At 41.0% G+C, this 72089-nt stretch overlaps 1 protein-coding gene across 4 annotated transcripts; it reads right to left on the minus strand.

Annotated features, from left to right (window-relative positions):
- Positions 1–6073: 6073 nt before the first annotated feature.
- LOC124120737 (integumentary mucin C.1-like) lies at positions 6074–42311 on the minus strand. Of its 4 annotated transcripts, none has more exons than XM_048386578.1 (10): positions 42096–42311; positions 15463–15598; positions 14762–14895; positions 13090–13198; positions 12144–12277; positions 11437–11472; positions 11143–11154; positions 8832–9335; positions 6815–6958; positions 6074–6230 (listed from the first exon to the last, which is right to left on the minus strand). In XM_048386578.1, the coding sequence occupies exons 3-10, from the start codon at positions 14877–14879 to the stop codon at positions 6160–6162; spliced, it is 1128 nt and encodes a 375-aa protein (XP_048242535.1). In that variant the 5' UTR covers positions 14880–14895; positions 15463–15598; positions 42096–42311; the 3' UTR covers positions 6074–6159. The 4 variants fall into 4 exon arrangements, with proteins under 4 accessions (XP_048242535.1, XP_048242533.1, XP_048242534.1 ...); XM_048386576.1 differs by lacking the exon at positions 42096–42311 and adding an exon at positions 40256–40894; XM_048386577.1 differs by lacking the exons at positions 11143–11154; positions 42096–42311 and adding an exon at positions 40256–40894.
- Between the last annotated feature and the right edge of the window lie 29778 nt (positions 42312–72089).

Raw genomic sequence — 72089 nt, forward strand, 5'->3', positions numbered from 1 at the left:
TACAGACTGTCCGATTGTGTTTTCCTAATGTATTCTCAATTCGGGTTGAAATCAGCGAATGGGTACGGAATTTTGTCCTCATTGCTTAGCGTAAGGGAATACAAAACATTTACCGGTCCGGTTTCCAACTCGATAAGTAAATATATTGTTGTACAATTAAAACTATAAGTAGTCGTATTTGAAGACAAGTGTAAGTCAACAATGCACTTTGATGAAGCATATGAAATGCGATGCAGATTTGGAATGGGGAATCTATTAGGAAAACACTTTAGGACAGCCAGTTGATCTGCGTAGCGCGACAAATCAAAATCAAAATCGTTTATAGGGAGCGGAGATACGGTTACTGCAGCTACAATATTATCCTATGGATGTGGTTGAAGGACATATTCATTAACAAAGTCAATAAAGATCATTGGGCTTAACAATGACGCTTGTTGTGTTCCGCAAGTTGTGGGACACACCTTTTGATGCAGGAAGACAATTTTTCATACTTTTGGAAATTATATATATAATCGTAAGAGGCGACTAACAGGATGGGGTGGTCAGGCTCGCTGACTAGGTTGATGCATGTCATCGTATCCCAGTTGCGTGGACCGATGCTCATGATATCAATCACTGGATTGTCTGGTCCAGACTCGATTATTAACAGACCGCCGTCATGTAGCTGGAATATTGCTGAGTGCAGCGTCAAACAAACAAACAAAAAACAAATCACATATCTACCATAAAACTTATGGAAGGCTGTAATAAGGCCTTGAGTGTTGTGTCCCTGATCAAAGAACTATTGAGCGAGAGACTCTTTTGTATATTATTTCGAAGACGATCATGCTCGATTGTACCTCAAAAGTAATGAAATGTAGACACCAAAGGTTGGAGATGATGGAGTATTGCTGGATATAGAGGGAAAGTTGTACTATTGGAACGTCGAAGATATCGCTCTTGCCAAAAAGTCTTGTGGAGATTGTTTTGTCTCTGAAATGTTTTGCCTTTCTGGAATATTTTTAAACCAATGCCAGTAGAATAATTATGTTATCGATTGTGGAATAATCTTGCGAAGAACAAGCTTTCGCATCACGTATAGTACCATGTAGATTTCCCCATGTTGGTCATCTCAACTCCATCTAATCCAATTGCGTGGATCGATGCTCATGATGTCAATCACTGGATTGTCTGGTCCAGACTGGATTATTTACAGACCGCCGTCATACAGCTGGAATATTGCTGAGTGCGGCGTCAAACAACAAACAAACAAAATTTCTATCAAAATATATATTTTCGGAGACAAAGCGTTAGACTGTCGGCAATGTTTCGTGTGGTTTTAACTAAATTATCGTACAGTTGGAATCGAGGCATGTGACATATGTAGACTTTCAGACTTTAATATAAAGGGAGATTAGGGGTTTAAACATTCACGGGCATCCCTTAATGCCAACACTGACAGAACGTGTGTTGGTCGAATCAAAGTCAGCATCGGATGATTTCGTACATACTCGTATGTATTAGAAACTAGTGGATGGTCAGATAGTATAAAGAATACATACCTACTACATATATTTTACTACTGGCGTAACTGTTATCGTGTCTCATGATTCCAGCCCGCACCTGTGGTCTAGTGGATAGAGTGTCTGCCCGGAGAGCAGAAGGTTGGTGGTTCGATTCCACGTCAGACCAAAAGACGTTAAAAGATGGTACTTGTTGCTTCCCTGCCTGGCGCTCGGCATTAAGGGGATAAAACATGAACTCGGCTGTGGCATGTGGGCTAGAACTATAAATCCGGCATAGGTCTGGACTTGTGCTAGCAGACAGACAGACAGACACACACACACACACACGCAACAGAGACAGACACACACGCACACACACGCAACAGAGAGACAGACACCCACACAGACACACAGTCACACACGCACAGACAGACAGACAGACAAACACGCACACACACGCAACAGACACCCACACAGTCAGACACACACACACACACACACGCAACAGACACCCACACAGACAGACACAGTCACACACGAATAGACAGACAGACATACAGACACACAGAGAGACAGACACACATACAGACACACAAACAGACACACATACAGACAGACAGACACAGACACACACAGAAAGACACACAGACACACACATACAGACAGACACATGAACACAGGCACACACACAGACACATACAGACGCCCAAACAGACACACACATACATACAGACAGACACACATACAGACACAGACACACACATACACACATAGAGTCGTATCGTAGGTAAAGATCAGAAAATATCACCTTTAGAATCTCTATACAAAACAAATTAATAAATTAAAATATATTTAAATATGAAGCGAAAGATAACAAATATACACAAACACGCATATGCTGATGACGTGTAATTTATTTTTAAAATAGCACATGACTCCACCACCCCAAAATATAAAACAGTAATAATTTCTGATTATGTACATTGGTGAATTGTATAAACACGTATGTATAAAATGTACACAGTTAAGTAGCGGTGCAGGCATTTTGCTAAGGATGAAGATGCACATCAATACTTGTGGACATTGCCAATACTACACACAATACGGACGCCCTTCAACCAAAGATACACACAACCATTTTATACAGAGGGATTTTGGTAATCCGGGCTTCGAGGCGTATAATGTAGAAATGATCATGTGAGTACGGTTTTAGTTCGCTTATAGTTCGCTTTGAGTTCGCTTTGAGTTCGCGTTTAGCAATATTCCAGCCGTTTCACACAGGAGGACGCAAGAAATGGGCTTCACACATTGTACCCGTGTGGGAAACGAACCCGGGTCTTTGGCGTGACGAACTGCGCTTTAACGATTGGGCTACCTCATAGCTCCAAGACAACATTCATGCTCCACTGGATCTGAAGGGAAATAGAGGTTATGGTCCGAGTGTGTTTCCGTATCGTAATAAATGATATTTACGATACGAAAGTTTTTCATAAAACGCGTATGAAAACAATATATATGTGAACATCATATAGTGCCAAATGCTTTACAGGCATGTTTGTCTTCATAAACACATGGGGCCACCCCTATCTAAACGTTTTGGAAACATCACACACTTATTTATTGATCCCGCATTTCGACGAAGTATGGAGTCTTAAAGTTCTTCCTGTTAGGTAACCATATTTGCATATTTATCGAATCGTGATAACCACTTTTATCGGATTGGTTTATTGTATTGATAACACGGTCCATTACATGACAAAGCAGTTTTATCAAAGGTTTGAAAAGGTTTTTTTAAAGCAACTTTTTGCAAGAGAAAAGGTTGATTCATAATATCCATTATATATAGTCTTATACGGATATTACGAACTTTTGGGGACTCATGAAATCAGTTCGTTATATCCGAACTTCACTATTCACATGAACGGGAAGCTAATAACCTTTCCCCAGAAGGAGAGGGTTTCGCTGTGGTCGACTATATTCGACTTCGTGTTAACTGTAGGATTAGCTGTGGTCGACTATATTCGACTTCGTGTAAGTTGGTTGTTTATATTGCGGTATTGAACGGGTTTCAATTTTGGTTGATGCTAGACATTGAGTAAGCGGCTTATTCCATATATTTTTCAGTCTCTAACCGGTAGCTTGCTTATCATGGAAGCTTTTTATTTTAAGCGATAGCCGGATAGCGCCATATTAAGATATATTTAGTGCTGTATTCTGGTATGTCATCGGCCAGCGGACAGAAAACTCGAGTACAGTAGAACTTGTCATTGCCCTGTCCACTTTTCGAGACAAATGCTGAACAATGAAATTACAACCTACTCCGGATATTACGAACTCTTGCCAGAGGATCAGTTCGTGACATGCCGTATTCGATATTCATCCTTGACCTTAAAGACCACCTCTGAATTTGGTTCGTTATAACTGATTGTACTTTATATCCGGAGTCGGGTGAAGCTACCGTTCAACAGTGTGAGAACGCGAGAACTAGAAGCTGTCGGTGGGGCTTGCTGGTCGAGGGAATGTTGTTTAACGCCGCTTTTAGCACTGTTCTAGCAATAATAAGGTATTTATCGCCAGGAAAAAAATGGGCTTCATACATTGTACTCGTGTGGGGAATCGTCCACGTACTTCGGTGAGAAGAGCGAATGCTTTAACCTCTTGCCCTTCTACCGTTATGCCATCTCACCCACCGACCCGTGAAGATTCCGGGGTAGAATAGGTCTTCAGCAACCCATACTTGCCGTAAAAGGCGACTATGCCTGTCGTAAAAGGCGACTAACGGGATCGGGTGATCAGGCTCGCTAACTTGGTTGATACATGTCATCGATCCCAATTGCGTGGATCGATGCTCATGATGTCAATCACTGGATTGTCTGGTCCAGACTCGATTATTTTACAGACCGCCGTCATATAGCTGGAATATTGCTGAGTGCGGCGCTACACAACAAACAAACAAAACAAACAACATCTCACCCACCACTAAATGCTGACCAGCGCTGTTAGCTCTATACCACATGGTACATGTATGCATTCACCTGCTTAATATTCAGGTTGCGCTGGGAGGGGGAGTAGCCTAGTTGTTAAAGCGTGCGCTAGTCGCGCCGAAACCGAGTTTGATTCCCACATGGGTATAATGTGCGACGCCCTTTCTGATGTCCCCCACCGTGGTATTGCTGGAATATTGCTAAAAGCGGCGTAAAACCATACTCACTCACTCAGGTTGCGCTTGTTTGTTTTGATCAAATCCCAAATATGATATACACAAAGTATAATATACAATCAAGATGTCCTCATATGTCTGGTTCAAATATTGGAAAATATTTAGACATGACTACAGAATTGTCTATGTCATTTCTATACATGTATTCAAATATCAAAATATATGTACTATATCGATATAAAATATTTTTTTTCCGAGGATGTATTACTACAACAATAAATGTTAACATAATTGGTTAATTGGTAGAACGTCAATTCTTCGTTTTACAAATAATTGGTTAACCACAATAGGCACAAATTAATTGGGTTCAACATGTCTGCAGTTACTGTAATGATAGGTAACTTGGGGGTGTATTCCGCTACCAGTTGATGAACGGCGAGTCATGAAGTCAGAAAACAGAAAACTATCAGTATTCAAACGAAGATTTGATAATATTCAACATATCCCACTTTCTTGATAAAGAACTGTAACACGAATAGGACATTTCATCTTCCAGAGGCAGGGGAATTAACTGACTATAAAAGTCCAGTTTCCACTCTTGCCGAACAAGGCTGGTATTATGGAGTTACATTTTGTCTGGACTAACAAGTCTATGCAAAGTCCACTCAAAATCGCGTAACGAAATCGACATCCGGTTCGTAAACAACAGGGATTCAACATGTCGATTTCGGTCGATTGCAAGATTTGCAAAGGATTTGTACCGTCAGCTGGGCGTCGGCAGATATTTTCTTAATCTTTTCAGGTTTTTAATAAAGGTGCTCAAGAGATTTGATGCACTTCGCGAGGTCACACCCGTTCTATTACAATATAGATCTTGATCATCGATCATAATGTCGTGCCTGGGTGCCGCCATTTTGTTTGAAGCAAATGCAAGTTATATGATAGGTGGAATCTGATTGGCCAATAGGGTACACATAGAAGGGACATAACTCGTAATAGCCACTGGTGGCGCTATAATCGAGCCTGGAAATTCCAGCCTTGTTCGGCAAGGATGGAAACTCGACTTTTATAGTCAGTTAACTCCCTTGCCTCGGGAAGATGAGAACATTTCTACTGGCAGATCATAAAGACTTCGAGATATGCAATGTTCTTGATAAACGAAGATATATTAACATTCAATATATCCCACTTTCTTGATAAAAATCATTGTAACACGAATAGAGATATTTTACTGTCAGATCATAAAGACTTCGAGAAATGCACTTTTCGTGATAACAGTATATCGGTATAACAGTGTTCGAGAGACGGTCATAGTCTAACCTTGAACATGATGAACTATTGTGTCAGTCGACAATATATGACAAATATCACAGTTATACAATAAACATGTTAAAGATTTAAATCATAAAAATTTTTTTTTCCATAACAAAGAACATGACGTCAAACATCCATCGGAGCATACAATGTTATGACGTCAATACCAAGCCAGTGACGTCTGATTCTCTTTACATCGGCTTATGACATCATTGCAAGGACCAGGGACGCCAGGACGGTGATAGCTGACACTTGTTTAACCACTGCTGCATCTAGTAACACAAATAATAATAATAATAATAATAATAATAATAAAAAAAATAATAAAAATAAATAAAATAAACATAAAAATAATAAAAATAATAATTACAACAACAACAATAATAACAATAACAACAACAACAATAATAATAACTTAATAGTAATGCCTGATGCCACTAATGTGCTTTTGTTTTTTTGGTGTTCTGTACATACGCTATGGTGAATAAATAAAACGAAATCAGCAGCAGATTCGCTATTTAATACCTGTATATTAAACGACCACAATAAGTAAAAGTAATATCTCATTTAACTGTCTCCAAGTATATGAGAGCAGGGTATCTGACATACAGTAAGCTATTAAGTAGTTTTGAAGACGTAGACCCAACCAGAAACATGTTCTTTATTCAGTAGTGTAGAACAAATTTAAGATGAGTGTGTCAACTCAGGTCAACCTAAGGATGACTAGGGTTATACCTTGGTCAACATGTTTACCCGGATAATCATGGGTTTTGAAATCGAACGAAGCACATGTACAGGTGTGTGTTAAGTTTGTTTATCAGTAGAAGATTTGCTGACGTAAAGTGGAGTCTCTTACTGTCGTAGTTTGGCGTGGGGAAATCGGTTGTGGTTGTAGTTGTGGCTGTGGTTGTGGTGTCAACTGTAGACGTGGGCTGTTGTTTCACCGTTGCCTTCGTTGTTGTTGGTCTTACAGTCGTCGTGGTTGATGTTGTGGTCGTTGCTACAAGATGTGTTATCAGAGGGCATGTAATATACATATATAAAAAAAACGGTGCATCCTCGCGTATCCAGGGTATTATATCGCAATCTATCATAAGAACCCTGGATCTATTCGCAGACATGTCTTCGTTTGAAACGTAATATCACCATCTCCAGCTCTTTTATAAGTAATTTCACACTGAAAGTCTCTCGCACATTAGTGCAATTTGATTGGACATCTATTTAAGCGAATGTCATTCGAATCAGCCTCAGAACCGAACGTGTTTAGCGACTGTGTCCAAAGTTAAGATATAGTTTTGAGATATAATAGACAGGGTAGACGAGGATGAGGCCAAAGTCAAAAAGTGATGAATTGGTAGGAAAATAATTTGATGCTAAATAAATATGATTTATAGATTTTTTTCAATTTGAAAACTGTTTCCTTATTTAAACAACCATCAGATTAACATAAAATTACAGCAAATCATAATGCATTTTACATATTATAACTGAACATATTTTTTTAACATAATACAAACTAATAACAATACTAAGTAGCGGTATATACACTGCTGGACAAAAGAAAGTACAGCTTGAAAACTGGATTTACCCAAAAAACAACAACTGTTATAAAAACGTTACTGGGTAGACAATTGCCGAAATACTGCAAATTAAGGTAAAAAACACAACTATAATTCCCGTATCAAATACATAACCATGGAATAACCAGTTCTTGTTTGTCACCATCAAGGGTGTATACTTTCTTTTGCCCGACAGTTTAAACGTATCCTTATCATGATCATAATTTGTTTCTAACATATTGTCAAATCACCAGTCAAGCACAGAACCTGGGCCATATAAGGTAATACAGAATCATGCCAACGATATAGAAATATCTACTTCATGCATATAAATATTTGTATTGATCAGTATTCATGCAATGCGTATGTCCCTTGCACCATGTATGTGTGTTGTGTTAAGATAGTTGTTTATACCAGTCAAGTTGACGTATGGATATGATACACTGATAATGACGTTGTTTGGGACAGTGGTTAGTTTTAACTCAGTACATCACAAACAAACGACACAACGCCGAACGGTATTTCAGTTACAGTAAACTATGTTTATAACGAACACGGTTATTACGAACTGACGGATATAACGAACCTGCTGTCCCGACTATTTGCTGTAGTTATGCTGTATATATGCATATAGCGAACTACGGCTACACCGAGCTAAAATTAGTGGTCCCTTTGAGTTCGTTATAACCGTAGTTTACTGTATATCAGAGCGTGGGCGAATTTGGGATTCGAACCCACGAGCACTGAATCCTGACACAGCTGATGCAACTTGCAGCATCTCGCAGCGCCTTTGATCATTGGGCCACAACACACAATTACAAGAGTGAGTGAGTGAGTTGGGTTTAACGCCGCTTTTAACAGTATTACAGTTATACAGCGGCGTGTCAGCTTAATGTGGGAGGAAAGCCCGAAGTGATGCAGGTCTCAGACGTTTACCACTTCGGTGAAACCCACGAGAACGGGTATGGTGCTGACAAACCAAGAAACATAATCGGGGCGAACCGGGATTCGAACCCACAATCATTGGTTTTTGGCGTGCCCAAGGGACGCAACTCTGCACAGCGAATCGCGGCGCCTTAGACGACTCGCCCCCAATTACAAGACGGTTATATACCATACATGTTATTTCTAGAACACCAGGCACTGAGTCTGACATTCTGAATACATTAACACGGGTTTTAGCCTCACCCAACCATATTCCACCATATTGGTAACCAGACCTTGTATGAGATGAACGTGACCCATTCCTTTTAGCATGATCTCAACAACAACCTCACATCCAGCACTGCAGGCACATTGGATCTCGTCATTTACCTGAAGACGTTGATGTTTTGTCCGACCTCTTTGTCTCATGGGATGTTGGCTTAGCCGTGTCTTGCCCTGTCGTAGAAGACGTTGTTGGTGGCGATGTAGTCGTCGTACCGTCGGGACTGTTTGAAGTCGACGGTGGAGTCGTACGGGAGGTTAACGTTGTTTGAGACACGGTTGAAGATGTTGATGACGTGCGTGTTGATATTTGCGATGTTGTCATTGACGTTTGTGTTTCTGTAGCAGCCACTGCCACATCGGACGCCCCCGCATAATCGGACTCGGATGGAAACTCAGATTCCAAGATGGCGTTCGGAAACGTTGTACCGGAAGTTGCGTCAGAGTTGTAGAACTCCGACAAATCGGCCGTGTACATAGAGAGGACATCGGATGGATTGTAGAACACTTCAGATGGCGTGATGGGGTATTCGGAATACTCGGACATATCGAGGTCCGAAATAGCCATACTGGACATGACTGGAGTTGCTAAGACGCTTACGGTGAAAAGAGCTGAAAAGTGAGTGAGTGAGTGAATATGATTTTACGCCGCTTTTAACAATATACCAACCATGTCATTGTTAGGTGACACCAGGAATGGGTTTCACACATTGTGCTTTATTGGGAATTAAACCCGGATTTTCAGTGTGTCCAGCAAGTGCCTGACCCATCAGGCTACCCCCAAGGACCCAGATGTTGATAAAGGGTATGCAGCTTGACCACGTCGGTGTTATCTCTGTGTTAACACCGAGCGGCGTTACTAAATTGTATTATCCTACAATTTGTTTAATTCAAGATATTAGTATTGTAGAACATGCTATACTGTGATATGCAATGCTGATGTTAGTTTTCATCACAGATGAGTATGTTGTGTGTTAGTATATGTCGTCGACCTTGAATACAGAAGTGGATCATCCACTGCTTTTGATGCTAACAGGATGAAGCATATATTCAATCATGATATAAATGTTTTTTTCAGTTGTATAACAATCCTATATTGGTACTAAACTGTTATATAAATATACTTGGGGATATCACGCAGCTCTAATACAAACTGGTTTAATATACAAGGTTTGAGTCAGATCTTGATTAGATATTACATTCAAATGATTACTGATTCATATATACCGTCTTCCCGAGTCAAGGGAATTAACTGGCTAATCCAGTTTCCACCCTTGCCGAACTGGACTGGAATTTCTGAATTGTGTTTTGGCTGGACTGATGAGTCTATGCATAGTCCAATCAAAATCGTGCAACGAAATCGACATCCGGTTCGTAAACAACATGGCGACTACCGTACAGATTTCGGTCGATTGCAGGATTTACAAAACATGTGTACCGTCAACTGGGCGTAAACGGATATTTTTCAAAACTTTTCATGTTTTTTTTATCAAGGTGCTCACGTGTTTTGGTGCACTTCGTGAAGTAAGACCCGTTTTATTACAATATAGATCTTGATTATAGATCTCATCGTCTTCACTGGGCGCCGCCATGTTGTTTGAAGCAAATACACGTGGAATGAGAGGCGGAATCTGATTGGTCAATAGGAGGGACATAGAAGGTGCATAACTCGTAATAGCCACTGGTGGCGCTACGATCGAGCCCGAAATTTCAGCCTAGTTCGCAAGGGTGGAAACTACATTTCTAGAATCAGTTAACCGGCTTTGCCTCGGGAAGATGCATATATGCCTGCAAGGCAGTGATGTAGAATTCGGCACAGAGTTTTCAACTTAAATGATACTAATTCAACACTTGTTCCTGGACACAAGCAATCTTTGCTGTGTTGTCATAGTTACGAGGGAGTGAGCGAATATTGTTTTTACGTCTCGGTCAGCACTATTCCAGCTATATCACGACAGTCCGAAAACAATCGAGTCTGGGCCAAGCAAACGAATGGTTGATATTATGAGCAACGGACCACGACGTCCGGGCACGAAAGCACGTCACTGAGCCTCGCTACCGTACAGGCACGATGACACACAATCGGTCAGGGCACACATTTTAACCACCCAATCCTCGTCAGTCGGCTCTTTCGCTATACACTTCCTTGAACTAGGGCATCAGGTTTTAAGAGTGCCAAATATATTTTCAGTGAAAGTTGGTGTTTTTGGTGACACGTGTTGGCATGTATGTAAATAGAAGATGGACTAGCCGACAGAAGTACGACAATCATGCATAAAAGAGTCTTCTCAAGCGAGCATAGATGCTATGCTAATTGAACATCATCACTAACAGAGTGCTATGCTCTAGACGCTACAGTAGATATCTACAACGTTAAGAGGGCATGCCACTAAGCTAGTGTATAGAAGGAGGGCAATACCTGGTGCTGGCGCTGTAATAGAAAACAGGTATTTGATATTTGATAATAACGTACATAATTATATGGGTCGTAGCTAATACTCAAATTCGAATTTAATTTTAAAAGCTGACATGCATGAAGGAGTACACTTAAAGTAAACATTGTGTTAATTGTGATACACGAAGATCCAGATAAACAAACGATTACATTAATATTTTGTTTAAATTATTCAAATTGAGTGAAATAATATTTTTACAAAATATTGATTTGAATTTATTATATTTTGAGATAAGATCCCCCAAAAGCTGAACTTACTTGTGGTCGCTGTGACTGTGGTACAAACAAGATCAGCTGAAATAGACAGAGAGACAGTGTAACAGAGGTGTGGCTTACCCTGTATATCTTGTTGGTTGGGATAATGTATGCACTCGCTTCAAAGTACGTACTATATCCGTATGTGCTTATGTTACATGCATTACTCGCATTTGTTACATACATGACTAAACATTTGTTACATACACTACTAACATATGTTACATTATTCGCATCTGTTCCAGACATTACTCGCATCTGTTACAGTATTACTCGCATCTGTTACATGCATTATTCGCATCTGTTACAGCATTACTCGCATCTGTTACATACATTACTCGCATCTGTTACATACATTACTCGCATCAGTTACAGTATTACTCGCATCTGTTACAAACATTACTCGCACCTGTTACAGGCATTACTCGCATCTGTTACAGGCATTACTCGCGTCTGTTACATGCATTACTCGCATCTGTTACAGGCATTACTCGCATCTGTTACATGCATTACTCGCATCTGTTACAGCATTACTCGCATCTGTTACAGCATTACTCGCATCTGTTACAGCATCACTCGCATCTGTTACAGGCATTACTCGCATCTGTTACAGGCATTACTCGCATCTGTTACAGGCATTACTCGCATCTGTTACAGGCATTACTCGCATCTGTTACAGCATTACTCGCATATGTTACAGCATTACTCACGTCTGTTACAGGCATACGGACACTGGTTGAAGGTGTTGGTGGTGTTCTGGATGGACTGGACAATCTCCGTCTGTTCTGCGCCCACACAGGTCGTAGTGTTCAGCTCCATGCACTCCACGAAGCCGTCAAACTCTCTAGAAGCAGCAGTAAAATCACTCACATCAACTCACGCTAACAAGCATGTCTTTGCCGCTGTTTGCATCTAAAGCTTTTCCATTGCTTTTATGATTTATATGATTTAAGATTAATTCAGAACGACAACACTTGAAATAAAATATGTACAATCGAAATGATAACGAGAATACACATAGTGTTAGTCAAACAGTGTTTTCTGTAAAGTTTGTGAACTTCAGGGCAGGATTGTACGAAAACAAATCAAACTAAATTATTTTCAAAACATAAAATTTATTCGACTCAGCAATAAATTAACTAAATTAAATTAAGTTTTTGTATAGCACATTTTTTAATACAGACTGAACAAATGGGCCTAGATCATGATTGATCTAGTCAAAGGCTGTCTGGAAGAGACAGGTTTTGAGTGTCTTTTCAAAGTTTGTCAGATTTTCTGTTTCTCGGATTTCTTGTGGCAGGCTGTTCCATAACAATGGGCCAGCATGATGAAATGACCTATCGTCACATGTTTTGGTACGTGACTTTGGCACCACTGACAGATGTTGATCTTTTGATCGAAGAGAACGTGCATACTGGTATGGTACTATCAGTTCCTTAAGTATGCAGGAGTCAAACACCATGGTAACCAGATAAGAAAATTGGAAGGAGCTCAAAAGTTTTATTTTATTCCACATTTGTGAAAGTTGGATTCTGGGATCCGTTAACCAAACTGTGAATAAAACCTGTCAAACAAGGAGCACATATAGTGATGACAGCTCATGTTTACAATCGAGGGCAAAATCAGCAATAACTGGAAGCGTCCGTAAAATCTCACTTGCACGCCTCTGTCGCATTGTCCTTTAGTTCCTCTGCGGCATATTTGAAAAAGGCACATTGCGTCACCTGCTGGCTGCAGTTGCCGTACTCGAACGTTTCCGCGAAATCTAGGAACAAAATAATTCAAAACGTTACGTATCCCTTGATCAATACAACATATAAAATAAAAAAAATCTAATGTGAACTGAGAAACCAACGAAAATATCATTGAAATCAGATAAGCTGTTTGTTTGTTTGTTTGTTGTTTAACGCCGCACTCAGCAATAGTCCAGCTATATGACGGCAGTCTGTAAATAATCGAGTCTGGACCAGACAATCCAGTAGTTGATATCATGAGCATTGATCAACGCAATTTGGATCGATGACATGCATCAACCAAGTCAGCGAGCCTGACCACCCGATCCCGTTAGTCGCCTCTTACGATAAGCATAGTCGCCTTTGAAGGCAAGCATGGGTTGCTGAAGACCTATTCTACCCCGGTATTCACGGGTCTTTACGCATTAACTATTCATTTAACAACTAAACTGGCGATATTCGAGGGTAGATTGATAAGTTCTGGGCCTTACATTGAAGGAATTGTTGTTTATTAAAATCTTTTGACGTGGGCATTACATAATGTATATCCACACAAACTTTAGTCAGAAGAGCAAATTGTCCGCTGTGACGTAATGCTTTCTTTGGGAGGCTCGGAAGTTATCAACCCTCGTATATCGTGATAGTTATATTCCTATATGTCTATATGGTTTATATGACTTCTCATGACTCATAAATGTATATCGGTTTGATATGGGAAACTAGTGAGTGAGTCGGGTTTTTCGCCCCTGGTAACAGTATTCCAGTTATATCACGTGTTAGCTTAATGTGGGAGGAAAGTGATGCAGGTCTCAGACGTTTACCACTCTGGTGAAACCCACGAGCACGGGTATGGTGCTGACAAACCTAGAAACAAAATCGGGGCGAACCGGAATTCGAACCCACAATCATAGGCTTCTGGCGTGCCCAATGAGCTTAACTCTTCACAGCGAACCGCGGCGCCTTAGACGACTTGGCCACACGTGCCCCCGTATTGGGAAACTATTGATGCCAGAAAACCAAAGTGGAATACAAAATTAAATCATCTTCAACTTGTAGGAATGCGGTATCATAGGAACGCAAAATAAATGCTGAGATTGCATAGGCCAGAGGAGACATCGAAATAGGAATAGCTCCATACAACAGATAATTGTGCAAATTACACTATCACTGCCATTGTCGTTAAACTGTTGCTTGACTTGTGGAATGCGAAAATAGCACCACTGGAAGCGCTCATAAAATCACCAAGATCACCTAACCACAGAATCTAAAAAATGGGTGATTATTGAAACTACAAACCGGATTTTTCGAAGCGAGATTAAGCTGAGTATATTCCATAATTAACAGTTATAATTATCTGGTACTATAACATATATTAATTATGTAATTACAGTACTGTTGATTTAAAAGTATCTTGACAATGATTCATTAACGCATGCTCGCGATGTAGTCGGAATCGTACAATCGACTGTTTTTGGCAGAGATTTCTCATGGGCATGGAAAAGGGTTTTGTCGCTTGTATTTATTATTGATAGCTGTGATCTCCGAACTTGACTACCATGGTTGACAGCCGTGGCAATAGTAAGCCTAGAACCTACTTAGTGTGCAGCCATAGGGAGGATTGGTGTAGATTCCTATCAACTGGTCAATGGCGCTTCTCAGCGTGTTCTTCGTAATGACGTCACAAGGAGCTAGAACTGTGTTGACGCACGTCATGAATTCATCCACAATGCTGTTGAACAAAGGAGAATCACAGATACATATATGAAGATAAAAGCATGAGACAAGATTTGTTTGTTTGTTTGTTTTTACGCCACAATCAGCAATATTCCATCTATATGACGGCGGTCTGTAATAATCAGACGAACCCGTGATTGGCATCACGAGCATCAACTCGGACACGATGACATGAATTAACCAAGTCGGCGAGCCTCACCACCTGATCCCGTTAGTCGCCTCTTACCACAAGCATGGGTTGCTGAAGACCAGTTCTAATTAATCCGGATCTTCACTGGGGTAACTCCTCTTTGAATCGAATTGACGTTATATCATGGCGTGACAGGTTAATATGGGAGTACGGTTTGACGTGATGCAGATCTTAGATGTTTATAGTTGGTGGAAAGGCCACATTTGGTTGACTCGGTTCGAATCTCCGAAACTTTCTCCGAGAAAGCTGGCATATTATTAAAAGCGACGTAACAATTATACTATCTCAAACAATTCCTACTAATCCTACCTGAGCAGACGCATTTTTACACTGTCACACAGACATTACTACACATGTATAAAACTATTATACCTGCATATAGCGGAGAGGTTGAAGCCGGATTGAGACTGTACTTGCTGCGCTAATGAAAACTCCGCCGTGCAGCCGTTCACATCTTGTTCACATCTTTGCGCCGTCTGTTGGCCGGTTATGATAAGGGGGAATAATCCTGCAAAGGACAAAGGTTATTAGAATTGTCTCCCTTCCATCTCATTCGTGACCAACTCGTGTTATTCCGGGACAAGCCGAATAGCGACTCGTGCCCCTCTCATGGCCATTTTTGCGACCGGGTTCAGTCTTAGCGCAAACGGGCATACCTAAAACAATTGTCAACTGGTTGACATGTATTTCCCCATATATTATATATATTTCAGGTGCAATTTAAAGCACATCGGGACATGCGGAATTATACAGTATGATTGAACACATGTAACTGTGTCGTGGGTATATTTATAGATGCAAGACATAAGTAAAATCAAAAATTCTTTGACGAAGAACTTGAAATCATGCGCGCATTCTGATTGGTTTGTCGTATTTTCGCACATAACATTCATCGATAGGGGGACGAGTCTTCTTGCAGGTTACGGAAAGGGGCGAGTGGTGACGAATGCCTTCCATCTATATATTTTGGAAGTGCCGATCGGGCATTGGTAGAAAGTCATCCACCCCTCCTTCCATCCATCCATCCATCCATCCACCCATCCATCCATCCATCATTCATCCATCCATCCATCCATCCATCATTCAAATGGATTCCTGTTAAAAGTTGCATCACTCAAACTGGCCCCCAAAAAGTTGGAATAAAATAAAACGGATTCAGCTTTCTATTGGCGAAAGCAAAGGTCATCAGTGTTATCGGCTTTCATTGCAAATGAAGTTACTGCTTATCCTGTCAATTACGTACACATAGTATGGCATTAATGAGAGTTTGGGATTATCTGTCACTGTACTGTAGACAGCATAAAAGTGATATGAAAATAATAATTGTTTCATTCTGGTTCGACAACTCAAATAAACACGATTTATACTTTAGTAGCTTTAACATGTTGAACAAAACAAGTTAAATATGTTATTCAACTTGTTTAAAAATAAAATAAAATCGTAATTATGCCAATGGGTTTGTATCATATACATGCTAGTATTTAACCTGTAATCTTTCCAAGAAACTTTATCCTTTTCTTTACAAAATTAGTTTTGGCGGAGCGTAAGTTGTATTTTCTCAGTGTGGCGTGAAACGTTACCCTTGCCCTCAAGGTCGTCTTAAACATTTAATAAAAAAATGTAATTTTATTGAATTTGAAAGTATTAGAACGTACACTGCTAGATTCTGTAAGAAACGGAGAATACATTTCCCATGCATAGTCAGTGAATTGCCAATGTTCCTTTTGACATAATCAAAATTATTGGAAACCAAAAAGGAAGTAAGACGTTTTACCAATCCCTACTAAATAATGTTTTTCTTATGGCCAAGAAGTGTGGGAAAAAATAATGGGTAAGAAATATGAAGAAACTGATTGGATTACTGTAAATCTTATGGCATATAGATGCACCACAAGTGTAAACATGAGATGGTTAAGTGCAAAATGATACAACGTATCATGACAACAAATATGTTCTTATACAAGATAAAATATATCGACTCTCCATCCTGCACCTTTTGCGAGAGTTCAGATAAAACAAGTATGCATTTATTATGTGAATGCAAATATGTTGGAGACATGTCAGTATGGCTTATCATTAGCGAAGGAAAAATAAGGTTTACTCAGGAAAATATAATATTTGGCTTTAAAGGTAAAAATAATAATCCTTTGAATACTATAGTTTTGTAGCAAAACAATTTACATACAAAATGAGTAGACAAAAAGAAAAGACCACTCATTAGACAAATTCAAAGAGAAATTTTAGAATTCTATCGAATACTCTGCAATGTATATGACACTTATGGCTGTATATATACATGTATATGGGAAATTAAAAAAATTCAAATTGATATGAAATAATAACTGTTTCATTCTGGTTAAAAAACTCACGATTTATAATTTAGTAGCTTTAAAATTAAAAATGTTGAACAAAACAAGTTGAATATGTTAATCAAATCGTAAATATGCCAATGGGTTTATATCACATACATATTTAACCTGAAATGCTTCCAAGAAAATTTTATCCTTTTCTTTACAAATTGGTTTTGGCGGAGCGTAAGTTGTATTTTCTCAGTGTCATGTCAGACGTTACCCTTGCCCTCAAGGTCGCCTTAAAGATTTAATATAAAATGTAATTTTATTGAATTTAAAAGTATTAGAACATCCACTGCTAGATACTGTAAGAAACGAAGAATACCTTCCCATGCATAGTCAGTGAATACCCCAATCTTCCTTTTGACATAATTAACATTATTGGAAACCAAAAAGAAAGAAAGATGTTTTACCATGCCTACTAAATAATGTTTTTGTTCAAAGTCATGGCCAAGAAGTGTGGGTAAACAATGGGTAAGAAATATGAAAAAACTGATTGGATTACTGTAAATGAGATGGTTGAGTGCAAAATAATACAACAGATCATGCCAACAAATATGTGCTTATACAAGATAAAATATATGGACTCTCAATCATGCAAAATGCATTTATTATGAGAATATGTTCAAAATATATGGAAAGAAAAGTCAGTATGGCTAAATACCATTGGTGAAGGATAAATAAGGTTTACTCAGGAAAATATTATATTTGGCTTTAAAGGTAAAAATAATAATCCGTTGAATACTATAGTTTTGTAGCAAAACAATTTACATACAAAATGAGTAGAAAAAAGAAGAGACCACTCTTTAGACAAATTCAAAGAGAAATTTTAGTATTCTATCGAATACTCTGCGATGTACATGACACTTATTGCTGTATATGTACATGTATATGGGAAATTGAAAAAAATAATTGATATGAAATAATTACTGTTTCATTCTGGTTCAACTTTAGCTTTAGTAGCTTTAAAATTAAAAAAAATGTTGAACAAAACAAGTTGAATATGTTATTTAATTTGCTTTTTTAAAAATCAAATCGTAAATATGCCAATGGGTTTATTCATATACATATTTAACCTGTAATACTTCCAAGAAAACTTTATCCTTTTCTTCACAAAATTAGTTTTGGCAGAGTTAAGTTGTGTTATCTCAGTGTGGCGTCAGACGTTACCCTTGCCCTCAAGGTCGTCTTAAACATGACCTGATCATCTCTTGTGTTCCCTCCCCCGATCACCACTCTGCCGTCCCCCCACGGACCGCCAGCTGCCCCGGGAGCCGCGGAGATCCCCGCGCACCTTGCGTCCGTCCCACTGCCCGCCACGTGTACACGGAGATTGAGGGCCAGACGTAATCAACGACTGCGCATACAATACCGGCGTGTCAATATGCGCATGACGGCAATTGGGACGCATGCGTTAAGAGGCGTTAGGAAGCTTGATGGAAATACAAATACTTCGTTTGCTTTTCTTGTCCCTGTGTTCAACGCCATTACATAAGGAAAGGAAACGTCCGTGCATTTGTTTCGTGCCGTGATAAATACTACTCAACTTTGACAGGCATAATCTGATATGTCATTCCATTTAAATATAATTTAACCTTATCAAAGTGGAGCTGTATTTATCAGATCAGTCGTGGGGGGGCAACAAGGCTAATGTTAAATTTTTCCTGAACTCTTGGGCCGTTTATGTTTGATTTTATTTGTAACAAATATTGGTTATTTATTTATTATACTTTTTATAAGATATGTATGTATGTATGTATGTATGTATGTATGTATGTATGTATGTATGTATGTATGTATGTATGTATGTATGTATGTATGTATGTATGTATGTATGTATGTATGTATGTATGTATGTATGTATGTATGTATGTATGGAGTCCTTACCATTTCCTTTCCAGTGAGTGAGTTGGGTTTAACGCCGCTTTTAACAGTATTCCAGTTATATCACGGCGTTTCAGCTTAATGTGGGAGGAAAGCCCGAAGTGACGCAGGTCTCAGACGTTTACCACTTCGGTGAAACCCACGAGCACGGGTATGGTGCTGAAAAACCTAGAAACATAATCGGGGCGAACCGGCATTCGAACCCACAATCATAGGTTTCTGGCTTGCCAAAGGGACACAACTATGCACAGCGAATCTCGGCGCCTTAGACGACTGGGCCACCCGTGCCCCCTATGAATACACTGTAACACATGTGTTCAGAATGTAAACACATAAAGCGTGTTTAGATCTAAACATGTTTAGGGATGTGTTTAAATTCTAAACGGAATACATATTTGTTGTGTTCTATCTAAACACGTTTTGGGTCTACACACATGAAATAAGGTATCGTTTCACCGCCTAAACACAACATCCCCATGAACTAAACATGTTTACGACAAAACATCTTTGTGTATTATCCTCATAACCTAAACATGCTTAAAATATAAACACGTTTAAATAAAGTGCATAGCATTGGGCATTTAGCCAATGTGGATAAGATGAATAATATACATACAGTAAACTACGTTTATAACGAACACGCTTATAACGAACTGACGGATATAACGAACTGTTTTTGGTACCTTCCATTTGCAGTATATATGCTGTATATATCCGTATAACGAGCTATGGTTATAACGAACAAAACTTAGGGGTCCATTTGAGTTCGTTTTATCCGTATTTGTATAGTTTATATATTGAAATTTGATTCAGATTCACAGGCACTTGCATAACACATATACCCTAGGACTTCAAACGAACTTGGTACAATTAATATAAAAATATAAAAATAAACAAAAGTACAATTTTGACAAGATGGTGATGTCAACAATCTGGGTAGGGGTGGTACGGGCCTTTCCCACCTTCAGACCCTAAACTAACGCCTCAACTTGTGGGACAAGGAACGCACTTAGGCTTGTGTTTGGGATCCAGACATATTGTTTACAGCGTGGAGATGGTTTTGCCGCTCTTAGTTATCATGGAACATGACAATCTGACTGTCTTCAGGTGTAGGTAAACGGAGTGTGGAAAAAGCTCATTTTGCGCAGGATGTAGGTAAAGGAAGAACAAACAAGGGGAAAAATTCATCTTGAGTCACAGACTTGCTCATGTTGCAAGATTGCCCTTGGAGTTTGAAAAATCGATTTCATTCCAGCCGTACGTGTTACAGTGTAGTTGAGCATGGCACAAGCCCAAAACTTGTAAGTGGAAGAGATATATAGTTGACAGATATGTCTGATAAGTGTGATATAATCTGTATAAAAAGTTCCCCGACATGTTTAGACCTGACGGGTCTGACTCCGAGCCGACCCGTCCTTGTTTCATCCTCTTAAAGCTGAGCGCAAGGTTCGATTCCCATCGTGTGTAAATCTGAAGGTCATTGTGGTATCTCCAGCTGTGATATTGCAGAAATGTTGCTAAAACGGTGTAAATAAAACATATCCAATGAAACAATAAAAGATGAATATCTGCATGTGCAATAAAACAATAATAGATGAATATCAGCATGTGCAATAAAACAATACAAGATGAGTATCAGCATGTGCAATGAAACAATAAGAGATGAATATCAGCATATGCAATTAAACAATAATAGATGAATATCAGCATAATTATGCAATAAAACAATACTAGATGAATATCAGCATGTGCAATTAAACAATAAAAGAAGAATATCAGCATGTGCCAGAAATCAATACTAGATAAATATCAGCATATGCAATAAAACAATACTAGATGAATATCAGCATGTGCAATTAAACAATACTAGATGAATATCAGCATGTGCCAGAAAACAACACTAGATGAGTATCAGCATGTGCAATAAAAAATAAGAGATGAATATCAGCATATGCAATAAAACAATACTAGATGAATATCAGCATATGAAATAAAACAATACTAGATGAATATCAGCATGTGCAATAAAACAATAAGAGATGAATATCAGCATGTGCAATAAAACAATACTAGATGAATATCAGTATGTGCAATAAAACAATAATAGATGAATATCAGCATGTGCAATAAAACAATACTAGATGAATATCAGCATGTGCCAGAAAATAAATACTAGATGAGTATCAGCATGTGCAATAAAACAATACTAGAAGAATATCAGCATATGCAATAAAACAAAACTAGATGAATATCAGCATGTGCCAGAAAATAATACTAGATGAATATCAGCATGTGCAATAAAAAAATACTAGATGAATATCAGTATGTGCAATAAAACAATACTAGATGAATATCAGCATGTGCCAGAAAACATTCAGTTGTGCGATTATATCATGATTATATATGAATCAGTATTAAATAGCGATGATAATAACTCACACCCGTGTATTGTCACACTCATTACACGCATGCCGCGTGTCATATTTATCTCCTGTAGTTCGCTATAAACCCCAATCAAACAACCCTCCACTGGGCATGTTTAATGAGATTGTCAAGCATCTCTGAAACTTTATACCACGTAGGTGTCGGAAGGCTGTTAACACCGCCAGCACCCGCTATTGACACGCCATGTCATCATTAAATATTGTCAGTCGTTGTGCCCGTGCTTATATTTACACCGTGCCAATATTAACAATACCCCACTCTTGTAGAGCCCGCTGTAGGTTGTATAACCCATGTTCAGGGCTGAATTGAATCGGGTAGAAGAATGTTCTGCATATTTTACAATATGCAATAGTTTCGTAACTATTTGGTATACTGTGATAATGTATTTGTAGGTTAGCCACATGATCAGAAGTGAACCAATTAGTGAGTTTGGTTTTAATCCGCTTTTAGCAATATTCCAGCAATATTACGGCGGGGGACACCAGAAATGGACTTCATGTATTGTACCCATGTGGGGAATCGACACCAGAAATGACCTTGACACATGAGAGGAATCGAACCCGGGTCTTCGGCGTGACGAGCGAACGCTTTAACCAGTGGGCTACCCCACCGCCCCACATGCTTAGAAGTGATGACATGATCATGATGTGTGGATATGTACAATTTAAGAAATGTACATCTAAAGTGCGTGAGTGAGTGAGTGAATATGGTTTTACGCCGCTTTTAGCAATATTCCAGCAATATCACGGTAGGGGACACCAGAAATGGGCTTCCCACATTGTACCCATGTCGGGAATTGAGCCCGGGTCTCTGGCGTGACGAGCGAACGCTTTAACCACTAGGCTACCCGACCGCCCCGTACATCTAAAGAACATTCAAAGAAATATATCATTATGCCGCCGAATGGATCAGTGTGCACTGGTTTCATTCTCAGCTCCCTTAGGTGTAAATCACCAATGCCACTTTATGGGGTACTAGGACATGCACCTTACCCTCTGAATCCCGGGTTTAATGCGTTCACTGCTTCAAGATATCTTACTTTGTGAATGAGTGAGTGAGTTCGGTTTTACGCCGCTTTTAGCAATATCCCAGCAATATCACGGCGGGGGACACCAGAAACGGGCTTCACACATTGTACCCATTACTTTGTAAAAGGGGAAACCGACCAATTGTCTTTTTTCACAACTCACAACTGTTTTCAGGACATCAAGCATGTACAGCAAATATATATTTATTAACCTAATTATTTTTTCAGTATGTTTTTTATTTTAACAAACAAATAATTTTTTAACAAATAACAAAGACCTCACCCCAAACTATCAAATGGTCGGTCTCTAAACTACAGAAAATACCCTGTAGGTCAATGGTATACCCTCTATAGGTCAATGGTATACCCTCTGTGGGTCAATGGTATAGCCTCTGTGGGTCAATAGTATAGCCTCTAAGGGTCAATGTTGTGTGTGCAAGAGATTTGGTCAAGACGCCGCTTCTGGAATGACAGTATATATTGGCTGAAGTGTCCTTATAACTGGATCTACTTTTGAAAACTGTTTTAATCTGTTTACTATATTACTGATAAGGGCTTTGGCACAGAACGACCCCCACCCCATCTAGGAGAAAGTACTTCATACAGAGTCATGTCGTTCTCATGACTGACTTTGTCAACAACGGGCATTGCCAACGCTGAATGCGTGAAGATGGCGGCACCCGTCCTGTTACCTGTGGTGGATATTGGAATTGATACCTCCTTCAGAGGGGAAGGTAATAGTGAAGGTAAGAAGTAAAAATAATGATTATGTTTGTACCTACAATAAATACATGCAGGTTCTGGTAACGTGATTCACCATTTGTACATCATGATTTCTGTTATGTTTACTTAACGGATTGGCCACCGATCACGGTACTACTCGATGGTACGAGGAGCAATATATTAATGATATCCATGTGATAGCACGAGGAGAAATATATTAATGATGTCCATATGATGGTACGAGGAACAATATAATAATGATATCAATGTGACAGTACGAGGAACAATATATTAATGATATCCATGTGACAGTACGAGGAGCAATATATTAATGATATCCATGTGATAGTACGAGGAGCAATATATTAATGATATCCATGTGATGGTACGAGGAGCAATATATTAATTATATATATATATATATATATGACAGTACGAGGAACAATATATTAATGATATCCATGTGATGGTACGAGGAGCAATATATTAATGATATCCATGTGACAGTACGAGGAACAATATATTAATGATATCCATGTGATGGTACGAGGAGCAATATATTAATGATATCCATGTGACAGTACGAGGAGCAATATATTAATGATATCCATGTGATGGTACGAGGAGCAATATATTAATGATATCCATGTGACAGTACGAGGAGCAATATATTAATGATATCCATGTGCTGGTACGAGGAGCAATATATTAATGATATCCATGTGATAGTACGAGGAACAATATAATAATGATATCCATGTGCTGGTACGAGGAGCAATATATTAATGATATCCATGTGATAGTACGAGGAACAATATAATAATGATATCCATGTGATAGTACGAGGAACAATATGTTAATGATATCCATGTGACAGTACGAGGAGCAATATATTAATGATATCCATGTGCTGGTACGAGGAGCAATATATTAATGATATCCATGTGATAGTACCAGGAGCAATATATTAATGATATCCATGTGATAGTAGTAGAAGCAATATAATAATGATAGCCATGTGATAGTACTATGAGCAATATAATAATGATATCCATGTGATAGTGCGAGGAGCAATATATTAATGATATCCATGTGATAGTAGTAGAAGCAATATAATAATGACATCCATGTGATAGTACGAGGAGCAATGTATTAATGATATATATATATGTGACAGTACACCCCCCTTTTCGCGAACACCTGATAACATCACTATTTGTGATATATGAACACATTCTTATGATATAGGGGGAATCGTACAGTGGACTCTGCTTTTGGTAGAGATTGTTTATGATTATGGACATTTATTTAGTCGCCTTTCTTTCCACAATCTGCTTCTGATAGGATGTCCCACCACGATTAGCTTGGTATGTCTGTAATGTCCAAAGTTGTGATGCATATGTCCAACAGGTAAAACCAGTACACGCGCACAATGCGTCAGTTTGACATCATTTGACATCACTAATGACAACGCCTGGACCAAAAGGGCATCAGATGGCAGGGCATAGTCTCCTTTAAAATGTGTCGTTAAACAATATTTGCTCACTATCTCTAATAAAACGTCACTGTTTGATAACACATGCTGATACTCAACTATTACTGTAGTCTGTCTTACAGACCCTGATACATTTATATCAACTACAGCCCATGCAAGTCTATAATGTTTGGCAAGTCTAGATTACTGCAGTATCAGGTTGAAAATGAAGAGAATCACTGGGCTCCCTTTTTATTAGATTTTTATTAAGAAACTGAACAACTGTTTTTTTCTGTACGATATGTTCATTTCAGAGACTATATGTTAGTCTACTATTACTGTTTCACGCCGGTTCCGTGTCCGAGAGAGCAATTGGTGATATTTATCTATTATTGTTTTATTGTACATGCTGATATTCAGCTATTATTGTTTAATTGCATATGCGGATATTCATCTATTATCGTTTTATTCCACATGTTGACATTCATCTTTTATTGTTTTATTGTACATGCTGATATTCATCTGTTATTGTTTTTTGTGTGTACATGCTTATATTCATCTGTTATTGTTTTTTGTGTGTACATGCTGATATTCAGCTATTATTGTTTTATTGTACATGTTGATATTCATCTATTATTGTTTTATTGTACATGTTGATATTCATCTATTATTGTTTTATTGTACATGCTGATATTCATCTATTATTGTTTTATTCCACATGTTGACATTCATCTATTATTGCTTTATTGTACATGTTGACACTCATCTATTATTGCTTTATTGTACATGTTGATATTCATCTATTATTGTTTTATTCCACATGTTGATATTCATCTATTATTGCTTTATTGTACATGTTGATATTCATCTATTATTGCTTTATTGTACATGTTGATATTCATCTATTATTGCTTTATTGTACATGTTGACACTCATCTATTATTGCTTTATTGTACATGTTGATATTCATCTATTATTGTTTTATTCCACATGTTGATATTCATCTATTATTGCTTTATTGTACATGTTGATATTCATCTATTATTGCTTTATTGTACATGTTGATATTCATCTTTTATTGTTTTATTCCACATGTTGACATTCATCTATTATTGTTTTATTGTACATGCTGATATTAAGCTATTATTGTTTTATTGTACTTGCTGATATTCATCTTTTATTGTTGTTTTGTACATGCTGACATTCATCTATTATTGTTTTAATGTACATGCTGATATTCATCTTTAATTGCTTTTATTCCACATGCTGATTGTCATCTATTATTGCTTTATTCCACATGCTGACATTCATCTATTATTGTTTATTGTACATGCAGATATTCATCTTTTATTGCTTTATTCCACATGCTGATAGTCATCTATTATTGATTTATTCCACGTGTTGATATTCATCTATTATTGTTTTATTGTACATGCTGATTTTGATCTCTTATTATATTACATATTTGTGAAAACACAGACAGCAGCCGAAACTTCGAAAAGTAGATTTCCCAAAGAGATTCCAAATAGATACAATAAAAAAGGTCTATTAGTAAAAGAGTTGTCGACCCTAGTAGTTCAATATTGACCGCTAGGACAGGCGACCAGCAACGCCTGTCACGATCCAGTGTAGGATTGACCCGGTCAGCAAAACGGACGCTCCTATTTTCTTTCAACTCTTCATTTCTAACTCTTTTGCATGAAGATCGCTACTTGGCTATTTCCACTCACAATGGTAGGCGTGTTGGAGTGGGGTCCAACTGCGCATTCAAAGCCTCGTTTTAAAATCTATGTAAACAGAATCCGGGGACAATCGACACCTCTCACGTGTAATTAATGACAAATTCTAGCGTAGGCTGTTAGATTTGTACACCAGATCCCAGCATGACATCAGGGATTGGGAAGAAGAATGCGGAAACAACGTAATTAATGTGGAGAAAGTGGACAGGGAGATGTTGTGCAACATCGGGGATTATGTCGAAAGTGTTAAATAGTTTGTAACAAGAGAAACGTTTCGAAGAATTTTCGTCGGACACGCGCATTTAAAGTACAATGCTTTCTTTAGCTGCAAAAGGGGTATTTCCAGACACAGAACCTTGTTCTTCATACACGAATAGTCTAAATGTAAATACTATCTTAAATACTTGTTCTCACTTGTCTACGTAATTTTATCTTATATTCATCTCCTTGGTATTTCTTATCCCTATCCAGTTCACATGATTTCTGTCTTAAGGCACACTTTCTAGATTTATTTAATAAAAAACAAAATTTACTGTCAATCATACTGTAATTGTTTTCCAACTATTATTTGTTTAATCTCTTGTGGATTATTTATAAGTGGGATACGTTTGAGGAAATACGGTAAGTGTCTAATACATGGATTTACAAACTCAACAAATCAGTGACGTAATTGTTACAAAAAGAGTGTAACTATGGCGTTTTTACATCAAGTTCATGAAGTCTTTGTCTGTTTTCCGCTTTTATCTGTTTTTCTGTGGTTTGTTTTTCAAAATCAAATTAGAACTACATGAAGACAGTAACCAATTATGTAAATACAAGAATACCGGGAAGACACGTCGCGCTAACCAAATGTTGATGACTTCAAAGAAAGGCAACTACAATGCTATTGTGAGACATAATACAAACAACACTTAAAGAAACAGTTAGATCCACACCTGTGGAACCCATTGACCTCGTGGACTATGCAAATCCTTAACTTGCCTGTTTCAAATGAAGGCCTATGGTGTACAGACGGCTGGGAATAAAGTCCCTCCTGTAATAGGGGGATCGCGGATACGATACAGCCTCATTTCATTCCTCATACAGAACCTTAAGTTAATCCACAAGCCTGCGTTGGGGAACTTGAAGCATGTTGGTAGTAGTAGTAGTAGTGATAGTGGTGGTAGTAGACGTGATATTAGTGGTTGTGGTAGTAGCAGTGGTAGTGATGGTGGCAGAAGTAGTGGTAGTAGTAGTAGTAGTAGTAGTAGTAGTAGAATTACTGAAGTAGTAATAGAGGTAGTAGTAGTGGTAGTTGTGGCAGTAGTAGAAGTAGTTATAGTAGTAGTTGTGGCAGTAGTAGTAGTGGTAGTTGTGGCAGTAGTAGAAGTAGTAATAGTAGTAGCAGTAGTAGTTGTGGCAGTAGTAGAAGTAGTAATAGTAGTAGTTGTTGCAGTAGTAGAAGTAGTAATAGTAGTAGTAGTGGTAGTTGTGGCAGTAGTAGAAGTAGTTATAGCAGTAGTAGTGGTAGTTGTGGCAGTAGTAGTAGTGGTAGTTGTGGCAGTAGTAGAAGTAGTAATAGTAGTGGTAGTAGTTGTGACAGTAGTAGAAGTAGTAGTCGTCGTAGTAGTAGTAGTAGTAGTAGTAGCAGTAGTGGTAGTTGTGGCAGTAGCAGAGGTAGTTATAGTGGTCGTAGTGGTAGTTGTGGCAGTAGTAGTAGCGGTAGTTGTGGCAGTAGTAGAAGTAGTAATAGTAGTAGTTGTGGCAGTAGTAGAAGTAGTAATAGTAGTAGTAGTGGTAGTTGTGGCAGTAGTAGAAGTAGTTATAGTAGTAGTAGTAGTGGTAGTAGCGGTAGTTGTGGCAGTAGTAGAAGTAGTGATAGTAGTAGTAGTAGTAGTAGTTGTGGCAGTAGTAGAAGTAGTAATAGTAGTAGTTGTTGCAGTAGTAGAAGTAGTAATAGTAGTAGTAGTAGTGGTAGTTGTGGCAGTAGTAGAAGTAGTAGTAGTGGTAGTAGTGGTAGTTGTGGCAGTAGTAGAAGTAGTAATAGTAGTAGTTGTTGCAGTAGTAGAAGTAGTAATAGTAGTAGTAGTAGTGGTAGTAGCGGTAGTTGTGACAGTAGTAGAAGTAGTAATAGTAGTAGTTGTGGCAGTAGTAGAAGTAGTAGTAGTAGTAGTAGTGGTAGTAGCGGTAGTTGTGGCAGTAGTAGAAGTAGTAATAGTAGTAGCAGTAGTAGTAGTAGTAGCAGTGGTAGTAGCGGTAGTTGTGGCAGTAGTAGAAGTAGTCATAGTAGTAGCAGTAGTAGTAGTAGTAGCAGTGGTAGTAGTGGTAGTTGTGGCAGAAGTAGAAGTAGTAGTAGTGGTAGTAGCGGTAGTTGTGGCAGAAGTAGAAGTAGTAATAGTAGTAGCAGTAGTAGTTGTAGTAGCAGTTGTAGTAGTGGTAGTTGTGGCAGTAGTAGAAGTAGTAATAGTAGTAGTTGTGGCAGTAGTAGAAGTAGTAGTAGTAGTAGTAGTGGTAGTAGCGGTAGTTGTGGCAGTAGTAGAAGTAGTAATAGTAGTAGCAGTAGTAGTAGTAGTAGCAGTGGTAGTAGCGGTAGTTGTGGCAGTAGTAGAAGTAGTCATAGTAGTAGCAGTAGTAGTAGTAGTAGCAGTGGTAGTAGTGGTAGTTGTGGCAGAAGTAGAAGTAGTAGTAGTGGTAGTAGCGGTAGTTGTGGCAGAAGTAGAAGTAGTAGTCGTAGTAGTAGTAGTAGTTGTAGTAGTGGCAGTAGTGGTAGTTGTGGCAGTAGTAGAAGTAGTTATAGTAGTAGTAGTGGTAGTTGTGGCAGTAGTAGAAGTCGTAATAGTAGTAGCAGTAGTAGTTGTGACAGTAGTAGAAGTAGTAGTCGTAGTAGTAGTAGTAGTAGTAGCAGTAGTGGCAGTAGTGGTAGTTGTGGCAGTAGTAGAAGTAGTTATAGTAGTAGTAGTAGTAGTAGTAATAGTAGTAGTAGTGGTAGTTGTGGCAGTAGTAGAAGTAGTAATAGTAGTAGCAGTAGTAGTTGTGGCAGTAGTAGAAGTAGTAACAGTAGTAGTTGTTGCGGTAGTAGAAGTAGTAATAGTAGTAGTAGTGGTAGTTGTGGCAGTAGTAGAAGTAGTAATAGTAGTAGTAGTAGTAGTTGTGGCAGTAGTAGAAGTAGTAATAGTAGTAGTAGTGGTAGTTGTGGCAGTAGTAGAAGTAGTAGTAGTAGTAGTAGTAGTGGTAGTAGTGGTAGTTGTGGCAGTAGTAGAAGTAGTTATAGTAGTAGTTGTGGCAGTAGTAGTAGTGGTAGTTGTGGCAGTAGTAGAAGTAGTAATAGTAGTAGCAGTAGTAGTTGTGGCAGTAGTAGAAGTAGTAATAGAAGTAGTTGTTGCAGTAGTAGAAGTAGTAATAGTAGTGTGGTAGTTGTGGCAGTAGTAGAAGTAGTAGTAGTAGTAGTAGTAGTAGTGGTAGTAGTGGTAGTTGTGGCAGTATTAGAAGTAGTAATAGTAGTAGTAGTAGTAGTTGTGGCAGTAGTAGAAGTAGTAATAGTAGTAGCAGTAGTAGTTGTGGCAGTAGTATAAGGAGTAATAGTAGTAATAGTAGTAGTAGTAGTAGTAGTAGTAGTGGTAGTAGTGGTAGTTGTGGCAGTAGTAGAAGTAGTAATAGTAGTAGCAGTAGTAGTTGTGGCAGTAGTAGAAGTAGTAATAGTAGTAGTAGTTGTAGTTGTTGCAGTAGTAGAAGTAGTAATAGTAGTAGTAGTGGTAATTGTGGCAGTAGTAGTATAGTAGTTGTGGCAGTAGTAGTGGTAGTTGTGGCAGTAGTAGTAGTCGTAGTCGTAGTAGTAGTACACCACCAACACCAACAATAACAATAAAAAAGGAAGGCTAAATTTATAAACAAAATCATCAAAATAATAAAAAATCCAAATTTGCCAATACGACGAAGCCCTGTTCACCCGCATGGTACATTGTGAAATCCCCCGGGTTAAGCTATTTCCGGATTAACAAACGATGAGTACGAAGTGATGTCATCTGTATAATGGAGAAGTTGCGACAATAACAGCTTGGCAGGCGGAATCCCCGAGCACGCGGGGCTTCAATGTATCAAATTCAGCGTTTAACAAAACGTCACCGGAAAAATGGCCAGCGTCTTGGTATTCACAGGCATCATCATGGACCTGAATGCGAGCTCCTTATCCTTGCATGTCTTTGTGGTGATGCCTAGCGGTGGGGGTATTCGAATCATGCCGGGGGAACACTTGTCCCCCCGAGCCTCTGTGTGCCAAAGACGTCGCAGACACGTGGCAACGTTTGCACACACCGCTTTCAGTGTGGACTCCTTAAGGACAACAGAGGCTTGTCTATGGACACGGAATGTTTCGGTAAAGTGATACACAAGCGGTCAACATGACATCCGAGGTTCGTGCATTGTAACTGTTCCAGGTATTATGTCAACATTTATTAATAAGATAAACATTATGCGGCATACGTATATTTTTAACGTGAGAGCGGGTGTGGCGGGGATGGACACTAGTCCGTTAGTCCGAGGCTAGTAAAATGTTTTTTTCTTCAAAATGTAGTTTTAAATCTTTTAATCACTGGTCCAAATGTTTCTGGTGTCCCCCGCCGTGATTTTGGCTGGAATATTGCTAAAAGCGGCGTAAAACCATGCTCACTCACTAATCCAAAAGAGCTGCGAACTTGTTGGATATTACCGATTCTGTGTATCTCTGATTGTGGTTTCACGTCGAGCAATTATTATGGTTAGCGTTTGCATTGTGACGTGCAAACACTTTAATAACAGCCCGAAAACCCTTTCCACAACCATAAGAAATATCTTAGCCGATTGTACGATTCCAATTATACCATGAGCATCGCCATGGGCGAGAATCACAATCAATTAATGATGCTACGAGGTGTTCGCAAAAAGGTGAGAATATCATGCCCACCGGTGTCACCCGTCACAAACACATGCAAAGGCAAGTCAATGGTTCACCTGAAAAAACAGGGGAAGGTATGGTACAAGTCAAAATAGGGAATTGCATCGGACATGATTATTGTCACTGATGCGCCATATTTCGATGCGACTCAACTCATTTGTATAATAATGGAAATTTATGAAGCATTGCCACTTTGGGAAAAAGAAATATTTTGGCCTGTGGAGTTATTAACACTGGGCCACAACAGCACCTCATTCTACAAACCGATCTGCCAACGCGAATTTTACACCGGGTGCAGTGTTTGGTTATAATTAATTAATGCGATAAAACCCTTGCCATTATCATCAGGTCAACAATACGTGACAGTAACAGTTCATTTTGGGCGTTTTTCTTGCAACAGTAGTTGTTTCAAATTACACGCAATTTGTAGTGTGCTTTAAGAGGAGCATCGTAACTCTGAAGACAATATGGCGGCTAATAACGATATGGCGGCTTACAGTTCGGCTTCCTGCGTCGTTGTAGAATAATACCGGAACATGCTTCCTTACACCTACATCATATCCAGATATACGGTACCACTCCTGTACACTGAATTATAATATACTGTTGTCAAAGGAATTTCCTTCCACATAAGCAGTTCAAGTCTGGACCAGACAATCCAGTGATTGACACCATGAGCATCGATCGTCGATCTAGGCAATTGGGATACGATGACATGCATGAACCAAGTCAGCGAGCCTGATCACCCGATCCCGTTAGTCGCCTCCTACGACAAGACAGGACTGCTGAAGAACAATTCTAACCCGGATGTTCACGGGTCATACCACATTACTAAACATTGTTTAGTTTGATGTCTGGTATTTCTATTAGACTGCCATATTTGGAAACCATGTTTATGTGATATACAACATTTTTACGAGACATAAAAGGGAAATGGTTTCCAAATATGGCGACATCGAAGTGAACAATATTGCCATGCAAACAAAGAAAACATATCAACATAGGAGTTTTTTCCACGAATACAGCGATCTACCAAGAAACACTTGTTCACGCCATTAGCCATCCCCTAGCAATATACAAATATATGTGCACACCCTTTGAAACCGCTCATCACGAGATCGTGTAACGGTATTTAGGCGCACCTGTTCAAGGGCCTGATAGCGTCCGGGACTGACGCGCAAGGCTTATGTAAATCGTTTGTTTAGATGTGGGTGACTGTCCAGATAATTTGTGATTCAGACGGACTTGACCTGCCTGGTGCTGAGTAGCCGGATCTACGCCTGGAGTAGTCCGCATGACTATCTACGCCTGGAGTAGTCCACATGGCTATCTACGTCTGGAGTAGTCCACATGACTATCTACGCCTGGAGTAGCCCACATGACTATCTACGCCTGGAGTATTCCACATGACTATCTACGTCTGGAGTAGCCCATATGACTATCTACATCTGGAGTAGCCCACATGACTATCTACACCTGGAGTAGTCCACATGGCTATCTACACCTGGAGTAGTCCACATGACTATCTACACCTGGAGTAGTCCACATGACTATCTACACCTGGAGTAGTCCACATGACTATCTACATCTGGAGTAGTCCACGTGACTATCTGTGCCTGGAGTAGTCCATATGACTATCTACATCTGGAGTAGTCCACATGACTATCTACGCCTGGAGTAGCCCACATGACTATCTGTGTCTGGAGTAGCCCACATAACTATCTACACCTGGAGTAGTCCACATGACTATCTACATCTGGAGTAGTCCATATGACTATCTACACCTGGAGTAGTCCATATGACTGTCTACACCTGGAGTAGTCCATATGACTGTCTACGCCTGCGTAGTCCACATGACTATCTAGGCCTGGAGTAGCCAACATGACTATCTACACCTGGAGTAGTCCATATGACTATCTACGCCTGGCGTAGCCCACATGACTATCTACACCTTGAGTAGTCCACAAGACTATCTACGTGTGGAGTAGTCAACATGACTGTCTACACCTGGAGTAGTCCACATGACTATCTACGCCTGGAGTAGCCCAAATGACTATCTACGCCTGGAGTAGTCAACATGACTATCTGTGTCTGGAGTAGTCCACTTGACTATCTACGCCTATAGTAGTCCACAAGACTATCTGTGTCTGGAGTAGTAGAATATTTTCTAAAAACTGATTTACAAGGGAAATACTTAACAGTTTACAATTATGCCAACGTAGATTTAAATTGCAAAGGTATTATATTACACACAACCATTTCCCTCATAATACTGTCCCATACCACAATATCCTACAATATTGTCATTTACAAACTCAACCTTCACAACACTGTCCCGTACGACCATATCCTACAATATTGTCATTTACAAACTCACCCTGCGCAACACTGTCCCGTACGACCATATCCTACAATATTGTCATTTACAAACTCAACCTGCACAACCCTGTCCCGTACGACCATATCCTACAGTATTGTCATTTACAAACTCACCCTGCGCAACACTGTCCCGTACGACCATATCCTACAATATTGTCATTTACAAACTCACCCTGCACAACCCTGTCCCGTACGACCATATCCTACAATATTGTCATTTACAAACTCAACCTGCACAACCCTGTCCCGTTCGACCATATCCTACAATATTGTCATTTACAAACTCACCCTGCAAAACCCTGTCCCGCACGACCATATCCTACAATATTGTCATTTACAAACTCACCCTGCACAACCCTGTCCCGTACGACCATATCCTACAATATTGTCATTTACAAACTCAACCTGCAAAACACTGTCCCGTATGACAATATCCTACAATATTGTCATTTACAAACTCGCCCTGCACAACCCTGTCCCGTACGACCATATCCTACAATATTGTCATTTACAAACTCACCCTGCGCAACACTGTCCCGTACGACCATATCCTACAATATTGTCATTTACAAACTCACCCTGCACAACACTGTCCCGTACGACCACATCCTACAATATTGTCATTTACAAACTCACCCTGCGCAACACTGTCCCGTACGACCATATCCTACAATATTGTCATTTACAAACCCATCCTGCACAACACTGTCCCGTACGACCATATCCTACAATATTGTCATTTACAAACCCATCCTGCACAACCCTGTCCCGTACGACCATATCATATAGCATACAACTTTATCATTTTCAATACCCCATAGGATGCTTACCCGTACAACCGTATCCCCAGACCCGTGAAGATTCCGGGGTTGAATAGGTCTTCAGCAACCCATGCTTGCCGTAAAAGGGGACTATGCTAGGCGACTAACGGGATCAGGTGGTCAGGCTCGCTGACTTGGTTGATGCATGTCATCGATCCCAATTGCGTGGATCGATGCTCATGATATTAATCACTGGATTGTCTGGTCCAGACTCGATTATTTTCAGACCGCCGTCATATAGCTGGAATATTGCTGAGTGCGGCGTTAAACAACAACCAACCAACGAACCAACAACCGTATCCCGTAAAATACTGTCCCATCCAAACTTATTCCATCCAGTAAGATATTGTACATATATATATCCTAGACCGCTGTAACAATACTGTCATGTGGTACCGCATCCCAGACCCTATTGTCCTGTACAATGTTTTATTACCCACGGGGTGAAGAGACAGGTGGTGAAATACTAATAGCGTACGTCACCCGTATGTCGTACAAAGTGTACCTCGTTTTATTCGGTTTGGATAACCTTGACCTCGCTATTTACGCATGAAAATTCAAGCTGAAACTTATTTTCTCATTCATAAAATGTAACGACATTTTGTCAACATTATCACTTTATTAAACCAACATGCTTGTTACACGCAATCCATACAATTGTCCTATGCAATATTTCCACGTAGAACCTTATTCCATACAATTTTGTCTTGTAAACAATGTCCTGTACAATTATTTCACATAGAATCTTATTCCATACATGTCTTGTAAACTGTGTCCTATACAATTATGTCACGTAGAACCTTATTCCATACGAATCTGTTTGTAAACTGTGTCCTATACAATTATGTCACATAGAACCTTATTCCATACAAATCTGTTTGTTAACCATGTCCTATACAATTATTTCACGCAGAAACATATTCCATATAAATCTGTTTGTAAACCATGTCCTATACAATGATGTCACGTAGAACCTTATTCCATACAAACCTGTCTTGTAAACCATGTCCTATACAATTATTTCACGTAGAACCTTATTCCATACAAATCTGTTTGTAAACCATGTCCTATACAAGTATTTCACGTAGAACCTTATTCCATACCAATCTGTTTGTAAACCATGTCCTATACAATTATGTCACGTAGAACCTATTCCATACAAATCTATCTTGTAAACTGTGTCCTAAACAACTATGTCACGTAGAACCTATTCCATACATATGTCTTGTAAACTATGTCCCATACAATTATGTGACGCAGAAACATATTTCAAACATAACGTCTTGTAAACTATGTCCTCAACAGTTTTGTCACGGAGAGCCATATTCCATACAATACTGTCTGTCCTATACAATCATTTAGTTCGTGGGAGTTTTCCAAAGGCTGTTCTGATGTGATCTTACCACAGAGCAGGTCCTTTCATCAAATAGAACTTTTCAGTGGAGCAATCAATGTCAAACAATGTCATTGCAGCTATTGGCACATGCCAAATATTGTCCCAAGATCGAGAGAGAGAGGCTTGTAAGGGGCATGTAAGATGCGACAAATGGGATCGGGTGGTCAGGCTCGCTGACTTGGTTGATGCTTGTCATCGTATCTCAATTGCGTGGAGCGATGCTCATGGTATCAATCACTGGATTGTCTGGCCCAGACTCTATAATTTACTGACCACCGTCATATTAGCCGGAATATTGCTCAGTCCGGCGTTAAACAACAAATAAATAAACACACAAACAAACAAACAAACAAACAAACAAACAAACAAATAAACAAACAAACATTCACGAAGGACATATAATGCGCTATTCCGAATTTGTAACAGTATGTTCCATATATTACAAATTGTCAAAAAAGAAATATAGAAAATGACATGAAATATCAACCCTACGAAGACGGTTAATTGAGGTTTATGTAATATTGTCACCTGGCATCTGGGACGATGTCGTCGTCTCCTTGTCCTATAAAAACAGTTGACATTGACGACATTCAAACATATATTAAACACCAACGCCAGAGAATGGCCATTCTCGATTCTCGCTGAAACAAAATTCATGGCCGAAAAGGGAAAATAGAGGAGAAAATTATGTGAATGGATAAGTGAAAATCGCGAAAGGGGATGCAAGTCCTTCCCTCCCGGCCATTCTCGATTATCGCTGAAACAAAATTCATGGCCGAAAAGAGAAAATAGAGGAGAAAATTATGTTAATGGATAAGTGAAAATCGCGAAAGGGGATGCAAGTCCTGCCCTACCGGATCACCCGCCACTCACACAGTAGTACGTGCATTGAAATCTCGTTAACTCAAAGTCAGGCGGACCATTGAAACTACATCGCGTAAAGGCCCGGATAACACCGTTTTGTCGTTCCTGTATCCGTATCCCTGACACGGATCCGTATTTACGTAAACACGTGACCGTAACTATTTCTACACGTTGCTATACGTAGTCCATGATTCAGACCTGCAAAATGGCGTCCATCAAGTCATGTGCTGATAATGACAGAACTAATATCAATGAATAATATTTGGCTTGGTTTTCATAAAAAAAATACTTGTCCCCGAAAATTCTTGAAATTATTTAGGCTTCAAACTGTTTAAAAACAGAAACATCCCGCCACAAAAGCTACATTGTTGCAATGTGTTTCTCTTTGTAAAAATCAGTTTAAAGTTTTAAATACAAACATGTTTTGTAGCTTAAAAATATCTAATCTCGATACAAAATCCTAAAGGATGTGTATCGTCAACTGGGCGTCGGCAGAAATTTTCCAAATATTTTCCTGATTTTGATGAAGGTGCTCACGTGATTTGATGCACTTCGTGAGATAAAACCTGTTTTATTATAATATACATTTTGATTATCGATCAGATCGTCTTGACTGGGCGCCGCCATTTTGTTTGAAGCAAATGCAAGTGATATGAGAGGTGGAATCTGATTGGTCATTAGGAGGGGCATAGAAGGGACATAACTCGTGATAGCCACTGGTAGCGCTACGATCAAACCCAGAAATCCCAGCTTTTTAGAGTCCTATGCCTCGGGAAAATAGTCCAGAAAAAAAGAAAACTTGTCACGGAAAGGCTTAAGACATCACCAATAACAACTACTGCATTGTTTAAAGGATAAAGATTTTGTTGGTTAAAAGACCAACATTTTTTACCTCCGAGATAATCGTTTGTTTCCAAACTGTTGATGAAAAGAAATTTGTTTACACTTTTCTGAGCAAATTCTAGTTAACGGTACTCCCTTCTATGGCGGTTGCTAAACACAGTTCGGAGATTACACCGTCCATGTCAGCAATTTCCTACATAGTATTTCGAAAAGTCGATTCAATATCAGATTATTCGCGAACCACGTTCTGCAATCTGAAAATTGTTTAATGTCTACCCACTGTAAGTGTTTCCTGCCAAGCGAATGTATCGTGACAGGGTGACAATGTGCGCGAGTAGCGTCTGAGGAGGTAGAAGCAGCATCAGTATCAACATCCACCTCCAAAACAAACAGTACCCTCGACGTTTACCCTACACCTATGCACGAGACACAGATGAGACGTAATGAGACGACCCTGTTTAGAAACGCGTGGAATGTGGAACATTCGCCAGAACACACCAGTCATCAAACTTCGAAGTGTGTTTTTCGTGTGTTTTGGGATCAAGAATCATTTGACATGAATTAAATCGTGAACCTTTAATGAGACACGTACGTGTCCTGATTATCAATGGGTGGGGATGTTCTTGTGAATTAAAATTTTACGAGGCAAACTCGGAATACAGTAACAATGCTACTAAGTAAAAACATCGATAATAATACATTACTATAATAACGATAATAATGTTGATTATAAAAAAAACTAAATTATAATAGCCGCTTCATGCAGACACAAAGGTTACTTTGAAAAACACACATTCATTTTGAAGGGTGAGGTGAAATGGGTTTTAGGTCGCGTTCAAGATTATTGCACTTACATATACCACCCGATCCCGTTAGTCGCCTCTATCGACAAGCTCTGACGATGTGTGTCTGTGTGTGCGTGCGTGCGTGCGCGTGCGCTTGTCTGCTTGTACTAGACTAATGCCGATTTTATAGTGCTAACCCATTGAGATACCATGCCGCAGTTTAATATGAATATCCAACTCAGACACAGTATACTGACTCCGAGCCGGCCAATCCTTCTTTTAGCCCCTTAATGCCGAGCACTAGGCACGGTAACAACAAGTACCATCTTTTAACGTCTTTTAGTATAACGCTGCTTGGGATCGAACACCGGATTTTCCGCTCTCCGTTCGGACGTTCTACCAGTGGACCACGGAGGCAGTATTTGTAGGGTCAGAATATATTCAGTTTTTAGTAATATCCTCACTTATTCCGTACGGGTACCCATTATACAACTAGATTGAGTGAATTAATGTAGAGTCATGTTGTGGTTCATGGCCACATCGCGACCGTGACAACATTCTAGTTTCTACTAAGTACAAAACTTTAAAATAATCTTGAATATATATGCAAGAAACTGGTATTTTTTTTATACCAAATATGCTCTGCTTTATTTTAAGTAACAGGAACGAGCGACGGGTAAATACTTTGACCAATCCAATCGAAGCTTTTTAGTTTGTAAACAATCATGACTGCAATTCCAAACTAGTTTATTTTTAGACACGAACACGTCACATGGGGCGTTGACATATGAGTCATTCATCAGAAATTGACAAGAATTTGGTAAATCTTTTTTCGGGTGTTTCTTTCACCAAATACGCTTTGTAAGTTTTAAGTTCATCTTTTCCACAAAATATAATCTTTTTCACAAAATACAATAAAATAAACTCTGTAACTGTTTTCAGTTCTTTTTGTTTTTATTATGATCTAGACTGATATTTTGTTTCAGTAAAATTGTTTTGTATTAATTTGTTTAAGAAACAGTTTTTCAAGTAATCAGAATAAGAAAGTTACCGTGATTTCATACATTTGAATGACTTTCAAGATTATTGAAAACTACAAACTGGATATTCATTCAGATTCAGAAAGTAAAAATGTTCCTTTTTACAAACAAAAAATACTGTTAGAAGTAACTGTAAATTGAAGCAAAGCAAATACTCCTGGATGTATTCAGTAAAACCAGTTATTTTGTTTACGAGTTAAAGAAAAAAGATTTCAGAAAGCAGAAAAGTATTTTCTTGAACCCGCCTCAAGTTACACAGCGAAAGAATGCAATATTTGAAGTTTCACTTTAGAAAAAAGTTTAAAATTCCAACAGACAGGGATCTTGCCTTCAATAAATACCGATCTTAATGGGACTTTAAACAAAGGCCCTTGCGAGGATCAAGGAGCACAGGCAATCAAATAGAATGTAGAGAAAAACATCGTTTAACAATGATAAACATCAAATCTAAGGAAACAAGACCCAATATTAATGTGAAAACTCACCCAAAAGTAGTACAATGACACACTGGGTCTTCATATTGATGTAAAATATAATAACCAATTGTCCAGAGAGTAGTAACTTGTCTTGAGGTTCTCCCTGCTGATGGTGAATGAAGTCGCCCGGCCCGGAGCGTGAGTGGCGTTACTCCTGGCACAAACACAGACTAACTCGCCGAAACAAGTGCGTGACGTTATTTCGTCAGCGACCGCGTGACACCTTTTCACGTTGAGGAGGAGGTTTCCAATGAGGCTGATGACGTCCCAGACGGGAGGAGATTTTTACTAACGGCCGTATTTGCTTGCGATCGCTTCGTTGTATTTGAGTCTCGTTTTGATGCGATTAACCTCAATTCTTGTGATTTCGCTAGCACGATCAATATCAGTCATTCGATCATCAATAAATACAGATTATCTATTGGAGAGAAGCGAGAGCGACAGGTGATTCATTTGTACACACGTGTGTCTTACATATGTAGGTATGTACATATTAAGGAAATTCGAGCCACTGCGAACAAATTATCGTTTCCTACAGCCCACACAGTCTGCAGCCTCAGCCATGGCAAGTAGGCAAGAATACAATGACACGCAATCTTGAACCATGGAACAGGATTGTATACGAAAATACAATGGTCCGCACGGTGTACAACCCTCTATAAGGGATGCAATGAAACACAGTCTTAACCACTGAGCAAAATTGTATACCTGAATACAATTGACGTACAATGTTGCAATACAATGTTGTTTATAACCATCGAACCAGGAACGTGGTTGTACATTGTATGTGTACAACTCTAGAGTAGCACTGTATGCTAAAATATAACGATACGCACTGTCTGTAGATTCCGAGCAGGTTAAATACCAGATAGTGTCACCAGATGAAGATATTCTCAAGAATGTCCGCTCACTAAGATCATCGTCTACTGAATGAAGCTAAATGATAGGACGGTTTAAGGGAAACATATTTAATTATCTTTATACACGGCAGCGTCACTGCACATCAAACATTGAAGCTGAGATTGTTAAACAATTCTATATCAACAAACACCTTTGTCAAAATGTCTGACATTTCTCGGAATTACCACTCGATCAAGCGGGCCCCGGTATCCGAAGTCACGTGACCAGCCCAGTTGCGTTCTCACCTGCAAATTAGGTTTCGACTCAAATCAAATACACCTGACCTCCCAAGGGTTTTACCTGTGTGCGACAGGACGCTTTAAACATGGACAGTCTCGGGCAAATACATACATGTTTGTAGGTCTGGGAATCCTTATAATAACAAACAGTTTGTGTTCTTTTGACAAATCAATTGCGATTCTTGGAAATTAACGTTTGAATCGAGGACGATCGGGAAACACATCAGTAGTACAAAGTTCGGCCTCGTTGGTAATCAAAGAATAAGGGATTAAAATAGTTTTTCAAACGTTACCTGTCGTCATTTTTTGGTACAGCGTCGTCGGTATGCTAGCTATGGCAAAGATTATTTGTTGTATGTGGGGCTACTTTGACGTGGGACATCTTTGAAGATCAAACGAGACGAGGCGTTGCTAGTTAGACCTGTCTTGCATAACTGACACTGTGCATTTCGTCATAGGAAGCGGGTTCGAATCACATAATCGATCCGATTATAATCCTTGACCTGTCCACTTTGTGACGTATACTTGGCAACCGTGTGGCCAGCATCAGAGTGGGCCTTCCGCCGACATGGAACCGACATGCTGGAGATATGAATATTGATAAATTCAACTCATTCACTGATCGGAACACTGGCGACGTGATCAAAGAGAAATTTATTTTAGTGATGTTTGAATTCATTCTAATATGGGTATTCTAAAATACAGGTTACCTGAGGTTTGAGTGTTGGGTCAGGCTCGTGTGGCACAGCAGCTTTCCTCGTCTCCATTCTTGTACGAGAAGACGAAGCGCCCAGTAGGACCGACTAGTACTGTTGCTTGGTTACCAGCTTATAGGACCCATTCGTGGTGTAAGCCTGGCAGCATTAGTGTACCGTCGTACCCGGGGGGCGTGGTTCGACAGCAAAAGCGATCTTAGCCATGGAGCCATCGGAAGCTTAGTTACAGAAAGTGATCTATGTCAGTCACAACGCTAAGGTCGTTTTGTGAAACGGGCTTTACACGGTATTTAATGCTAAGTGACTTACTACAGGTCATGCTCTTATTGTAGGACTCACATAGAGGGACTTGTGAAGTTGATGATGATGATAAAGATGATGATGATGATGATGATGATGATGATGACAATTTTGGCATTTCATCAGGTTTAGATGCTATAAGAAATTATGATGCTGCTGCTGTTACTGATGACGACAACAATGGTGACAGTTTGGATACTTCATAAGTTACCCTGATGGCATATGGAATTGTCATGAAATTGTTGTTGTTGATGATGATGATGATGATGGTAGTGGTGGTAACAATTTGGATACTACATAAATTACTCTGAGGACATGGAATCGTGATGATGTTTATGGCGATGGTGATGACAATATATTTATTTCTTAAGGCATTTCAATGATATACATAATTTACTAATCTCATAAAACCATTATAACTTTGACACTATACATCATAGGGGTCACGCCAAAGTAACAAGAAGAAAATCAATAGGAAAAATTAATATTTTGTCAAAAATACATCTTTTTTTGTAAAAACAGTTTCCAAGAAGACTAAGTTTTTTAACACTTCAAAGCCTAACCCTGCAAACAGCATGACTTTATATAACTTATGACACATGCTTTCACCGAAAGCTTAAAAAATGGTGTAAAAAATGGTACAGCAATTACCAGAGACCTTTTGAAACACCAACAGGTACGTGCAACGGCACATGGAAACTACACCCGTTATTTGCACATAACCTAGTCGACAGTCGACATCATTAAGTGGTTTTAAGGTGCACATTTTCAGCAAAGACTGTGTAAAGGGCACCTTTGCCTCACGCGTTCACCTTGCATCATGGTGTGGCTTCCCTACAGCTGGTCTGTTGGCCAAATGGCAGCTTACAATTTGAACGTTCTTAAACCGAACAAAAAAATATTAGAACTTTATTTCATTGAAACAATTTTATCTCGTTGTATGTTTACACAAACCAAATACGGTTATTTCCGTGGCATTTCCATTTTGTATTTGAAGTATATTTTGATGCTGATGTAAGCAGTTTTTAAAACACATTACTACGGGGGATAAAAAGAATGAGCTTCATTGAATAAGAGACTCGAACCTTGTCTCCGGAGGGAGAAGTGAACCCTACCCTCTAGGCTACCCTCCGCCTGTAAATGTAGGTTGAAACGCCTCCATTGCATGGAGGATGGGACGCTTGCTCGAAGAGCGGAAGGTCTGTGTTCGATCCGCGGCCGCGTCATTCTAAAAGACTTTTAAAGATGGTACTTGTTGTTTCCTTGCCAGGCGCTCGGCATAAAGTAGTCAGAACACTGTGTCTGAGAGGGGGAATCCATGTTGAACTGTGGGCTAGCACTATAAAACCGGCATTAGTCCACACACACACACACGTTTATGCACGCCGCTATAGAAGGGCAATAATATTTAGAAAGCGACGTAAAACCTCCCCTACACGTGGGTTGTCGTTTTGAAGAGTGAAGATTGTTATCTGATTCAAACCCATACTTGTCTTATTTGTTATTTACGGAAGGTAATATTTAAAAAAATGTCTTTTGTGTTAAACAATATTTCAACAGCTCCAGCCTTTCGTGACTACGTTTCACAACTTTTCAAGTACAATTGGGGATACTCTTTCTATGAAGATTTCAAGATTATTGCACTTATATAGCGACGTGCATGTACGTGTGTGTTTGTGTGGCTGCTTGTACTAGTCCGGACTGATGCCGATTTATAGTGCTAGCTCCCTGAGATACCATGCCGCAGTTTAACATGAATACCCCACTCTGACACAGTATACTGACTCCGAGCCGACCAGTCCTATGTTTTAGCCCCTTAATGCCGAACGCCAGACAGGGTAACAACAAGTACCATCTTTTAACGTATGACGCGGCCAGGATTCGAACCCCGGACCTTCCGCTCTCCGGACGGACGCTCTACCACTAGACCACGGAGGCGGTCCGTAAAGCTTTGAAAAGGTTTTAAGGTAGACATGTATTGTCATTGGAACATTTGACGCATCAGTGATCACAATAACGTCCTTCGCAATTCCCGTTTTTTACCCCCTCATATTCTCGTGTTTTTTCAGGTGATATATGATTTGCCTTTGCATGTGTTTGTGACGTTGCTCCTGGTGGGGCAGGATGCGCTCATCTTCTCACGAACATCTGGAATCATCACAATTTCATATTCATAAACACATGCTTATGATATAGTCTAGTACGTCCGATGGACTTTGCGTTGAGCCGTGATTTCTTTTGATTATGGAAAGGGTTTTGTTGCGTTATAACATCCGTGAAGATCCGAGGTAGAATAGGTCTTCAGCAACCCATACTTGTCGTAAAAGGTCGTTATGCTTGTCGTAAGAGGCGACTAACGGATCGGGTGGTCAGGCTCGCTGATTTGGTTGATGCATGTCATCGATCCCAATTGCGTGGTTCGAGGCTCATGATGTCAATCACTGGATTGTCTGGTCCAGACTCGATTATTTACAGACTGTCGTCATATAGCTGGAATATTGCTGAGTGCGGCGTTAAACAAAAAAAACAACCAACCAACCAAGCTTTATAACAATAGATAAAGTTGCTTCGCACATTTTGCAGATCCTGGAGCATGCCAAGGATCATAATCGGTTAATATGAACGAGCGGGCCCAGGGGCGGTTGGATAGCCTACTGGTTTAAGTGTTCTCTTGACCAGGGTTCGATTCCCCACATGGGTACAATAGCCCATACTATTTAAACGCGTAAAACAATACTCACTCACTCTCAAGTGGACCCTCCCGCTAAGGGAGGCAACTCTGTAGAACGCCCCATACCTCTGGGCATTGACAAGACTTTCTTTAACGTTGTGCAACATTCAAACGTTATCCATCTAACCTCTTACTGGTAATCCAAGATAAGCTGAACCAACTCACAAAACGCGTTTGAGACATGTTGGCGGTGCACAGAATTTTGGCAAACATGTTTGGTTTGTTACAGGTAGAAACCAACTCGTGTTATTCCAGGACAAGCCGAATAGCGACCGGTCCCCCTATCGTGGCCATTTTTGCGACCGGGTTCAATCTTAGCGCAAACGGGCATACCTAAAACAATTGTCAACTCGTTGCGTAATGGTTCACATATATTTCCCCATATATTATATATATTTCAGATGCAATTTAAAGCACATCGGGACATGCGGAATTATACAGTATGATTGAACACATGTAACTGTGTCTTGGGTATATTTTTAGATGCAAGACATATGTAAAATCAAAATTTGTTTCTGAGGGATTCTTTGACGAAGAACTTGAAATCATACGCGCTTTCTGGTTGGTTTGTCGTATTTTCGCACATAACATTTATCGATAGGGGGAGGGGCGGTCGGGTAGCCTAGTGGTTAAAGCGTTCGCTCGTCACGCCGAAGACCCGGGTTCGATTCCCGACATGGTTACAATGTGTGAAGCCCATTTCTGGTGTCCCCCGCCGTGATATTGCTGGAATATTGCTAAAAGCGGCGTAAAACCATATTCACTCACTCACTCACTCGATAGGGGGACGAGTCTTCTTGCAGGTTACGGAAAGGGGCGAGTGGTGACAAATGAGGTAGAGAGGGTGTACGCGTGTTCTGCACGTGCAGGTCATGACAATGAATATGAATACCTCCTGTGGACACACGTGTTGCTCATAAGACTATTAAGAGGTAGGTGTGACAAGTCGATACGAGAATTCTCTAAAGTAGTGTGATAGAGGTTAATTACAAACAAATAAATCTGTCAAAGCTTGGTACACATGGACATATCATACATTCTCATAATGGCCTGTAATGTCATAAATTAATTGGAGATAGAAAGTACAAATAAATCTCAAGCATTCAATTTGTCAAAGCTGGCATTGCCGCTTGTCTGTCTGCATCTACCTAAAGCGCATCGGAGCAGAAGGTATCCTCCTGACAAAGGAGAGGGTGGTTCATTAGCCCAAGTAAGTCGCGAAGTCGTCCAGTGATCAAATCCCAAATTGACGATTTCGACCAATGCGCTGTTCGCCAATCTGTCAACGATGCGTATGTAGTGCTTTGTTTTTGTTTGTTTGTTTTTTAACGCCGCACTCAGCAATATTACAGCTATATGACGGCGGTCTCTATATGACCGAGTTGGACCAGAGAATCCAGTGATTGACATCATGAGCATCGACTCACGCTATTGGGATCGATGACATGTTTCAACCAAGTCAGCGAGCCTGAACACCCGATCCCGTTAGTCGCCTTTTACGACAAGCATAGTCGCCTTTTCGGCAAGCATGGGTTTTGAAGACCTATTCTACCCCCGATCTTCACGGGCCCGCATGTAGTGCGAAAACTGCCGACTATAGACAGTATCTATGACATGATGAATTATGAGGGTTCTAGAGAAGGCTAACAGTTATCTTTGAAACATAAGGCGTAAAACGCAGTCAAATCGCAAAACAGGACACGCACATATCCATCGTACTACTCGTCGCGGACCACCCGCTACCCCTTTCTTCACAATGGTACGCGAGAGTGGGCGGACCTCATACATAGTTATACGGGGTTAATTGTCAAGTCACAACTCAACTTAGCATGGCTTACCAGTAGGCGACGCGATTCTAAGTTTGATGTCCGATCTTCGTGTTTTGGGGCGTGTGTGTGTGTGTGTGTGTGTGTGTGTGTGTGTGTGTGTGTGTTTTGTGTGTGTTGTGTGAGAGTGTGTGAGAGGTGTGTGGTGTGTGGATGAGGCGTGTGGCGTGTGGTGTGTGGCTCTCATTGTCAGATTTTCACTCTAAATATCTCGGGTAAAATGAGGTGAAATTACAACCTGAAGCAAGATTGTGCTTATTTACTCTGTTGATACATATATACAATGGTTCTGTGATATATTCCTCTTTCTGAAAATCCCGTTGAAGATGTAAATACGTTCACATCAGTTTAGTAACACCTTACATGTGCGTATCCCCGTGAGCATTCCAGGTTAGAGTAGGGGCAGTGGGGTAGCCTAGTGGTTAAAACGTTCGCTCGTCACGCCGAAAACCCGATTTCGAATCCCCAATGTGTGAAGTCCATTTCTGGTGTCCCCGTCGTGATATTGCTGGAATGTTGCTAAAAGCGGCGTAAAATCATACTCACTCACTCCAGGTTGAAGTAGATCCCCAGCAACCTATGCTGGTAAGAGGCAACCAAATAGTCAGGATTCAAACTCGGTCAATTGGTCGATGGTGTGTCAGCGAATCCGGACAGCGTGGGTTGTTGATCACAATATCAGTCAAGGTAGCGTCACAACTTGTGGGTAACGCTTTCTTCGACAATCAATACAGTGCATGGTGTCAACTATTACAAAAAAATAAGGAAAATAAACATTGGATGTTACGAATATTTGCGGAAGTAAACAGTTTAGAGTCTAAATAGCATGCGGGCAAATTGATGAATAAACGCATTTCACAGACGTTATTAAACTCAAATATCTTATCAATAAGACTCTCACGACGGGCGTGCTGAACAGTGACGTGTGCGTTTCCCGGGCATGGAGTTAGTATGTCAGGTCTGTATGTCAGATCTGTATGTAAGTCTGCAGGCCTGTATGTCAGGTTCGTATGTAAGTCTGCGGGTCTGTGTGTCAGGTTTGTGTGTAAGTCTGCAGGTCTGTATGTAAATCAGCAGGTCTTTATGTCAGGTTTGTATGTAAGTCTGCAGATCTGTATGCGAGTCTGCAGGTCTGTGTGTCAGGTTTGTATGTAAGTCTGAAGGGCCGGATGTAGGTCTGCAGGTCTGTGTGTCAGGTTTGTATGTAAGTCTGCAGGTCTGTGTGTAAATCAGCAGGTCTTTATGTCAGGTTTGTATGTAAGTCTGCAGATCTGTATGTAAGTCTGCAGATCTGTATGTGAGTCAACAGGTCTTTATGTCAGGTCTGTTTTTATATCTGTAGGTCTTTATGCCAGGTCTGTGTGTCAGGTCTATATGTAAGTCTGCAGGTCTGTCTGCAGGTCTGTGTGTCAGGTCTATATGTAAGTCTGCAGGTCTGTGTGTCAGGTCTATATGTAAGTCTCCAAGCGTTGTATTCCAGCATAGTGTCCGGGCGGTGAACGTCTTCGGTCTGCAACATTCCCCTTCCACATAATGCTGACGCGCCGCGATATAACTCCCATCCCCCACGCCCTTTTCCTTTCCGTTTACAGTGTTTCGATTGCCGAATGACAAGGGCGACGCCATGTTTGTTTATAAAAGTAGTCCCTACTTGACCTTTGATATTTGCATCTCTATCCGCATATGACCCCAACGGATATCGTTTTTATCCGTAGCCTCTATCGTGCCGAGAAACCTACCCATTATATGATAAAGATGGTTTATCTGACGCGATTTAATTTGTAATATCAGAAGTGGTGAGTTGTGTGGCTTGTGTGGAAGGAATATGCCCCATCATCATCTATCACCAAGAGTATTATAAATAAATATGATAATGATAATAATGATGATAGTACATTTTATCATGATGAATATCTTGGACCCGTTCGCAACCAAAGCTCGCTTCGGAAGTGACGTCACCATGTCACCAGAGCACAGAAAGTCATTCGTCACGATTCGCCCCTTTCCGTAACCTGCAAGAAGACTCGTCCCCCATCGATGAATGTTATGTGCGAAAATACGACAAACCAATCAGAATGCGCGTATGATTTCAAGTTCTTCGTCAAAGAATCCCTCAGAAATAATTTTTGATTTTACATATGTCTTGCATCTAAAAATATCCCAAAGACACAGTTAAATGTGTTCAATAATACCGTATAATTCCGCATGTCCCGGTGTGCTTTAAATTGCATCTGAAATATATAATATGATAATATGATGGGGAAATATATGTGAACCATTACAAAACGAGTTGACAATTGTTTTAGGTATCCCGTTTGCGCCTAGACGGAACCCGGTCACAGAAATGGCCACGAGAGGGGCACGAGTCGCTATTCGGCTTGTCCCGGAATAACACGAGTTGGTCACGAATGCACAGAAAGTTTCTCGCTCCCATCGGAGTAAAATGATTGGATGCTATTTTTAGCGACGTGTCGTTTGAATGTGGCTCAATTCGAGCTGTTGTAGGAATGGGCGAATGGGCAAAGGGTATTTGTCATGAAATAATGGTTGGCTGCTTGGTTTGTTGTTTAACGTCGCACTAAGCAATATTCCAGCTATATGACGGCGGTCTGTAAATAATTGAATCTGGACCAGACAATCCAGTGATTGATATAATGGGCATCAATCCACGCAATTGGGATCGATGACATGCATCAAGTCAGCGAGCCTGACCACTCGATCCCGTTAGTCGCCTCTTACGACAAGCATAGTCGCCTTATACGGCAAGCATGGGTTGCTGAAGACCTATTCTACCCCGGAATCTTCACGGGTCCATCAAATAATGGAGATGTGATAACCTTGATCATAGATAGACAAACTTAATATGAAACATTTTCGACACGCAATGGTGTGTTTCTGAACGTCTGTCGACTTTTTTCTTAAAAAGTTAGATATTTTTTATCTCCTCTTCTGATGTCCAAAATGACATTTCAGCGTGAAAACGACATTATCAATTCATTCAGTACTTTTGTGTCGTGTCATTTTAGGATTTGTGTCAAAGAATAACCTTTGTGTGATGAAAATATTCTGAGATATTTAACAAACCAAGATCAGGGGATGAAGTTCTCAAACACTGGTAACAATTCAGTAAAATTCTAAGGTTTTGTTTCTCATCCAACCTGTACAAAGCGATCTTAGCGCTAAGGTGATCGTAACTCCCATACCTTAACGTAGACTTACGTCGTAAGTGACGACAGTCGTCCCGCTAAAGACGCTTGGAGGAACGGGGCCATGGGCGATCGGCTTACCTTTAAAGTTTGTTTGTTTGTATATTTATTTATTGTTTAACGCCAATCAGCAATATTACAGCTGCTATATGACGGCGGTCTGTAAATAATCAAGTCTGGACCAGCCAATCCAGTGATTGACCTCATTAGCATCGACCCATGCAATTGGGGTACGATGACACGCTTTGAAGCTGGGTATAAGGGATTTATTCTGTCCCTGAGAAATACACGTGCAGCCTGTATTGCTCGTGGCGGGATATAAGATATTTATTCCCCCGCTGAGAAATGTATTACGCTCCAAGGCAAGTTACACAGTATTTTATCAAGATCACCTGGACCAATCAGATCTCATCATTCAGACATAGAGTTATGATACAATGATACGCAACAACCAAGTCAACGAGCCTGATCACCCGATCCCGTTAGTCGCCTCTTACGACAAGCATAGTCTCCTTTTACGACAAGCATGGATTGCTGAAGACCTATTCTACCCCGGATCTTCACGCGTCTCTTGCCTTTATAGCAAGTGGCTGAAACGTTCGCCCGTCACGACGTAGTCAGGGGCTCGATTCTCCACATGGTTACAATGTGTGAAGCCCATTTCTGTTGTTCCCCGCCGTGATATTGCTTTGAATGTATCTTAAGTGGCTTAAAACCACACAATCTATCAATATTGTATGTTGCACATGCAACCTATTTGATGCAAAGATGACGCTGTAAGATGACGCTGTAACATGACGTGTAACATGACGTGTAAGTTGGTAAAGGTAGTGAGGTGAAATGTGGTTTACGTTGCGTTCAAGATTATTGCACTTATATAGCGACGTGTATGCACGTGTGTGTGCGTGCGTGGTCCGAATTCATGCCAATTTTATAGTGCTAACCCACTGAGATACCATGCCGCAGTTTAACATGAATACCCCACTCAGACACAGTATACTGACTCCGAGCCGACCAGTCCTTGTTTGAGCCCCTTAATGCCAGACAGGGTAACAACAAGAACCATCTTTTAGCGTCTTTTGGTATGATGCGGTCGGTTATCGGTCCCGCATTGAAAGACACATAAAAATAATCTTCAGTACCTCCCTCACTTAACATTGTCTGCAAACCAGAAATGTGTGTAACTAGTCTTTATTTCCGCTTCAGTAGTTTTACAAACTAATTCAAATCGAATATCCTTATTGAATTGGGCGCATACGTCATGTAACTATTTGTTGTACTATAGATAAGATCACTTTAAAGCAAAGCAACAACTCAACAACCCTTAGTCCGTGCGTCATGTCGTTCAATATCGTAACATCATTACGAATAAACCTGCACACAATCGTGTGAAATCAATATGACAATTGAGGCGCGTGACAAATACAATCATTTTTGTTTTGTTAATATAGTTATGATTGGTAACGCATTGGAACTATTTTATCTCGAGTCACCCAGTTCAAGTTTTAACTGATGTTACTGGAGGTAAAATATTGACACAACCTCCAAAATGCTTATGAAGCTGAAACTACAGTTACGTGATCCCAACAACAGTGTGTTTTAAATTGTGTTTCATTAATATGGTGAACGTCCTGGTGACAAGGCGCCCTGATGGCGATCGAGGTGCCATAATAACAAGGTGCCCTGATGCCGAGGTGTCCTAATGGCGAGGTGCCCCGATAACGAGGTGCTCTGATAACGAATTGACCTTATAACGAGGTGCCCTGATGACAAAGTGCCCTGATAACGAGGTGCCCTGACAACGAGGTGCTCTGATAACGAGGCGCCCTGATATCGAGGTGCCCTGATAACGAGGTGCCCGAGGTGCCCTGATGACAAGGTGCCCTGATAACGAGGTGCCCTGACAACGAGGAGCCCTGATAACGAGGTGCCCTGATGGCGAGGTGCCCTGATAACGAGATGCCTCTACGGCGAGGTGTCCTGGTAACGAGGTGCCCTGATAACGAGGGGCCCTGACAACGAGGCGCTCTGATAACGAGGTGTCATGATAACGAGGTGCCCTGATGACAAGGTGCCCTGGTAACGAGGTGCCCTGACAACGAAGTGGCCTGATATCGAGGTGCCCTGATAACGAGGTGTCCTGATAACGAGGTGCCCCGATGACAAGATGCCCTGATAACGAGGTGCCCTGATAACGAGGTGCCCTGATGGCAATGTGCCCTGATAACGAGGTGCCCTGATGACAAGGTGCCCTGATAACGAAGAGCCCTGACAACGAGGTGCCCTGATATCGAGGTGCCCTGATATCGAGGTGCCCTGATAACGAGGTGCCCTGATGGCGAGGTGCCACTTTGGTGAGGTGTCCTGGTAACGAGGTGCCCTGATAACGACGTGCCCTGATAACGAGCTGCCCTGATAACGAGGTGCCCTGATAACGAGTCGCCCTGATGACGAGGTGCCCTGATAACGAGGTGCCCTGATGGCGAGGTGCCTCTATGGCGAGGTGTCCTGGTAACGAGGCGCCCTGATAACGAGGTGTCCTGATAACGAGGTGCCCTGATGACAAGGTGCCCTGATAACGAGGTGCCCTGATAACGAGGTGCCCTTCAAACGAGGAGCCCTGACAACGAGGTGCCCTGATATCGAGGTGCCCTGATATCGAGGTGCCCTGATAACGAGGTGCCCTGATATCTAGGTGCCTCTTTGGCGAGGTGTCCTGGTAACGAGGTGCCCTGACAACGAGGTGCCCTGATAACGAGGTGCCCTGATGACAAGGTTCCCTGATAACGAGGTGCCCTGATAACGAGGTGCCCTTAAAACGGGGAGCCCTGACAACGAGGTGCCCTGATATCGAGGTGCCCTGATATCGAGGTGCCCTGATAACGAGGTGCCCTGATGGCTAGGTGCCTCTATGGCGAGGTGTCCTGACAACGAGGTGCCCTTATAACGAGGTGCCCTGATAACGAGGTGTCCTGATGATAAGGTGCCCTGATAACGAGGTGCCCTGATAACGAGGTGCCCTGATGGTGCGGTGCCCTGATGGTGCGGTGCCCTGATAACGAAGTGCTGTGACAACGAGGTGCCCTGACAACGAGGTGCCCTGATATCGAGGTGCCCTGACAACGAGGTGCCCTGATATCGAGGTGCCCTGACAACGAGGTACCCTGACAACGAAGTGCCCTGATGGCGAGGTGCTGTGACAACGAGGTGCCCTGACAACGAAGTGCCCTGATAACGAAGTGCTGTGACAACGAGGTGCCCTGACAACGAAGTGCCCTGATAACGAGGTGCCCTGACAACGAGGTGCCCTGATGGCGAAGGGCCCTGACAGTGATATAACTGACTGAAGCATACGCATTCGCGTTACACACCACCTGGATCCACACTGGCCGGGGATGGCGTCCAAAGGGAGATAACTCCAAGAGTCTGTCTAACCGTTACAATGAAAACGCTCTGAAAGAAGAAAGAATTAATAATGGAGAGGGCCTTTGGCATTAATAATTAACCTTATTTCTTAACTTTAAAAACGGTCGCAGGTTCGAATCTCGCTGGCAGCAAAAGTTTATTCTTGAAAGGAAGTTTACCTTGCGTTCTGTAACTGTAGAGTCAATGTCATGTCAAGTCAATGAGGACACTTCTATATCCATGTTATCCAAGATATAATAGGTCTTTAGCAACCCATGCTTGCCGTAAAAGGCGACAATGCTTGTCATAAGAGGCGACTAACGGGATCGGGTGGTCAGGCTCGCTGACTTGGTTCATGCATATCATTTTATCATACCTCTATGTCAGAATGATGAGATCTGATTGGTCCACGTGATCTTGATAAAATACTGTCTAACTCGCCTTGGAGCGTTATACATTTCTCAGCGAAGGAATAAATATGTTATACCCCGCCACGAGCAACACAGGCCGCACGTGGTTTTCTGAGAAACAGAATAAATCCCTTATACCCAGCTTCAAAGCAAAACGCCGCACACTTTTTCCGAGTAAATAGAAGTCACGTGACATAACACAAATAAATCCTCGCTCAATCGAGCAGCTGTTTTCTATAAATTTTGAATTTGTGTTAATTCTTTTACAATGTCAGAGTAAGACATGTCGGTAAGATTAATTCGTTGAAGCATCCCAATTATCGTACCCCAGTTGCGTAGATCGCTGCTCATAGCGTCAATCACTTGATTGTCTGGTCCAGACTGATAATGTACAGAAGGCCGGAATATTGTTGAGTGCGACAAATAAAGTAATAAACACGAAACAATCAAATCCATGTCAAATTGTTCATGTTTTCATTTTTTATAGGGTGAGTGGACTCAGGTGAGTGTGAAGTAAAATCTCACCGAGGGAGTTGCCTCCCTTGTACCAGCCAGTTTGTGCCGCCTGAATACCACGCTCCGAAGATGCACGTGATAACGCGATTTACTCCCATTGTGCTAGACTAACATTTAGTCTCTAAAATCTTATATCACACAATATCCTTCTTGACTCTAAAAATTAAATAAAATCCCTATGCTGATTTCAGAATAGAGCTAGCTTGAGCTGGCTAGACTTGCTTTTATATGCATTTCTAGAATATTTTTTTTTCATAAAATAAGTATATTCCACGGTCATGGTGCAAGACTGCCAATGTGCCCGCACGTGACGGTAACGACTGTTCTCACAAGTAAGGGGACCGTGTCCGGGGAACGGGAAGCGTTGGCTCCGAAGCCATATTTCAAATAAGAATTTAACATGGATGGACGCTTTCTTTTTCATTTATATACACCCAGATCAAGTTCAGAGGACATATGTCTGTGTGCCTATTCTTGATACGATACTTGTATCCTCCTTCAAAGACGAAGTTACGACCACCGCGTCTTTTCGAAGACATTATAGGTTGAACATTAGCCTAGATAGCATGAAGTCGAAGCTAAAGGTCAAGCTATATACCACACTTGAGTGAATATCATCAATGAAATTGAACGCATTTCACTTGTCAGTTCATTTATGACTCGGTTGAACTTAGTTCATCATGGACCAGGGGTAGAATAGGTCTTCAGCAACCCATGCTTGCCGTTAAAGGCGACTATGCTTGGCGTAAGAGGCGACTAACGGGATCGGGTGGTCAGGCTCGCTGACTTGGTTGTTGGATGTCATCGATCCGAATTGCGTGGATCGATGCTAGTGATATCAATCACTGGATTGTCTTGTCCAGACTCGATTATATACGGACTGCCGTCATATAGCTGTAATATTGCTGAGAGCGGCGTTAACAAACAAACAAGCAAACAAATAAACAAACATGCAAACAAACAAGCAAACAAACAAACAAAGCACATTACATAGAAACATATTACGTATATTCCTATCATTCTGACCATCAAAACCGGACCCTGTTGTACTTGATAATTGATTACCAAGGAATATATTGTGTAATTATATACATTTTGACTACTCTTGTTAATAGATGTTTATGAAGGGAAACGTATTAAAATAAGAGCTGTCTTGTTAACCAATCACAATTTCCAGTCGAAATAAAAATATGTCGAAACCAAAGAATGCATCTATTGAAACAGGTCCCTACAAACCAGCTACAATTATAATTGGATGAACACAATGGGCGTGTATAGATAGGACATGGGTAGATGATATAAACACCAGCAAAGATCAACTGATATGACTGACTGTACACCGTTGTTTACAATGCTTTAAAACGCAAGTCGACATTCGTGACCAACTCGTGTTATTCCGGGACAAGCCGATAGTGACTCGTGCCCCTCTCATGGCCATTTTTGCGACCGGGTTCCGTCTTAGCGCAAACGGGCATACTTAAAACAATTGTCAACTCGTTGCGTAATGGTTCACATATATTTCCCCATATATTATACATATTTCAGATGCAATTTAAAGCACATCGGGACATGCGGAATTATACGGTATTATTGAACACATTTAACTGTGTCTTGTTATATTTTAAGATGCAAGACATATGTAAAATCAAAAATTATTCCTGTGGGATTCTTTGATGAAGAACGTGAAGTCATACGCGCATTCTGTCGTTGGTTTGTCGTATTTTCGCACATAACATTCATCGATAGGGGGACGAGTCTTCTTGAAAGGTTACGGAAAGGGGCGAGTGGTGACGAATGGCATGTCGAGTGATAGAGAAAAGAGGAGTAACTCTTGACTTACTTCAAAGCATCACCACTAGCAGAAGTTGTTTCGTTAGTTTTGATTTCTCCCTATACCACATACCTAATCAAGTTTGTTTTCATTTCTGTCTCATTCAATTTCTAATTATGAATTAACTATAGATTATAACTCAACACTTACAACCACGAAAATAGCATCACATAGTCTGACATGCCTTCATTCGTTTCTTTTCAGGCTTCTCTTTTTGTGTTACAGTCACTAATTTTCTTTTCATTTAAAAAGTGTCCTGTTGAACATAACCAGTTATACAGCTCGCACCTGGGATGTTTCCCAAACACTCGACTCGCGTTCAATTTCATCATGGTTTGCCAAACTGATAAATGGATTATCTCCCTTACACCAGTCACGTCTTTGGCTCGCGTGCATGTTCATGGTGGCTTTTAACCAACACCCTACAGTGATTAAGGTTGAATATTACAAGAGTTGGTTCTAATCCCAGGTAGATTCGATTATTAACCTTGGTTTGTCAGCAGCCCTGTTCGTGGGTTCACACGAAAGATGTAAATGCTTCCCATCATCTTCCCGAGGCAAGAGAGTTAACTGACTATCAACATCCAGTTTCCACCCTTGCCGAACTAGACTGGTATCATGGAGTTACATTTTGGCTGGACTTACGAGTCTATGCATAGTCCGATCACAATCACGCACCGAAATCGAAATCAGGTTCATAAACTGTCGTGCAGATTTCGATCGATTGCAGGATTTGGAAAGCATGTGCACCGACAACTCGTTGTCAGCAGATATTTTCCAAATCTGTTCATGTTTTAAATCAAGGTGCTCACGTGATTTGATGCATTTCGCGATGTAAGACCCGTTTTATCACAATAAAGTTCCTGATTATCGATCAGATCGTCCTGACTGGGCGCCACCATTTTGTTTGAAGCAAACGCAAGTGATACGAGAGGTGGAATCTGATTGGTCGGCTTGGAAAGGACATAACTGGTAATAGCCACTGGTGGCGCTACGATCTAGCCCAGTAATTCCAACTTGGTTCGGTCAAGGGTGGAAACTGGACTTTTAAAGTCAGTTAACTCTCTTGCCTCGGGAAGATGCTTCCCATAAACGATTTGATACTGACTAATCGCTACCCAGAACCGCCGACTGTCCCATAGCGTTTTCCTAATAGATTCCCGATGGAAAACACCACGCTAACAACCTTGCCATAATGTGCATGAATCGTAATGCCACGAAAACTGCAAGACGATTCGCTTCCTAAAACACTTGCCTTCAAATATTTGTGCTTATAATTTCAATCATGCAACTTTCTGTGTACTTATCGGGGAACGGGTGGCCCAGTCGTCTAAGGCGCCGCGATTCGCTGTGCAGAGTTGCGTCCCTTGGACACGCCACAAACCTTTGATCGTGGGTTCGAATCCCGGTTCGCCCTGATTATGTTCCTAGGTTTGTCAGCACCATCCCCGTGCTCGTGGGTTTCACCGAAGTGTTAAACGTCTTATACCTGCATCACTTCGGGCTTCCCTCCCACATTAAGCTGACACGCCGCGATGTAACTGGAATGCTGTTAAAAGCGGCGTTAAACCTAACTCACTCACTGTGTACTTATCGGGGTGGAAACATCGAGAGGGTTCGGATATTTGGCCACCATTGACGTCAAGTCATAATCGTCTATAGGTTGCAGCACAGAGATAGATTTGTTTGTTTGTTGTTTAACGCCGCACTCAGCAATATTCCAGCTATATGACGCCTGTTAAATGTAGACGGACGTATCTTTAGACATTTGCTCTCGACCTCAAATATCAGGCTGATTCTTTGGAATGGTACTGAGTGCTGTTCAAAGCGCCGTTTACCTCACTCACTCACTCCTGAGATCCTCGCGGGCATCCAGTGCCAAATTGGTCCCAGTGATATATCATGTTAGTGAGTGAGTAAGTGAGTGAGTATGGTTTTTACGCCGCTTTTAGCAATATTCCAAAAATATCACGGCGTGGGACACCAGAAATGGACTTCACATTGTACCCATGTGGGGAATCGAACCCGGGTCTTCGGCGTGACGAGCGAACGCTTTAACCACTAGGCTACCCCACCGTCCCTCTATGAGAGGCAACATATGAAGATCGGGTGACATGACGTCTTACTGTGTGTCTTTTAACCTCGACGGCGTGGATAGATGTTCATGCTATCAACCCCTGGTTTGATTGGTCCTGACTCTATTATTTACAAGCCGCTGGAATAGCTGGAATATTACTGACTGTAACTACGGGCCGCTGTGACACAGAGCTATTTCTATGTTGCACAAATATTTCTTGCAATTTTGCCAAGGCCGCCTCTCACGACCGAGTTTTCGCGCTGACTGCCACATCACCACATATACACACGTCACAATGCACTGTGTACGAGAACACTTCGTTCGCGCTCACCCAGTATTCCAACAATTGTGTACATTCCGTTTTTTCAACTATTGACTCCGGAAAGAGACAGACAGCCTAAAGATAAACGCCATTATGGATGTAACGACCAGGGGACTTTATATGGGATCTGACAAACCAGTGGTTGATAGTGTGACACACAAACTGGCAGGTCACCAACCACCATCTTACGACAAACACTTGGGATAACGGGGGTATAAAGAAGACAGTGGCCCGTTTTGTTTACCACTGCAGTAAACAACAGACTGCCTCTTTTCTGCGCGCGTCAACATCTGTCATGTTATAAACAAAGATAACGGGACTACAGGACTCTGCAGTAATACAGCAATAATGATCACTAATGAATTCTATCTCGCTCTAAACATTTTTTACTGCTTATTACAGCTGTGATAAACCGTTGTCAGCCTGGAGTGTTTACAATTTCGAAAGTTTCTCCAATAAAATTATTAATGCTTATATCGTTTTTTTAGAAAACGGTTAAATATGGATCATGTGTCCCATCAAAAGTTTGGTAAGATTCTTCAGTCTAATAAAGTGCGCCACTGACGATACAGGAAGAGGTAATTGTACAGTGTCTTCGAAGTTGCGAGTTCATAGTGTGACAGTGAGGAATTATTGTTAAATCTCTCTATTCCGGGCCTCTTTTTATACCGGACTAAAAGTTCGGCACACATAAGTCCGGTTTAGGCGGTGCACAGTGTAGCTGGCTAAGTAATAATGAGAGCAGATTAACTTTTGGTGTGGTGGTGGTGTGTGTGTGTGGTGTGTGTGTGTGGTGTGTGTGTGTGAGAGGTGTGTGTGTGTGTGTGTGTGTGTGTGTGTGTGTGTGTGTGTGTGTGTGTGTGTGTGTGTGTGTGTGTGTGTGTGTGTGTGTGTGTGTAGGAGGGGAGATGAGTGTAAGTCCGGTTTAGGCGGTGCACAGTGTAGCGGGCAAAGTAATAATGAGAGCAGATTAACTTTTGGTGTGGTGGTGGTGTGTGTGTGTGGTGTGTGTGAGGCGCGTGTGTGTGTGTGTGTGTGAGGTGTGTGTGTGTGTGTGTGTGTGTGTGTAGGAGGGGAGATGAGTGTGTGGTGGCTGCAAACATATGTGAGTCAGTTGGGTTTTTGTTATCCTCACATCACTATATAAAAGGGTTATAGCGGTGTGTTAACTTGGTGTTTGAAAAGAACTACCAACTGTTACAGGTTGTAGATATGTTGATATAGCCGATTGTGACCGAATTGTGGATTCAAACCCAAGAACCGCGGATCCTGCAGTTAGCACACTTCTACACGCTTTTGACTACTTTACAAACCGCGCCCCTTCGACGTGGCTTACTATTAAAGTGTTTCATTCCTGAAACATGCATTCCGTTTTCCTGATCGTGATGTTCACAAATAGAATTCCTCAATGTCTTCTTGAATGTTAGATGGTGAGGTGAAATTGGGTTTAACGTCGCGTCCAAGATTATTGCACTTATATAGCGACGTGCATGTACGTGTATGTGTTTGTGTGGCTGCTTGTACTAGTCCGGACTGATGCCTATTTATAGTGCTAGCTCACTGAGATACCATGCCGCAGTTTAACATGAATACCCCACTCAGACACAGTATACTGACTCCGAGCCGACCAGTCCTTGTTTTAGCCCCTTAATGCCGAGCGCCAGACAGGGTAACAACAAGTACCATCTTTTAACGTCTTTTGGTATGACGCGGCCGGGGATCGAACCCCAGACCTTCCGCTCTCCGGGCGGACGCTCTACCACAAGACCACGGAGGCGGTCTTGAATGTTAGAGGTTTCAATCGTTTAATTCCAACTCTGAGCTCTGACTCATGACACATTGTGGAGTTCAGCTTGGTTGCTTCAGATCGTTATCGCGCTCCAACGATGTCATCATCGGAAAGTCACCTTGTTCGTAACGAGATGTCACTGTGACAATATGACAGCTGTAGAAGTGCTTGCAGAAACGTTGGGGGTGTTGGTGATGACGCTCCTACTACGGCTGCCGGCGTTGTCACACGCCACTTTTTATTTATACGTCCTCTACTACCTATTCCTGGATCGCCGCGAATGGCTGTAAGGCTGTTGCTGATGTGTCGAAGAGCACTCACTCACTCACTCACTCACTCACTCACTCACTCACTCACTCGGTTGAATGTAAACTGAAAAGCAAAAGAAACTATATATCACAGATGATTTTCAATTGAAAATATCTTAAGTTAGCGATATCATATTTAAAAAATGAACTGAACTTAACAAAGAATACTTCTACATAGTTTTACTTTTTAAAATATAATATGATTTATAACTGTTAAAAATGAATAAATAAAGATATTTCCTCTAATACACAGCTGCTGAGTATCTTAGACATCTCACTCACACATAACGGTTCATATCAAAGATATGACTTATTGACAGTGTAAGAGTAAGTTTCAGAGTTGGGGTCAAAGGTTGGGGTAAAGGTCAGGTTACAGTTAAAGGCAGGTTCGCCTGTTGCCTGTTTGTCAAGACATCGTAACGAATTCATGATAAAACCGACACATCGTCACTGTGTCCTGATGTTAGATTGCTATACATTTGCATTGATATGTTAGCAACACAGAGTGTCTTTAAGGACCTGAATAACATTTCAAAAGATGTCACTGTGACATTATGACATACGTTGGCGCGTCGGTGATGACACTGCCGTCAAGGGAGAGGTGATGTTCTCAGGGCGTTCATAGTGACACACATGTCTAATTGGTTTTAGGGAATATATTAGTGGCGGATTGAAGAGGCAAACAATGTTGTGGGGTTATTTCATTGACGTGAGTGACGGTCTGGTGCTGTGTTGTGTTGTGTTGTGTGATGTCATGCTTTGTGGAGTTGTGTGGTGGGGTGTGATATTGCGTTGTGTGGTGTGGCGTTGTGTAGTGTGGTCTGATATTGCGTTGTGTGATGTCACGCGGCGTTGTTTGGTGTTAGGTGGGTTGGCGTTTTGTGGTGTTGTGGTGTGGCGTTGTATTGTGTGGGTTGGTATTCTGTGAGTTGGTGTTGTGTGATGTTGTGTTGTGTGGGCTGGTATTGTGTGCTTGGTGTTGTGTGCTTGGTGTTGTGTGATGTTGTGTTGTGTTGTGTGGTTTGGTATTGTGTGTTTGGTGTTGTGTGCTTGGTATTGAGTGATGTGTGTTTTGTGGTGTTGTGTTGTGTGGTTTGGTATTGTGTGCTTGGTGTTGTGTGATGTTGTGTTGTGTGGGCTGGTATTGTGAGCTTGGTGTTGTGTGCTTGGTATTGAGTGATGTGTGTTTTGTTGTGTTGTGTTGTGTGGTTTGGTATTGTGTGCTTGGTGTTGTGTGCTTGGTATTGTGTGATGTGTGTTTTGTGATGCGCTGTGTGGTTTGGTATTGTGTGCTTGGTATTGAGTGATGTCTGTTGTTTGATGTTGTGTTGTGTGGGCTGGTATTGTGTGCTTGGTGTTGTGTGCTTGGTATTGTGTGATGTGTGTTGTGTGATGTTGTGTTGTGTGGTTAGGTATTGTGTGCTTTGTGTTGTGTGATGTGTGTTGTGTGGTTTGGTATTGTGTGCGTGGTGGTGTGTGCTTGGTATTGTGTGATGTGTGTTGTGTGATGTTGTGTTGTGTGGTTAGGTATTGTGTGCTTTGTGTTTTGTGCTTGGTATTGTGTGCTTGGTATTGTGTGATGTTGTGTTGTGTGGGTTGTGTATTCTGTGAGTTGGTGTTGTGTGATGTTGTGTTGTGTGGTTAGGTATTGTGTGCTGGGTGTTGCGTTGTGTGAGTTGGTGGTATGTTATGTGGGAAGGGGCAGCTTATGGACCGCCATTACAACCGCTGACACACTAACATCCTTGTGTTTCAAGCTTATAATCTCCACACCAGTGTAGTAAACACCCTGGACCCATTCGCCATGTAACTTCGTCTGAAGACAAGCCGACACAGATCTAAAAATAACTATCCAATCAAATTACACCCAAGAGCGAGAGCAATCCTGTGCCATGCTAATGAAAGGAGAGAAGGGTGGTACCGTCACTATCCAACCGAAGCTATAGCGGCAAATGGCCCAGGGTATTTATCACAATAGAATGGATCTATAATACCCTGGATGGGGCACAGGCGGTATGTAACAGCACGGTGATGTGAAAAACAAGTACTCTTTAACGCAATCGGTTTACGTGCTTTTGGGTTAGAGAGTACAGCCCGTCACATCACGTGACATCAGTCTGTACAGGTCCATGGTGGACTTTGTACATGTTGTGTGTCTGTTGTCGAGACTCACGCACACCCCGGGGTCACCCTCCGGTGTTTGGGTTGATGAATGTCATGCGTGTACCCCCAAAGCATTGCTCGTTATACATCGGACCTACAGGAGGTTGTATTCGTGATTTATAATGACAAGTGTGACCCCAGTGACCTGTATGACGGCACGCCTCTTTATAATTGTGAATGTGAATCATAAGAACAAGAATACACCACGAAGGGTTTTAATGTAGGTTCTGGTATAACGCTAACGAATCCCAATACTCCTATGTGACTATGGTTTTACGCCGCTTTTAGCAATATCACGGCGGGGGACACCAGAAATGGGCTTCACACATTGTACCCATGTCGGGAATCGAACCCGGGTCTTTGGCGTGACAAGGGAACGCTTTGACCACTAGACTACCCAATCGCCCCTATACTTCTATGTGTTGCTGCTGTATTTTGCTGTACAAAGTCATTCAGTAGGGCTCTGTATGATCCCGTACTGTCCTAGCATGTGTGAAAATGTTAAACTCTCTCTACTACACCTTCAGCACTACATGTGCAGGAGTTGCGTCCCTTGGTCCTTCCAGGATCTTATATTGTCGTAAAAACGCCGCAAACAGTAACAAGCTTGCTGCTTTTAAGAAAAGAAGACCATATTTGGAATGGCCGAAAATCATTGATGACGCAAGGATGGTCTCTGAATATCACTGCCTGTAATATCTGTATCTAAAACGTCATTTAAATAACGCCGCACTTAGCAATATTCCACCTTAATATGACGGCGGTCTGTAAATAATTGAGTCTGGACAATCCAGTGATTGTCATCATGAGCATCGATCCACGCAGTTGGGATACGATGACATGCATCAACCAAGTCAGCGAGCCTGATCACCCGATCCCGTTAGTCGCCTCTAACGACAAGCATAATCGCCTTTTACGGCAAGCATGGGTTACTGAAGACCTATTCTACCACAGATGTTCACGGGTACGTGGAAGGGGCATCGACTTGGCAGCATTCACCGGACATGCGCAGATAACATGATGCCCATTGCTTCTTATTTATCATAAAACACTTTTAAAAAATAGGAAACGCATAGAAACAAACGAGAATGTTGATTTTGTTTTCGTGGACCTACGTGTTTGTGACAGGACAGTCAGCATTACCATTACGTCTACAGAACATGTGACTATTACCATGAAATATGCATAATATTATTTACTTAAACACAGTTATTTTTTTCAAAATTATACTATTCGTTTTTTAAGATTGTTTTAGCGATTCTCATGAGCTCCAAACAAAAATGATACAAAAACATAAGGCTAAAGAGGATTGGCTACGTGCAGACAAATATGTGTAGAGTTATTTCCCTTTGTTCATCTAACCTCATTTGCAGTGGCGTCACGTTTCCAGTCATGACAAGGAGACACAGTCCTCTTGATACTGTACTGCTGCCTTCCAACAGATGTTTTCTTTGTTATGTAACAGGGTCATGAACCTAGATGTTAAAGTATAACGTACTCTCTGAAAAAAAACATTACTCGCTTATGTATTGTATCCGTTTGTCAAGTTTTCAAAAACACAGACTCCGATAATGGAAGTTTTGTTTGTTGTTTAACGCCTCACTCTGCAATATACCAGCTATATGACGGCGGTCTGTAAATAATTAAGTCTGGAACAGACAATACAGTGATTGACCTCATGAGCATCGATCCACGCAATTGGATACGATGACATGCATCAACCAAGTCAGCGAGTCTGACCACCGATCCCGTTAGTCGCCTCTTACGACAAGCATAGTCGCATTTTACGGCAAGCATTGTCGCCTTTTACGACAAGCATCGTCGCATTTTACGACAAGCATCGTCGCCTTTTACGACAAGCTTAGTCGCCTCTTACGACAAGCTTAGTCGCCTCTTACGACAAGCATAGTCGCCTCTTACGACAAGCATCGTCGCCTTTTACGTAGCCTAGCTCGTCACCTCGAAGGTTCGAGGTATAGGTAGAATGTGTACTCATTCCTGATCTTTCTGTTTATCTCGAATATTTTTAACATCGGGGTATAACCTAGGACATTTACAATTACCAAGCCATTGCATGATATGATTAAACTGAATGTTTTGTTTGTCCAGTAACCAACAATAAACAGTATCGCCGGTCAGGTATCTCTGTCTAGATCTGGCGCACGATCACCCAACAGGAAGTCGGTGAACTGAAACTATGCGATAAACAACAGGGTCCTATTACCTGCAGTTGTGAAGTGACTTTGTAGATTGTGTAGCCGGGTCGGACACAATGAGTTTGCATTTTTTGTAATGGAAACGTCATCGCCCTCAAGACAGTGTTTTTTCAAACCGTGTGGAGATAGACTGGAGTTGCAGTCTCATGCTGTTGTTTCACGCCGGGCGGTGTTAGTTAACATATACGTATGTCATGGCTTGCAATGCGTACGAAATGCATTTTCTGTAAAACGTTTTAAAGCTAATCTTAAAACATACCTTCTTTGCAAGGTGCTATAGCAGTGTTTAAAACTTCATTTTAATCTCCTTTTGTATTTCTAATACGCACTTTCAATGTACATGTATATTAAACATTATTTTCATTATTCTTCCTTGTAACTCTTTGCGCAGCCATTCTCGCCTGGACATTATTATTATTATTATCATCATTTTCATTATTATTATTATTATTTTTATTATTATTATACACGTACCTAATAAGCCCAAGAACCACAACATACATGAATATTTTAACATTTACACGCTGGCCTATTTCCATCTATCAATGATACAATTATCACACAAGTAGATGCATTACATGTGTATGTCGAATACATCACATAATTATGGAATATAATGCTAGCAATCATGTTATGTTCAACTTCGCTGATGCAGCCATCATATATATGTGTGTTAGGTTTACGTAAAGCTTTTGTGGTAGACAAGTGGAGGACATTTCAAACTTTTACGCATAAGTGACAAAAATGATGTCCGATGCAATTCCCTTGACATTCCATATGCACCCATAAGTTTTGGGGGAGCAATTGACTTGCCTTTGCATGTGTTTGTGATGGATGCCACCGGTGGGGAAGGACACGTTCATCTTTTCGTGAACACCTGGTATTATCACCATCAGTGATTCAAAAACCCCTGCTCATTTTTTTTTTAACCCATGCTCATGATACAGTCAGTATCGTACAATCGACTTTGCTTTTGATTATGGAAAAAGGTTTTGTGTCGTTTTTTATCATGAAGTCGTTATTTGGATATCGGTGTGCTATGTAACACACTGACAATCAAAAGAAAGTGAAGACATTAAAATACACACCTCTTTCTGCTTATTACTGTGTGCTGTGAGGGGCGGTCGGGTAGCCCAGTGGTTAAGGCGTTCGCTCGTCACGCCGAAGACCCGGGTTCGAATCCCGACATGGGTACAATGCGTGAAGCCCATTTCTGGTGTCCCCCGCCGTGATATTGCTGGAATATTGCTAAAAGCGGCGTAAAACCAATCTCACTCACTCACTCACTGTGTGCTGTGAAATTGCGACCCCCTTCTTCCTTGTAACGTCATGTGCTTGCACCTGTTGTGAGATACTAGTACTCATTGCTATGATGCATGTCATATCTCCTATAACACCCGTAACTAATACGTCACCATTGAATGATCATTTCTTGTTTGTTTCAATTTCACCACCATCAAACATGGGTGTATTACCATCAGTTTAGATAGGGACGGGACCGTATTGGAATACACAGGTTCTTTCTCCGAACGATTGCTGGTGTTAAAAACAAACAGAACCCGTAATATATTCATACCAGCTCGTACCAGGTTTTATAATAGGTGAGGTGAGGTGAAATGGGGTTTAACGTGGCGTCCAAGATTATTGCACTTATGTTGCAATAATAATGTGTGTGTGGCTGCTTGTACTGGCCTGAACTAATGCCTATTTATAGTGCTAGCTCACTGAGATACCATGCCGCAGTTTAACATGAATACCCCACTCAGACACAGTATACTGACTCCGAGCCGACCAGTCCTTGTTTTAGCCCCTTAATGCCGAGCGCCAGACAGGGTAACATCAAGTACCATATTTTAACGTCTTTTGGTATGACGCGGTCGGGGATCGAACCCCGGACCTTCCGCTCTCCGGGCGGACGCTCTACCACTAGACCACGGAGGCGGTCAGGTTTTATAATAAGCTGTGTGATAAATAATTGCCCTTCATTCCATGATGTTGTTTCTACATATATTATGAAGAAGCCGAGACTTTGTTCTGATGTAATCCAATCGCTTGGTTCCTTCGAGATAACAGAGTGTTATCTATCTTTGATCTTAAACCATCTACGTAAGTCCTTATCATTCACAGTATATTTATTACTACCACGTTTTTAATCGCAGAATATATGTTCTTTTAATTCGGCTAAATTGACAATAATCGCCAACCACTGAAGGGATGGTGTACATCCTGCTCGGGTCCATGCAGGTAGCAAAAGTACTGTAAGTCCCCATGGACCCTAGCGTGGTGATCAACCTTCAGTTGTTGGCGATCTCTAGCCTGTTTTTATATTGTGTTGCAAACTGAAAATATATTTTTACCTGTTCTCTAACTAGTTTTATGTAAATCTGTGATTTTCTAGTTATTATACTGCCCTTCGTCGGCAGAATTTTATACAGTTTAAAATATATTGTTGATGTCAAATTTTGTTTCGTCACGATATGGCTGAAATATTGCCGATGTGACGTTAAACTTTAACTCACTGACTCACTCACTTAAACCATCTTCATGAGGTAAGGGAGTTAACTGACTACCCTTGCCGAACTACTGCTGAAATTTCGTGTCTCGGTCGTAGCGGTTCCAGTGGCTAATATGAGGCTCTTCTATGTCCCTCCCATAGACCAATCAGATTCAACCTCTCACATCACTCATTTGCTTCAAACAAAATGGCGGAGACACGGTGGCCAAGTCGTCTAAGGCGCCGCGACTCGCTGTGCAGAGTTGCGTCCCTTGGGCCAGAAACCTATGGTTGTGGGTTCGAATCCCGGTTTGCCCCGAATATGTTTCTAGGTTTGTCAGCACCATACTCGTGCTCGTGGGTTTCCCCGAAGTGGTGAACGTCTGAGACCTGCATCACTTCGGGCTTTCCTCCCACATTAAGCTGACACGTCGTGATATAACTGTGCTGTACTGTTAAAAGCGGCGTTTAACACAACTCAATCAAACAAAATGGCAGCTCACAGTCAAAACGATCTGATCGATGATCAAGATATATATTGTAATAAAACGGGTCTTACGTCACGATGAAGTGCATCAAATCATTGAGCACCTTGATTAAAAACATGAAAAGATTTGGAAAATATCTTTCGGCGCCGTGTTGACGGTACACATGCTTTGCAAATCCTGCAGTCAAACGAAATCTGCACGTTGAAATTTGAAATCCATGTTGTTTACGAACCGGATGTCTAGCTCATTGCGCGATCAAAATTGGACTATGCATAGTCCAACCAAAAAGTAACTCCGGAGTTCCAACCTAGTTCGGCGAGGGTGAAAACTGGACTTTTACGGTCAGTTAACTCCCTTGCCTCGGGAATATGATCTTAAACCAATGGTGTCGAACCCGAGTTCATCTTCGTGCGACTGTACTTAATATCAAGATAATGTCAACGTGTTCTCGCGAGATCTCGGTCATATTTCATAAGGGAGTACGCTACTTGATCCCAGCTCCTTCTCAGTAAAGGTCAAGATGTGAAAATCAGCACACAAAGACGCAGTGTTTGTGACAACTTGCTTCAAACACACTGCGACTGACAATTTGACTCGAGACTCGTACCTAACAGATAACTATCGCGCATTGCATGATATTAAAGAGGAAAAAACATTTCCATAATCATAAGAAATCCATGCTAAAATCCAAAGCTGGTGTTCGCAAAAAGGTGAGCGTCGCCGGTGGTACCTGTCACAAACACATGCAAAGTCAAATTAGCAATTGCATCGGACATCAGGTTGGTCATTGATGCATTAAATTAAGAAATGTATTCATGTCTACCATAATACTTTTTGAAAGCTATACTATGGCCTTGACTTTTGTAACCTAAACGTTTGTGCAAGAGTTATATTATACTCTTATTATACCATTAGATCACCGATATACCTGAAGCTTAAGTTAAAATTCCTGACCAAATTATCTTATTTTCATTTTGCGTATGTATGTATGTATGTATGTATGTATGTATGTATGTATGTATGTATGGGTTGCTGAAGGGTCTTGACGGGTCTTGAACGATATCAGATCACCAATATACCTGAAGCTTAAGTTAAACTTCTAGGCCAAATTCCCTTATTTTCATTTTGCCAATTCCTAGCAGAAATTCCATATGGATAAAGACCCATTACCTCAAATAATTTTATCAGATTTGATAGTGATGAAAATACACGTTGTGAAAGAACAAATATGGCAAGATGCAGGAAAGAGGAAATCCTCGAAGCGCGACCATGGGGTTGCGGGTATCCTTTTCCCTTGTTTTACGTCAACAAGTATGTTATTGTCACGGTCTGGCGCACCTGCATTGTTGGCTCTCGTGAGTGTTGCTGGTAAACAGGCTGAATTCGAGGTGAACAGGTAAACACTACCTGTTTTACTGCACGTTCACAGCCAGAATTGCCTTCCTGTCTTCCGTATTATTTTTGACTGATGGTGAAGCGCGCACATCACCTTAAATACGTCTATACATCGTGACGTTGCACATGTGGTTCAAGTCCAACAGTTAAGGAATGGAGAGTATGGAACACTGTAAGGGGCATTCTCTGCCAAATTTCGCGATCTCGCATTCTCGCACTTTTGTCCTATTCAGGCTGTTTCCAAAGGTCGAGTTCGCGAGAATGTCCCTTACAATATTCCATAGCAGAGTGTATAGTGACTTTACAATGAGAATGTTCACGTTTCTTTGAACCAAGTGTCGGATATTTCACGATCTTTCACTTTAATACGGGGGGACAGGACGTGGATGTTTGATGTTTGATGAATCCCAGGAGATCGGTTTGGTGCTGACAAACCAAACATCATAACTGGAAGAGTTTTGGGTTCGAATCCACTACCAGGTGACCCAGGTGGCTAAGCTAAGAAGAACGTGTACACCCATGTTTGCTGGTGACTAAAACAAAACAGACTGGAAAGGGTTATCCCATGGTGATATATTTGATACGGGTTTCACATTGATGTTTAATGCCTCAAGTTTGCAGTGTTTCGGTGACTGTTTTCAGACAAGTAACGTTATGATAATGGGCACGCCAAAAACCTATGATTGTGGGTTCGAATCCTGGTTCAACACGATTATGTTTCTAGGTTTGTCAGCACCATACCCGTGCTGGTGGGTTTCACCGAAGTGGTAAACGTCTGAGACCTGCATCACTTCGGGCTTTTCTCCACATTAAGCTGACATAACGTGATATAACTGGTGTAAAAGCGGCGTTAAACCCGACTCTGGGGCGGTGGGGTAGCCTAGTGGTAAAACATTCGCTCGTCAAACCAAACACCCGGGTTCGACTCTCCACATGGGTACAATATGTGAACCCCACATCAATTACTCTGACAAAATACCAGCTTAACTTGGCGATACCAGGGGAATCAGGTGGCGAGTCGGCACACTTTTTAACATGGAGACATGCCTCTACTTATAACAAGATATACAGTAAACTACGTTTATAACGAACACGCTTATCACGAACTGACGGATATAGCGAACTGTTTTTGTCCCCGTCCATTTGCTGTATATATGCTGTGTATGTGCTTATAACGAACTACGGTTATAACGAACTACGGTTATTACGAACTAAATTTAGGGGTCCCTTTAAGTTCGTTATAACCGTAGTTTACTGTATTATGTTTCCTGTGCTACTTTTTCTCACTACCGAAATGGTCGGCCCTTTAATTCACGTTATACATTCAGGTTTATAAGCATCTAACGAGCTGGATGACATTTAAAACATGAATATTTTACAGATGTGCTATATCGGCGTCTGGGTGTATGCAGATTGTGACGCACTCAGAAACTGACCTGTTCCGGGACTTGTGGTGCGAGTGTAGACATGCGCTCACTGCAGCCGTGTGCTTGCAGCTTACCGATGTTGGGGATATGATATTGGTTTGAGAGCACTTAAACAAGTGGGCTATGCTCATGAGCAGGTACACTGGACTGCCGTGGTACTGCGAGCCCAGGGTTTCAGGGAGGAGGTCAGGGAACGTGTTGTGTGGTCGGGTGGGGGTTGTTGGTATCAGGGGAAAGGGGTGGGATCGGATATTTCTGTTGGAATGTGTGTGTGTGTGTGTGTGTGTGTGTGTGTGTGGTCGGGTGGTCGGGTTGGTCTTTTAGGTGTAAGGGGGTGGGATCGGATATATACATATAAATATATATATATTTGTGTGTGTGTGTACATGTACGTGTGAGTGTATGCATGCGTGCGTGTGCAGTTGTGTGCATGCAGCTCTAGAATCACTGTTGTATAGTGTGTGTGTGTGTGTGTGCGCTGTAGAGTGCGGGTGTGCATGTGTATGTGAGTGTCTGAGTGTGTGTCTGTTTTTGTGTGTGTGGTGTGCGTGTGTGTGCGTGTATGCGTTCGTGCGTGTGTCTGTCTCTGTGTCTGTTTTGTGGGTGGTGTGCGTGTACATTTGCGTGTGCAAGTGTGTGTGTGTGCGTGCGCGCGTGTGTGTGTGTGTATGCGTGCGCGTGTGCGTGTGTATGTGTGTGTGTGTGTCAGAGAGAGTGTGTGTGTGTTTTCGTTGTGAGTAACTCATCACGGGTAGATTTATTATATATTTGTTCGTCACGAAGGTGGGAGCAGATATATGAGTTGGGGTGTGGATGGTGCGACTCTGACGGGCCACTTCGTGGGTGTGTCCATCTGTCCTCAGGTGTGGGCTTGAGGGAGGGTTGGGGGTAGGTGCTGCCCTCTTTGGCCTGCTCTGCATGGGTTTGGGTCATACACGGATATTGACAAAAACACGAAACATTCTGTGCCTATTTACCGTTACATATCTTGTTACGGATGTTCTCATAAAATATTATCAGACATGAAATTGACAGATATGAACAGTAGGTGACCTGACCTCTGACATCAACTCAGCAGTGATGT

This window comes from Haliotis rufescens, unplaced genomic scaffold, assembly GCF_023055435.1.
Source record: "Haliotis rufescens isolate VD_foot unplaced genomic scaffold, xgHalRufe1.0.p SCAF_6, whole genome shotgun sequence".
NCBI lineage: Eukaryota > Metazoa > Mollusca > Gastropoda > Lepetellida > Haliotidae > Haliotis > Haliotis rufescens.

Coding starts and splice junctions, on each gene's coding strand:
- LOC124120737 (XM_048386576.1), bottom strand. CDS start 40,289: ATGAAGACCCAGTGTGTCATTGTACTACTTTTGG. Junction 13,199..14,761: donor TCCCTATGGCTGCACACTAA/GTAGGTTCTAGG, acceptor TTTTGTTCCTAG/ATTTCGCGGAAACGTTCGAG. Junction 6,959..8,831: donor CAAAACATCAACGTCTTCAG/GTAAATGACGAG, acceptor CACATCTTGTAG/CAACGACCACAACATCAACC.